The sequence below is a fragment of the Pinus tabuliformis genome, chromosome 7 (assembly GCF_031772625.1).
Source record: "Pinus tabuliformis cultivar Carrire ecotype Pingquan chromosome 7, CPIR1, whole genome shotgun sequence".
Classification (NCBI taxonomy): Eukaryota; Viridiplantae; Streptophyta; class Pinopsida; order Pinales; family Pinaceae; genus Pinus; species Pinus tabuliformis.
In genome coordinates this window covers 387,743,753-387,815,841 of record NC_142293.1, presented here as the reverse complement: position 1 = coordinate 387,815,841, position 72,089 = coordinate 387,743,753, and the positions used below count along the sequence as shown (strand labels likewise).

General features: G+C 37.9%; 3 pseudogenes; all 3 read right to left on the bottom strand.

The window, feature by feature from the left end:
* Window positions 1-30,748: 30,748 nt before the first annotated feature.
* Window positions 30,749-31,881, bottom strand: LOC149247618 (uncharacterized; annotated as a pseudogene).
* Window positions 31,882-35,951: 4,070 nt separating this feature from the next.
* Window positions 35,952-37,023, bottom strand: LOC149247617 (uncharacterized; annotated as a pseudogene).
* Window positions 37,024-41,016: 3,993 nt separating this feature from the next.
* LOC149247616 (uncharacterized) lies at window positions 41,017-42,166 on the bottom strand (annotated as a pseudogene).
* Between the last annotated feature and the right edge of the window lie 29,923 nt (window positions 42,167-72,089).

Sequence of the window (72,089 nt, the reverse complement as noted above, 5' to 3'; positions counted from 1 at the left end):
TGTATATCTAGATGACCTCACTATGTTTTCCAAAATAGATCTGCAACATTTAGATCATTTGAGACAAGTGTTCCTTAAGTGCAAAGAGTATGGTATTTCACTCAATCCTAAAAAATCTCTGTTTGGTCTAGAAGAAGGGCAACTCTTAGGCCACATCATCTCCAAAGATGGCATCAGAATTGATCCTGCTCAAGTAGAAGCTATTCTGCAAATACCCCACCCTAGAAATATCAAATAACGTCAAGTTTTCCTAGGGAAGATTAACTTTTTGAGAATATTTATATCCAATTTGGCTAAATTGATTAGATTGTTGAACAACATGTTGAAGAAGGATTCAAAGGTTAATTGGACAGTAGAAGCCAAACAAGCATTTGAAGAAATCAAAATGGCTTTGACAAAACCCCAGTCCTTACAAGTCTGAAATTTGACAGAGAACTCATAATTTTCTCATTTGCATCAGAACACACCATAGCAGTTGTTTTACTGCAGAAAGATGATCAAGGATGTGAAAAACCCATAGCCTTTTTCAGTAAAACACTTAGAGATGCATCTCTAAATTACAAAATCATGGAAAAATAGGCCTTTGCACTTGTGAAAGCCATTCAAGACTTCATATTTTATATACTGTACTCACATGTAGTAGCTTATGTGCCAAATGTTGTTGTCAAAAACATCCTAACTCAAGATGGAATTGAAGGCAAACGAGGAAAGTGGATAGCTAAAATATTGAAATATGACATTGAAATAAAACCTGCAAAGCTGATAAAAGGACAGTGATTAGCCAAACTCATGACTGAAACAAACTTTCAAGCCCTAGATATTAATGAACTGGATAATGAACAAGAGATGGTGACTCAAATCAGCCAGGCCTTCATAGAATCACCTTGGTATGCTGATATAGTTCATGTATTATTAAACCTACAGGCTCCTACAGGGTTATCCAGAACAAAGAAAAGGTTTTTAAAAATGAAAGCTTCAAAATTCTGTATTTTAGATAATGCTCTTTTTTGGAAAAATCATGAATGTATTTTATTGAATTGTTTGATAAAAGAAGAAGCTGACAAAGTTCTCAAAGAATTTCATGTAGGGGACTGCGGTGGACACCTGTACTGGAAATCAACTATAGACAAAATCCTAAGGGCTGGATTTTACTGGCCAACCTTGTTCGCTGATGTAAAGAAGTTTGTCACTGCTTGCCACAAATGCCAAATTTTTGAAGGCAAAAGGAAACTGTTGCCCTTACCCTTGAGACCAATTTCCACTGAAAAGCCTTTTCAACAATGGGGTTTAGACTTCATTGGAGAAATACATCCTCCCTCATCTAGCCAGCATAAATGGATCCTTATTGCCACAGACTATTTCACCAAATGGATATAAGCCATCCCTACTAGACAAACCAATGATACATTGATTATAGGATTCTTAGAGACCAACATCTTGTCTAGATTTGGTTGTCGTGAAAAGATCATAACCGACAATGTTGCTGCCTTCAAATCCAAGAAACTGATAAATTTTTGCAGCAAATATCATATCACTTTAGGCCATTCCGCAACTTATTACCCTCAAGATAATGGTCTAATTGAGTCTTCCAATAAAAACCTGATTAACATTATTAAGAAACTGCTGGAGGAGAACAAGAAAAACTGGCACAAGAAGCTCACAAATGCACTATGGGCAGACAGACTTACTACAAAGAGATCAATTGGAATCAGACCTTATGAGCTAGTTTATGGCATGGAGGTTGTGTTTCCTTCATCCTTAGGAATTCCTGTGATGAAATTGCTGCAAGAAGCTCAAGTGGAACCCAATGCTATTCAAAGAAGAATAAATCAGACCATCCATTTGCAGCAGACCAGAGAAGAAGTGCACCAAAGATCCCAAGTGTTACAAGAAAAACTTAAGAAGATATTTGATAAAAGGACCAAAGCAGAAGATTTCTACATTGGAGACAAAGTTCTAAGGTGGGATTCCAAGAGAGAAGACAAAGGAAAGCATGGGAAGTTTGACTTCCTATGGAAAGGGCCATTTATCATCCATGCATTGCAAGGAAACAATACTTACTTTCTGAAGAGCCTGGATGGTACAGAAACAGAAGAAGGACCAGTGAATGGTTGAATGCTGAAACACTACTTTGATCCAATTTTTTGATATATTCTGACTCTAACATGTACATAAGAAAATTCAGGTTCAAACAGCTTGAAAGAAGTGATCAGATTGTTCATTTCAGCAATGAGAATGAGGAGGAAAGTGCAGAAAATTTTGAAAGCAGTGAAGTAACTTTATCATTTTTGTTTAGCCTCATTTCAGTTTATCAGAGATTGCAGAAGAAGACTTGGGAGCAGGAACATAAGATCAAATAATCCAAGTGAAAGCTATCTAGCACAGATGTATAGTTGTTTGAATCGGCTTAAGAATAGTGTATATATTTTACAGCATCCTTTTGTACAGTTTCTACATTCAGCAAAGGAAGATTTCAGAGCACAGTAAAAGGTATTCATAAGGCCATCTGACCTGTTGTTCTTGACTTTCCACGAGGGAAAGCCATCCCCAAGTGGAGCTAGTGTTATACTCCTATAGTAATAGGTGTCATATTTCATGATTGACTGGTTGAGCTCTGTAATATGTTCTTTCTTTCCTTGCTGTAAAGGTTTCCATATTATAAAAAAAAAAAAAATTAAAAATGTAAAGAGCTTATACCCTAAAAGAAAAATCAAAGGGTGGAAAAAATAAATGGCCAAAAGAAAAAATGAAAAGAAATGAACCCCAAACAAAAAGACCACGAAAGTGTGCAAGTTCAAAAAGCCACTACTATTTCATTTTTGCAAATAAGCATTGTGTGCAGCTTGTTAACTTCATGCCACAGTTGATGAATGGCCAAACAGCTTAATATTGGCCAGTTCATGTTTGAATTTCATGTTTTAGAGATAGAGAACAAAAATCTGTCCAAACTGTTTAATATTGGCAGATAAGTAGATAGGTAGAGAAGAAAAGGAGCTCAGCAGTTTAATCTGAGCCCTTGGAAGTAATAAGGGCACACTTAGGCAGCTTACAATGAAAAGAAAAGAAGATTGAAAAGGGTTTGCTAGTCTAAATGCACTCAAAGCAAGGAAGAAAAAATGCTAGGCAAAGTAGTCTGAGTAAGTAGATTGGTGTTGCAGAATGAGACTTGTGATAGGTTTTGTCTCTAAAAATGTGTTAATCTTATCTCTATCACAAGTGCCATGGCAAACATCAGACTTGGAGCAGCTCAAGCGAGGCATGACTAATCTCCCATTCATACTTTTTCCCCAAGTCATTTACTAATTTCCCCCCAAAGATGTTAAGGTCTGCTTAGTACCACATAAACCATTCCTTCCATTTTTCATCAAGCCTAAGTAAAACACCTTTTATTTAGGAAATTGTACAAATATCACAAAAAACCCCTTTTTTCCCCTTAAGCCTAAGTTTATAACTTAGCACTTTCAGTTTCATTTCAAATTCATATTAATTACTAACATTTATTATTTAAATCCCATTTTTTATTTTCCAAATCCCCGTATTATGTAAATATATATGACAAAACCCCAAAATGTTAATATTCCCGCCCCCTGGTCAAATATGACTATAGCATTATTTTTAACAGGGATTGATGAATTTATTGGAAATTCATTAAGTACCCTTCCCACCGTGCCATCCAAAGATTAATTAACCCCATGTTACACTAAAATTTGTCACCATGACTATTTGCAGTTAGTATGGCTCCATCAACTGTCATACTATCCTCCTTGGCAAGCCTCATACCTCTGCTCTCCATGTCAAACTTCAAGAAAGAGAGAAAGTCATTAAAAATCTATATATCTCTGGGTACGCAGTTTCTCTTAGCCTTACCTGCGTGTACGCACTCCAAGTTCACAATACCTACGTACTTGTACGCTCTGTATGTAAAGCAATGGGTGCATACTCATGTAAAGGTCAAAAGGTGCAAGTTTCACTCCAAAAAAGTTACTTGTGGTCATTTCTAGAGCCTTCTAGAAGCTTGTTTGATGTGTATGGAGCGCCTCCAGATGGTTCATGTATCCCTACCAAAGAGGAACTTATGCCATCAAGAGGGGAGCTATCCCATCCAAAGAGGGGCTTATCCCATTGATGGTGGACCTGAATAACTTCCTCTAGGGCACTATAAATACAGGCATTGGGCCAAAGGGAGGGAGGTTGAAAGCTGAACATTCCTAAGGGTAGATGCTGCTGGAATTAGGACTCCCTTGTAAAGCTTGAGAGGAGAGATTCCCATCCTTTCCTAGCCTTATTTGAGAGTGGGTGAGCTGATCAAAGTAAAGGAAAACTCTTGCTGGACCCTAGGAGGGACTTGCACAACACCAAGGCTCAGGTTGTAATGGTTCCTTTTGTTACCTTTTAATGCAAATGAACTTATTTTTCTCAACAGATTGTTATTCATGGTTTGTTTCATATACTCCTTGGTCTATATGATAGATATGTATTGTTTTATGAGTTTATCAGGTGCTATTTAATCTTTTGGCTTGTTAGTGAATGCAGGTTTCGAAGAGAAGGAGGAGCTCATCCGGATCGGCGAGGCTGGACTGCTACAAAGCGTTGGACTAGAGGTATGTTAAAGATCCCCTGATTACTTGTAATTGCAATGCATGTTTAGAGAAAAGTAGCTTTATTTGTCTTGTTTGTCACTAGAAAGCTTTTGCTTCTAGGGAGGTCAGTTGTGTTTGCACTAACGACTCTTTCCGCATGACAAAATGGCGACTCCGCTTGGGAATCCATTAATGTAAATGTTTTTTCCTTTGTATGAACTTTTGATATGAGAAAAGTTATTTATTTTCTGATTTTTGGCTGTCTGACTGTGTATTTGGGTGGGCTAGCTTAGGGTTAAATTAGATTTTAGTTTTTCTTTGTTTTGCTCGAAGTACGTAGCCTCTGAGTGTAGCACAGTGCATACCTGTACGCACTGTTGCTTTGTGCACAGAGCGTACCCGCACCTGTGCAAACAGTTTGCCTGCGTACCCTTGTCAAAACTAAGAAAATTTCATTTTCCTTCTTTTTTGCCTTTTACTTTTTGTTTTTAATTTGTTTTTCTGCCCAGATCCATTAGTTTTCTGCCATAGATCTTCACCTAAACTTGTTCCGAGGGTTTTAGTAAAATTCATAGGGAGTTTGCCTTAGGGTTTGATTTTTAACTGGTCCTGTAGTGACTTTGGCGTTAGAGGTTGTCAAACTTTGGATCTCCTTGGTTTTGTTCAGTCCTCTTAGGAGTCAGACCTGTCATAGAAATCTCCCTTGTGAGAGACCTACCTTTGTGTCTTCTCTTTGCAAATCTCGAAAAGTTTTTTATTTGAACTTTGAATTTTATTCTTGAGAAAAGAACAAAAAGATTTTGATTTTTTGTTTTGACTAGTTTTTGGTTCTGCATTAACTAGTCCTTAGTTACATTTTGACTAAGTAAAACATCCAGGAATCATCTTTAGTAAGATTTTGACTCGTTAGATTTACTTTTATATTTATTTCTCTTAGATTTGCTTTTGAGTGAAATTGAGTTGATTTGATTGCCATAGCTTTTTTAACATTGATTTTTGTTAAAGTAAGTTTTACATGCTTTATTAATTAGGAAAAAATACAAAAATATCTTTTGAAGGAAAGTTTGCTTTGGTAGCATTTGTGTCTTTGAAAGAAAAGGAATTTTCGTGAAGTGAATAGTGGTCATGTGTCGTATGTTTTGAAAAGAAAAAGAGTTTATTTCTTTGTTTTCCTTGCCAAGAAAGTTGTTTTTATTTAAAATTTGCATTCTCCAACTCTCCTAGCTAGGAAATTCATTGAAAAAGGAAAAATTAGTGTAAATCATCCTAAGTGCATCTTTTTAGTGGATTTTGGTCGAGTCTACACACCACCAGTTTCATCTCCACTACCTTTTGTCTTAAAAAAGCCATAAAATTAACGCTTAAAGTAAAATCAACTTAGTAACTTTTATTTACTAGGGCTCTGAAACACCAATATAGATCAGGCTAGTGTCTTGGAGTAGGAGAGTAATTAACTCTCCAAGACAGCAAAACCAAACAAGTAGCTCATCTTGTGGTAGGATAAATCCAACTGTTTCATTTGTACTCTGGGAAAGCTCCTCTTAAAGGAGAAGCACGAGCTCGTGTCTGAACCAGTGAGGGGATCAATCCTCCCTCGTTGGGAACGACACCAGACACACACGTATTACAAATGGTAAACCTCGGATTAACCATTGTCGAGGAGCCAGGGGTCACTTGTCGGTAAACCTTGGATTATTGTCAAGGAGCCGGCAAGGGGATTGAGCTTGATACTCTACCCTTGCGTGCTGTCGGAGTGTAGACTGTTCCCCCAGGTGCATTTGTTGCTGTTGGTAACCTTAGTGACCATTATCTTTAGGATTCTACTGAGGTGACGGTGGAGGGAAGATCCCACTGTACCTGGAGCAGACGTCGGCTAGACTCACTTGGATTTTCCGGGGGGTTCACTTCACTCGAGACGGTTAAAGTGGAGGAACTTGTGCCGGTCTATTCATTAAGCAGGTTTCCGGGGTAACTGTTCCACCCTCCACTTCTGTACTGAATTCGACGATGTTGGATTTCATCTCCAACTAGTGTTTTTGGTCCGGAAGGCTACTGTTTGTGCATGGTTTGACGCCCTAGATTCTTTAGGTGTGTGATTCAAATTTGTTTGGTTCTTTAGAGACTTTAGGTGGTTTGCTTTGAGATATTACTTTGTTTGCATGTGCAGTAGTTAAAAAGTTTTTAACTGTGGCGGAATTACCGAGACAGTCCCGTCGACTTCGGGGCAAGTCTCCTGAGATTGTTTCCGTGGCCGAATTGTTGAGGAAATCCCATAGACTTCGGGGTGAACCTCCTCAAGACGTCCCGAGTCATTACGAAGGTTTAAAGGTCCTTGTAACTCCTAGTGGCAGTAAAGTAGGTTCACCTGAAGAAGGAGAATCGCATTGGTAGTCCATCCAGATTACCAAGGTCTAGAAACAAGTTATAATTCTGAAGCAGTTGCAGTTTCCGAGCTTGCTGGTAGTTTTTCATCTACTAGTGATACAGGCGAAGAACCTGAAGTATCTGAACCTGTTACTCCAACTTCTAGTGCACCAGATTCACCTAGGGTAGAAAGAGTCATCACCGAAAATCTTCCTGCTAGTTTGATAGCTATTGAAGAACTTGCTCCAGAGGAAGAATTAGGCATGTCTATCCTTGAAGATCAACCTACTATTGATCTAAGGGAGCGTGAATCTATCTTTTACAGTCCTCCTAGAAGTACTACTTGGTACCTTTCGTTAACCAATTATTTAGACAACTCAGGGATAAGTTTTTCTCCACCTCGAACTCCTTTTCCACCTGGAGGTATTTATACTCCTGTAAATATGTCTGGTCAGTCGTCCATGTTCACTCAATCTCCTGAATCTTTCTTGTACAGCGGTCCTTCTGTTCCCTCCAGGTATCAGTCACTTTCTGGTACCTTTGCAGGGGCATCTCCTCAACCCATTGATCATGGGTTATTAGCTGGAAATAACGGTAATAAACCGTTGGGTGTAGGGGACATTTACATGATGTCAGGTTCCGTTCCCGTTTCTCAACCTCAAGGTGGCCAATTACCGCATGGGGGGCAGCCTCAATTAACGCCTGGGGGGCAACCTCAAGGTACACAACTTGTGTCTGGGGGGCAACCTCAAGGACAGTATGTACCCATAGTACAATACATTCCTCAAGGTCAACCCCAACCTCAATATGTACCCCAGGGTCAACCTCAGTATCAATATTTACCTCAAGGGTATCAACCTCAGGGTCAAGGTCAACCCCAGTATCAGTATTTACCTCAAGGTTATCAACCTCAAGGTCAATACTCGAGTCAAGGTTATCAACCACCTCAAGGTCAGTCATATGTTCAAGGTACGGGAACTGTGCCTTTCAGTTATCAATCCTATCCTCAATCCGGTTATGGATCTCAATATCCTCAACCTGTCATGGGTCAATACCCCGGAATGAACATAGTGTGGGATCCATCGCAAGTTCAATAGGTATTGCAGCCAAGTATACAGTTGTCATCTCAAGCTGGACAACCTTTAGTTGCTGGTCCATCCCAGCAACCAGTCCAGTCTAATGTTCAAACTTTTGTAACTTCGGTAGTTACTCAGCCGCCAATTGCACCTAGTACTCCATCTCAAACAACGGCTGCTGCAACTACCGCAACATCTGCTCCTTCCACCACACTTTCTTCTGGAGTATCGACAGCTCCGGTTTCTACTGTCTCTGCAACTAATCCTCAGACATCTTTACCATTGTCTGGATCTACCATTCAAACTACGGTTCAGATGCCTGCAGTACAACCTGGTTTAAGTACGGTTGTCACTAGTCAACCACAATTCGCTTATCAACCGTACCAGGGACAGTACCAATACGGGCCTGCTGTCCAACAACCGGTTTACCAGTATCAACCGTATCCTGGGTACACTTATCAACAACCTCAGCAACCCCAGTACGGTCCGGTTAATCCTGGTTTTCCAGGAGGATATAATATCCCAAATGCGATTCCTATTCCAAGTTATCCTGGATATCCTCCTCCTGGGACTGGTCTTGAGACCCAAAGTTTTAGGGATCCTAATCGGCAATTACCGTTTATCGCAACTTTGGATTTACCAGACTTGACGCGCCTAACGAATGATCCAATACAATATCTTCCGTTCTGGCCGCCAATGCCAAATAAGTTGCCCAGTGATATACCCAAGTTCGAAGGTAAGTCTGGAGAGGATCCGTCCAATCATGTGATGACTTACCACCTCTGGTGTGCTTCAAATTCCATCTCGGATGATTCGATCCGCTTACGTCTTTTCCAGCGTACGCTCATTGGTCTCGTGGCCAAGTGGTACATTGAGTTACCACGGGCCTCTTTTTACAATTTTAGTCAGTTAGCTACCTCGTTCCTGACTCATTTTCAGTTGTCGGTCAGATATGATAATGGCACGGAGCTATTAACTTCATTAAAACAGTCGACCTCCACTTATATTTCCGATCATATACATGAATGGAGACGTCGATCGCGATTAGTGAAAGTTTTTATTCCAGACCAAATCTTAGCTGAATGGTTTGTTAAATCATTATTGCCGAATATAAGATGTAGCTAAGGCTGGAGTAGTTACTGAGGAGCAAGTCATTGCTCAAGCGCAGTACCTTGACTTAGTTTACACTCAGTCAGGTACGTTACATGAAAAGATCCCAGATCTTCCAAAGTCAAATCAAATCGTTGCTGCTCCTTCGGGATCTCATGCTGCTGATGGCATGATTGGTTCGGTAAATACTAAAAGCAAGAAGAAATATTCAAAGAATTCTTTGCCTATTATAACCTTACCAGATTCCCCGACAGGAGAGTCTTCTCCTGAAATTTCCGCCGATATTCACGCTGTAGAGTCATCTACGGCTAAATCAAAAAACGGTGGGAAGAAGAAGGGTAAGAAGAAGGGTAAAGCAGACAAGACTCCAAAGGAGAAAACAGAAAAGTCGGAATCCAATGACGAAAAACGCAAACCTCGATATCCTTGTCTTATTTGTGAAGAGGATCATTTTACAAGAGATTTCCCCCATCGGGCCGAGGTTGTGAAAATTGTCAAAGGTTCCTCAACTCCTACTGTTTTGAAAGATCCATTTCCAAAGCAGGAGAGTAAGATGATAGGTTCTTCCTCGAGTGCCACTGAAGAACCCATATTGATGATGTCTCATGTAAGGATTGCGACTCGATCTCACGATTATGGTAGTAAAAGTCCTGTTGATGGATCGAAAGAAGCAGAATCTTCTCGTTCAAATCCATCAACCTCAGCTCCCGGTTCCGATCCACTACAGATCGAGAAACCTAACCCTGACTTAGTAATAAAACCGCCCGCCAAGGGTGTACTTCGAAGGTCTGCTTTCAATCCACATGCGAGGGCGGCCCAGAATTACAACATTGTTGAGGATTTAGTTGTTTCACCCTCAGCAATGTCGGCTTTAGAAGTGCTGCAATCATGCCCAGCACAACGAAAATTACTTTTGTCGGCTATAGCAGTTGTTGATGTTCAGGACCCGAACCTGATAATCTTTGATCTAGAAAATAGTACACCGCGTCTCCCTCATCAGATGGCTTTCCAGATTCCAGTGATAGTCAAAAACAGGCCTATTCATCGGACTGTAATTGATGAAGGAGCTTCCACGTGTATTATGTCGATTCAGTGTTGGAGATCACTTGGTTCCCCTTCGCTGAACCAATCCCCGACTATTCTTAAGGCCTTTGATGGCCGTGGGTTTCATCCGTTTGGTATTTTACGGGATTTGCCTATAGGGGTTGAAGGAAAAACCGTTAGTCTAGATGTGGAGGTGGTTGATGCCCCTCTAGACTACAACCTTCTGTTGGGTCGAAGTTGGTCTTATGCTATGACAGCGGTCGTTTCATCGGTCTTTAGAGTCATAAAGTTTCCACATAATGGCAAGATCGTGACAATAGACCAGCTGGCTTATTTTTCATCCGACCCAGCCTCTTCAGAGAGTATCCAGCATGTCGGTAAAATGACTATCCCTTATAAGGATGTTGGCGTAGGATTAGTTAAAGATTTCGGTTTACTGGGAACTTTTCCTTTTCCTCCGATCAACGCATACCCTTCATTCGCAACCATTCATATGATTACTTCAGACACTATTATTTATGACGATCCTTGGATTGTCCCATCTGAAACTGAGATAGACTCATTCGGTGATGCAATGCCTTTGAGTCCATATGAAATTTCTTATGAGGCCGTGCAGTCTTTTTCCGACTCAAGTTCAACCCAAATTGACCAAATGAATGTGGTCCGCGAGGAATCCCTTTTCGCATCATCCTCGGAGTTAATAACATCTCCCGAAGTTGTGTCATCTGACGAGCAACTTTGTGAAGTCCTGTGCGTAGACGATTTACCATGGGAAGATCTCCATCATAGATCTTCGTTTTTACCTAAGGATGATCATTTTGAAAACGATTTCTCGTCAATTTTTACAGCTGAATATGTCAAAGACGCTCAGAGTCCAATGAAACATCCTGATTCAGAGCTGAATTTGGGAAATGTTTCTCGCACTATTCCCATCGACATTTCAGTGAAGCCTGGAATTGTTGAACACATTCATATAGGTGCCTCGTGTTCAAATGACGAAATCCAAACATACAAGGCCCTATTTCAAGAATTCCGCGATGTGTTTGCCTGGTCCTATGAGGAAATGCCAGGAATTGATCCCTCCATTGTTGTTCATGAGATCAAGACTTACCCGGACGCTAAACCCGTTTAGCAACGTCTGCATCAGATCCACCCTCGGAAAGCAGCTGCAATTAAAGCAGAAGTTGAGAAGCTGTTGAAAGCAGGTTTCATTTATCCGATCCCGTTAACGGATTGGGTATCGAATATTGTTCCGGTTAACAAGAAGCAGTGAACAATAAGAATATGTATCGACTATAGGGATATCAATCGTGCTTGTCCCAAGGACAACTATCCCACGCCTTATATCGATCAAATAATTGATGATTGTGCCGGCAGTGAAATATTTTCCTTTATGGATGGTTTTTCCGGTTACAACCAAATAAATATTCTACCTGCCGATCAACCAAAAAAGGCTTTCATTTGTCCATGGGGGACATTTGCTTATTGAAAACTACCTTTTGGGCTTAAGAATGTCGGAGCCACTTTTCAAAGGGCGATGTCTTATGCATTTCATGACATCAAGCACATTGTGCAACCGTATCTCGATGATTTGCCCGCTCACTCCTTACGTCGAGCTGATCACCTTGTCCATTTACAAGCAATTTTTATGAGGTGTAGGCATTATCGTATACGGTTGAACCCAAACAAATGTGTCTTCTGCATCGAAGTGGTACGATTTCTGGGATTTGTCATTTCAAAAGCCAGCATTCGTGTCGATCCCTCGAAGGTCGAAGCTATCATCAAATTGCCTCCTCCTTCGAGTTTGCGCCAACTCCAAAGTTTACAAGGGAAAGCAAACTTTTTACGCCGATTCATTCCTAACTACGCCGAGATTACCAAGGGTTTTACCTGGTTGTTGAAACAAAATGCTCAATTCTCTTGGGATGAGATAGCTCAGAAATCTTTTGATGCGCTAAAGCACGCGTTGACCCATGCACCGTTGCTGCATCCTTCCAACTACAACCAGGATTACTTTTTGTACCTCGTCGCCGCTCATTCAACTATTGGAATGGTCTTAGTACAGGAAGATGAATTCGACACGGAACATGTGATATATTATCTTAGTAGGACGTTAAATCCCATTGAGCTAAAATATTCGCATGTGGAGAAATTGGCCCTGGCAGCTGTTCAGGTTGTCCAGCGTTTTCGTCATTTCATTCTTCTCCGTAAAACTACAGTCATTTCGGATTGCAACCCTATGATTTACATTTTGACTAAACAATTGCTAGGGGGCAAGTACTCTAAATGGATTGTTATCTTGCAAGAGTTCGACTTGGAGTTTGAAAAATCTAAGTCTAAGAAATCTTTAGTTTTTGCGGAATTGATGTGTGACTTCCCGCGTGCTGACACGGAAACTGTGGTAGAGGAACCCATTGCGGACGAATCTCTGTTTCTCATCAGCACTTTAGATCCGTGGTATGGGGATATAATCTTCTATCTCCAAACCCAATCCTTTCAGCCCGAAGCTTCAAAGTCGGAACGCCAAAAAATTCGATTCCAGTCCCAACAGTACAAAATTATTGGAGATACTCTTTATCGTCGTGGGGCGGACTTGGTTTTTCGTCATTTCTTAACTCATGAAGAGGCAGAAAGGGTTATGAATGACTGTCATTCTGGAGCATGTGGTGGTCATATGTCTGGGTATGCCACAGCCCAGAAGGTGTTGCGTGCTGGCTACTTCTGGCCGTCCAAGTTTAAAGATTGTATCATTGCGGTCCGAAAATGCCACAACTGTCAAGTGTTTGATCGCAAGATGCGCGCACCACCTGCTCCTCTCCACCCTATAATTGCCGTTGGTCCTTTTGCTAAATGGGGTATCGATTTTATCACATGTAACCCTCACTCGGCCGGGGGGCATGCGTATATCATCCTTGCGGTTGATTATTTTACTAAGTGGGCCGAGGCGATGCCTACATTCGAGGCTGACGGCAAGACAGCTGCGATTTTCGTATTCAATCATATTATTGCTAGGTTTGGTGTCCCACAAGCGATAATCACTGACCATGGGCGCCATTTTCGAAACATTATGATGACAAAACTTACAAGCCAGCTTGGTTTGCGTCATGATAGTTCTACTCCTTATTATCCCCAAGCAAACGGTTTGGTTGAGTCCATCAACAAAGTTCTAGTTATCATGATCCGACGAATCATTGGTATTCATCGGTCGAATTGGAACAACATGTTATTTTCAGTGCTTTGGGTGTACCGAACCTCAGTGAAAACATCAACAGGGTTCACTCCTTTCCAACTAGTTTATGGTTTGGAAGCAGTGTTGCCCATTGAATGCAAAATCCCATCACTTCAAATGGCTATCGAATTACTTCCAGCTACTTCCGAAGAGGAGAAGCGTCTATTATACTTAGCTAAATTAGATGAGACTCGACGTGACGCTGCATTGGCAATCGAGACTCGCGCAAAAAGGATGAAAGCTCAGTATGATCGCAACGTGACCCCTCGTAATTTTTCGGAAGGAGACCTAGTGCTATTATATGATCAAGCTAACGATAAATTAGGTGCTGGTAAATTCGTTCCTATGTGGCATGGGCCCTACATTGTCAAGCGAAAGCTAGCAAAAGGGGCCTATGAGCTAGTAGATTTTGATGGGGACTCTTTGGGTAAGCCCAGAAATGGACTTTACCTAAAGAGGTATTATGCTTAAATGATGGGTATGGAGATTTAGTTAGGTTAGTTTTTCTTTCTAGCTGGTGTGTTTGTTAGTATAGACAGTGTGTTTAGCTTAGAGAGTGTGTTTTTCGTCATTATTCTGGCTTATCTTGCTTTTACTCTTGATATTGTAGATGTCGACGCCTCTCCAAATGTACATTGGATTTGCTGATGGTGCTTGTCGTAATAAACAGAATATCTCTTCCGCAGCTTGGGTTATCTATTCGCCCTCTGACGAGTTAGTCTCTATGCATGGGGTGAGCCTCGGTCAAAAAACAAACAACATTGCAGAATACAGTGCAGTGATTGAGTTATTATCTGAATCTATTTCATTTGGGATTCGGAGTTTGATAGTGAGGTTAGATTCTGAACTCATTGTATTACAACTTAATAGAGTATATGCCATTAGAAATCCAGTGTTATTAAGGTTATTTTTGAGAGTGCGCCTCTTGGAACGTGAATTTGATTACATTGAATATCAGCATATTCCAAGGTCATTAAATACATTAGCAGATGCAATTGCTTCTCAAATGTTAGACAGACATTTGCGATAATCATAAATGTAAATTTAAAAACATTTAATCATACATGTTTGACAAGATAAGCTGGTAATAATGATATATATATAGATAGGAGTGTGTCAAAATATACATCGTCTTCGATCATAGGTTGAAAAACACCTTATGATCGGCAAAAATGATAAGTACAAAAAACCAAAAATGTCATATGTGTGTACAAAAAGTGACTAGCCAATCACTAGTGGTGCTCTCTATACGAGACCATTGCCCGCGCTACCCTACACAGGAACCTTCTGAAAGGTCCTGGGACTGCGACCACATAGCGCTGAAGTCGGATAGGAATATCGTCTATAGTCGTCTCTGGTATGTCTGCCGTGAGACGCTCTAGGTCCTGTTCCAGCTCGGCTAAGGTCTCTGCGGCCTCATCCTGTGGGGCCGGTGCTGGTGCAACTGGTACTCTCCTCTCGAATGGCCGGAGATTGGCCGGACGCTGTGGACCTACATCTGCATTTTGAAATTTGTCACTGTCAGTTTTGAGACGATATAAAAACAAATAAAAAGTAAAATAATTTAAAAACTTGTGAAAATGAAATACCTCTGTCGTCCCATTGTTCTCCCTATGGAAGAACCATGTCCGGATCACCGCGAAAATCTACTCCGGCATAAGGAAAGTCCTGAACCGCAAAGACCTGGTCCTCCAACTAGTGAAAGTAACCTGCAGGAAATCGAACAACTCCCGCTCCCTCATCAGGATGTCGGGCCATTACCGTAACCCATCGCATCATCTTTGGCTCCCGAGGAGGCCCTGCTGGAACAGTGAGATGCTGTGGGATCAGCATCGGAACCCTCTCTAGGGAAAAGCTCACAACTAAAGGCCCATACCCAAGGGTCTTTAGTTGTCTGTTCTTTTCCCTAGTCAGTTGGCCCTTCATATTGGCCAACACAGCGTCACACCAATTGAAAATGGTGCCTCGGTAGCAATCTATCGCCATCCGCATTTGGGACGCGGTGGCAATGTGCAAGGCGGCTGCACCGCAAAGTCTGGTAACTGTAAAGGCAATTACCATAAGTTCGGGCAGGGATATGTATTTGATTTCTATCCCTTTCTCCTGGTTTTGATTGTTGCACCACTCTAGCTGGAGGCTAGCAAGGGATTGGCCACCCGGCCTAGTCCCGGAGAGAGTCAGTTGCTCGCCCCTATTACGCAAACCAGTGAGAAAATATATGTCTGAGGGCTCTATCTCGAGCTGGTGCCCTCCGATGTAGAAGCATTGATCCTGGACGTTCCACCTTTCAACCAGCCATTCTAAGAATCGCACCTGGGCCCTCATGCCAGGTATGGCCCAGTATTTGTAGAGACCGCATACCTTCAAAGCATCAATGGAGGGTTGATGATCTATTGCGGCCAAATCGACATCTTCGTGTTCTCTTTCATGCCAATCAAGCATGGTGGGCAATCTACACACCAGAAAACATTCATTAGAATTCATTAAATCAAAATTTGATGGTTAGGTTTTGAGATTTGGGGTTTTGAATTTTCTTTGCGCGGAGTACACACCCCGCGTTCAGAAACAGAGCATATGGATGCAGCTGTTCTGAAGGCAGGCTGCATACTCTCGCCATTTTCCCATAAACGAAAATGTCGGGGTACGCAGGTCACCCATGGGGCACCTGCGTACCCCAAAAGGCGGATCCTAAAACCCCAAAGCCCTCAAAAAATCAAAATAGGGCTTGAAATGAAATTCTAAACGGATGAAAATAAAGAGGAGGATGTTGTGAAATACCTGAAAGAGACGGCGCTCGATTCCGACAGTCGGATTCTCCGCAAAGTCCACGGGAAGTTTCTTGCCAAAAGCCCTTTTCTCTCCCTCAACAGTAAAATGGTAAAAATGACATGGTAAAAAGTCTTTTTATAGGTTTTTTGGATAAATGAATGCTAGATTTGTTTATTTTTCACCATGGAAGGATATTTCTCAATGCATTTTTGCTTATCTTAAACAGGTATGAGTAATGTGTCGTTTTTGTGCAGGACAATAGGACTTTCAAGGAAAATTATCATTTTTCACGAACCAAAACATCAAAGTCATCTTTTAAGCCCTTTTCTGACTCCTAAAAATATGAAAAGATTGCCGAGCATTTCTTTTACACTCGTTAAAACGGAATTAAAAGACGGTCCCCTTATAGCTCTTTTCTGACCGTAAAAACAGGAAAAGATTGCCGGGTTTTTGTCGTTTCAAACTCGATACGGAAATAAAACGATGTGTCCTTGATCGCTTTTTACTTTTCAGGTCAGAGACACTAATCATGAAAGTACTCCTTGGTCGCAAGACTAAGCGGTTCTCTCAGGTATTATTTTATACTTTTTCGGGCTTGGGAGACACAACTTTACGAAAAAGTTCAACCTGGAGTCTTCTTTAGTTTTTTCAGACTCTCTAAAAATGAAAAATGCCGAGTTTCTCCTATACTGGACTCGTTAAAATTTCACAATAAAGGACCTGTTCGATTACAAACAGGAACGGAACACTCCTTCTTAGGGTTCAAATCAAAACTAAGTTGGACTCATCCGAAGGATGAGCTTATAATCAAGCATATGTTATCCTCCTCAAGCTTGTAAAAAATAAAGAGGTACTTGCCAGAAATGGTGGGGGAAAAGAGAGAAAAATGAGCCCATTTGTTATCCTTTATCTCAAAAGAAGCCTTATTACCACTCTTGAACAAGACACTTTCATTCACCTGGGTTGGGAAATCCTCTGCCTCACAGTTGATCAAACCACATTGAAAGTCTTTAGCCGGGTATTAACTTTGGGTCAAATGTCACCAAACCATCTGTCGTGTCGTTATGTGTTCAAGAGGTCTCTGCAATAAACATTCATCTGCAAAATACTCGTCATCCATTTTTTACCATCTCTGAGTCAGTCCTTACAGCTATATTTCTTCAACTTGATCTATGATTTCGTGTTGTGGGCTTTCCTGCAACGGGTCGCTTTCTATCGACATCAGCACATTATCTAGAAAGATGACCTAGGAATCATCAGTACCTTGAAGTCTGCATGCATCAATGGCAGGTTTCTCACCTTTGACGACAGTTTACATCATTGACTTTCGATCGAAGGATTCTGTGAAATGTTCGACATCAACTCATTCATTCACATCTCATGGATTGTACTGGGTACTTTGAGAACCATTGACATCACTGGTGGTTTCTCTCACGCTTGTTAACAGTTTACATCATTGACTGGTAATCAAGTGGTTTCTACCATGTTCGACATCAACTCATTTATTCACATGGATAGAATCGTACCTGTTCGAGAAGTAGAAATGAAGACCCTGGATCTAGTTTCCACCATCCAGGCTGCGAGGAGTTTTGTATTCATTATATAGTAGACTAATCATAAACAGATGGATGCGTCCATACTGTGTCTACAAAAGTCTATGATTATGATGTACTGCAAAATCATTCCTGTATCAGAGCAGTAGATAGTCAATTAGTTAAAGTTTTCAATCTGAGTATGGGAATGCCTACCTCAGCGATGATATGATCATATATATGTATTTTGTGTTGAATATTTGCAGGTTCCGACTGGGCTCTCCACAAGATAATCCTTGAAATGATAAAGTACTTCACCCTTCCTAGAAAATATGAAACCCTTATCTACTACAGGCTTCGCACTTTAGGGGGCAATCTGTTACACTAAAATTTGTCACCATGACTATTTGCAGTTCGTATGGCTCCATCAACTATCATACTATCCTCCTTGGCAAGCCTCATACCTCTGCTCTCCATGTCAAACTTCAAGAAAGAGAGAAAGTCATTAAAAATCTATATATCTCTGGGTACGCAGTTTCTCTTAGCCTTACCTGCGTGTACGCACTCCAAGTTCACAATACCTGCGTACTTGTACGCTCTGTATGTAAAGCAATGGGTGCGTACTCCTGTAAAGGTCAAAAGGCGCAAGTTTCACTCCAAAAAAGTTACTTGTGGTCATTTCTAGAGCCTTCTAGAAGCTTGTTTGACGTGTATGGAGCGCCTCCAGATGGTTCATGTATCCCTACCAAAGAGGAACTTATCCCATCAAGAGGGGAGCTATCCCATCCAAAGAGGGGCTTATCCTATTGATGGTGGACCTGAATAACTTCCTCTAGAGCACTATAAATACAGGCATTGGGCCAAAGGGAGGGAGGTTGAAAGCTGAACATTCCTAAGGGTAGATGTTGCTGGAATTAGGACTCCCTTGTAAAGCTTGAGAGGAGAAATTCCCATCCTTTCCTAGCCTTATTTGAGAGTGGGTGAGCTGATCAAAGTAAAGGAAAACTCTTGCTGGACCCTAGGAGGGACTTGCACAACACCAAGGCTCAGGTTGTAATGGTTCCTTTTGTTACCTTTTAACGCAAATGAACTTATTTTTCTCAACAAATTTTTATTCATGGTTTGTTTCATATACTCCTTGGTCTATATGATAGATATGTATTGTTTTATGAGTTTATCAGGTGCTATTTAATCTTTTGGCTTGTTAGTGAATGCAGGTTTCGAAGAGAAGGAGGAGCTCATCCGGATCGGCGAGGCTGGACTGCTACAAAGCGTTGGACTAGAGGTATGTTAAAGATCCCCTGATTACTTGTAATTGCAATGCATGTTTAGAGAAAAGTAGCTTTATTTGTCTTGTTTGTCACTAGAAAGCTTTTGCTTCTAGGGAGGTCGGTTGTGTCTGCACTAACGACTCTTTCCGCATGACACCCCATGTTAATTAATAAACTCAAGCCCCGCGAACCAATCAAATCCGCCCCGATACAATTAAAAAACCTTAATTTATTGCATCAAGCCCGTAGCATTAACTTCCCGCCACTTTTTATGTGCGTCTACTGTCCGATCTTGACCCATCCATATGACGGTCCAAAATCCTTTTTCAACCCCCCTGTCCCGCGCATTAAACCCCCGCCGTCTCCGCGGAGCGTCCACCGTCAGATCTCCATCGCCACATCCGATGGTTGTTATTCATATCACGACCCCCTTGTCTGCCGAAAGTTACCTCCCTGGGAGCCAACGGTATTTCTCCCATACATGTGCCACGCATCGCGCTCCCGGCATGTTCGCTACCCCTCCGCCCGAAACTGCCCAAGCCCAAAGGTGGTGTGGAGAAAACCATTTACCACCCTCCCCCCCGCTGACGTCATCTGCTGACATCAGCTGTGCTTTGTTGACATCGTCGCCACGTCACCGCCACATCACTGCCACGTCATCTGTCCCGTACCCCCCACTGACGTCATGCTGATGTCATCCATCCTTCAAGTCAAATTTTCCCGCCAAAAATCATTTTGTCAAAAAAAGGGTAAAAAGGCTATTTTTTCTATAGTTTTCTGCATTCTACACCCCACGCTCTCCTACAGAATAAAGTCATTGAGGTCGCGTTTCGCCTCCCGACCAAAAAAGACTGCACCGACAAGCTCACGTCCTCAATCAAACTGCCATTTTACAGTTTTCTTCCTCTTTAATTCAGTTGAAATCAAACATAGCGATTCCCAAGCTCACAGAAGAGAGAAACAAGGATAAACAGGGATATTTTGTTACTCCGGCCAGTGGATCTTTAGAAACATGAATGGCCAAAGTAAAGGTGGTGGAGACACGTTAGCAGTTCCATTTCTTTCGGACAGCGGTGAGCAGAAGTCAAAACACATTAAAGAGTATCAGATCAAGCTTTAAAGAGTATCAGTGCAGAATTAAAGACAAGTCAAGTCAGAATTAATGAATATCAGAGCCGACTAAGAGAAGCAGATCAGAAGTTAAAGAACAGTTAAGACAAACAGTCGGCACAAAGCTACAAAGGACACCTGCAAGCTGAACCCTAAAGAGCCAGCCTCCAGCACAACATAAGTTAGTTGTTTCTACTTTGCTTGTAAATTAATTTAGGTTAAAATCCAGATATTATCTCATAGCTTTGATGAGATACCTGTTGTACATATTTTGTTGTATAAATACCCCCTTCATCAGAGTTTTGAAGAGGTTGGGTGTGTGTAGATTTCTGAGACTTTGTTGTAATATTGAACTTTTGGAATAAAAAGCTGTTGGAATCAAATTGTTGTCTGGCCTACTAGATGAAGAATTGATGCAGAGGACCTGTCACAGAATTCTTGAATCAACCTCTAGATAAATAAGTCCCTTATAACTTGTGTTTTTACAGTTCTCATGTTTACTATATCATCTGTGTTTCATAATCTGAATGATAGAGAAAAAGATTAATTCAGAATTTGCTTAGCTGCACTCTGTTTTCAGTCTTTATTATTCTCTGTGTTTTCTTCAGAATTAATATAAACAATGAATTCTTAATTGCTCTTGTTTCCTGATTCTCTCATGTTGAATATTTGCTAGGGAATTCTTAACTGCTCCTTATCAATAATCATCCATTTTCCCTCTTTCAATATGTTGATGGATTCTTAATTGCCCTTCACCCATTTGAGTCCATTCCATCTGATTCCAACCTTTTAATTGTTCCATGTTTGAATACCTTGCTCTGTGATGCCATCCTTTGTTAAGAAACCAAATCTAGAAAACCATCTCTTTTGACTCCATCATGCCCAATGGACTGAACTACTTAGTTTTACCTCACTGTTCTATTGAATCTCACCACCCAAACTCAAAACAAAACCCTTGAACTTCATAACTAGCCTAATACCTTTAAAAAACAAAGCTAAATTATAAAGAGATAGCCCTTTCTGGATGCAGATTTGCTAGATTCTATATCTAAAAGATTGGTTTGTGGTTACCTCGACCGTATTCCCTTTCTTACAACTTTTGGGAACAACCTGAGTGATAACAGCTAGCACCATTTTCTCCGTAGAAGTGGTTAAGCATCGCACGGTCATCCACTAGCTGTGAGGTTTCACTAAATGTCACCAATATGCTTCCCCATTTAACCTGGTTGTTTGCCTATTTGCTTCTGCTTTTTCTTTTGTTGCCTATCTCCATTGTAGTTCAAGTTGTTTTACATTAGGAAGAAAACCTGGAATGGATTCTGCCACAAGGTTGGCGCTATGTAAATTTTCATTAATATTTTCGATAACACTATTTGTTGTTGCTGCCGCATCTGTTGTTGCCTTTTTTGCCTCTCTAAGCTGAGAATCCCAGTTTGCAAATAAGATTTCTTTGTGTGACTCCTCCAGTTTAGGCAAGTTGACTTTTCTCCCATATTCTAAATTCTGCTAGGTGATGAAATCAGAGACTTTTTTCAAGATTTCATCATATTCAAGTCTCATTTCCATGACTTGACTTGTCAATTTTTCGCTTGTTTCACAATAAGAATTCCATTGCGAAATCTTCTGGCATAATAGTTCTTTTTGGTGCATTAAGTAGGAGTTAAGGCCAAGCGCTTTAGTAATAAACTGATCAATTTTTGGATCATATTTATGTAGATTAGTTATTCCTTGTATTTGCGCTTCCTTCTCTGCTAAGCTGGTTTGATGTTTTATTTGCATCTACTCAAACTCTTGTTGAAGCTTAGCTAACCTTATCTTTGTTTTCTTGTCAGATTTTGCTTGTTGTAATTGTTGTTCAAGTGACAAAATGTTATCTTCTTTTTCTTTAAGCAACACTTTCACCTTTGTTTCTTTGTCGATGGTCCCTATAGCATAGGCACCTGCAAACTGTGACAGTCTTGTAAGGTTGGCAGACAAGTTGATGAGTGAGTCTTTCCAGACAACATCCATCGGTTCATTATCAGGGGTAGTAACAGTTGTAGAATCCAACTTCCTTTTCTTCCTTTGTCTTTTAACAATAGCTTTGTGTTGTGGGCTATACAACACATCTACAGGGGGAATCTCCTAAATTCTCAAAAATATTTCAGAGGTGGGAGTAACAGGGATATGCTCTACCTCTTGAGTATTTACAGTCTCCTCTACTGTAATTTTATTTTATTTTATTTATTTTTTATTTTTTTTTGTGGAGTTTGCAACTCTATCATTTGTTCCTGTGTATTGAGCCTTTTATTAAAGTTGTCCCATTATTCCTCTAAATCGATCACCAAGGGTTTTATTGATTGTGTGGAGGTGGAATGGATCTCAGCCTGTTTGCTAGCTTAAGTTTGCTTAGTTTTCTTTTCTGTAGATTGGGCTGTATTGTTTTCCGACTCCCTACTTCTGCTTTTACCATTTTGTGATGACTTCTCTGATTCCCTGGTAGATTTCTCTTGGGATTCTGCTCCAGAATTAGTTTTAGAATTTCCTTTGGAATCTCCTGCTAGACTTACACTGGGAGTAGACTCCCTTATTGGTTCAATCAATAATTGGTCCAATGGGACCTTTCTTAGCCTCCTTTCTCTGTACTCATAAAAGGTTTCAAGATCTTCACGGTCAAAAAGTAATTGTGCCATATGCTTCACCTCTGTGAAGGTGTTTTTCTACAAAAGGATGTCATCAAATTCATTTTCCTCATTACTGAATACTTTTATTTTCACCATGGTGGTAAAGTCTTTGACAATGCCGAATGGGTCATATTTCCTTACAGGGAATTTAGGTAATTGCAAATATAACATAATATCTGCTTCTTTAAATGCATGGGACAGGTCGTGAAATGCAAATGCTCCACACTGTAAAGGGAATGTAGGCCAAATGGCCTTTTTTGCTTCCTTTAATGTTTTGCTCATCCCTTCCTCACTAGATGTTTGATAGGCTATCTCTCTAGCCATCAATTTGTCCGAAACATAGTATGGGAGGACATGGGCAGACGTAATGCTGCCAAATACCTTGATATACGTAAATGTATCCTCCCCAAACCATCTGGCCACTAGAAGGATATCTACCTTGGCTTCTTTGGAAAACCTGGGGGAATTTTGGTTATAAAGACTTTTGTGGATAGGGAGCATAACTCCATGACAAATTTTGAAAAACTATGGTTGAAAGTGAGATTCCCACATGTCTTTATGGTATATGTGAATGGGAAGTGGATTTGGATAGTCCACTTCCATCCCATGATATGAAATTTCGAACAAAAACAAATTGCATCCATTACAAAGGCGCTCATAAAAAATGGAGGGTAAACCCTCAAAGCAACACCTCTTTTCCTTCTATACTCCATTATTTTTTTTGCTAAATTATCAGACAAAATTTGTGCCCAATTAATTATAGTTGTGTTTACAGCTGCATCTCTTAATGGAAGCCATTCTGGGAACAATTTAGTACTATCGGGTTTTCCAAATAGTCTACATAGCATGGCCACTACAAAACTACGAGGAGGACAAATAGATGCAGTAGAGTACATACCATTATTGTCTTTTTTAATTTTTCCCTCATTATTTGACCAGGTCTGGGTGCAGTATGTTGGGTCCTCGTTTTCTTTGGCAAATTTATCGACGAACTACTTGTTGTAGATGACTTGTGGCTCTGGTAGTTGGTACATGAGCCATAGGTTATCTGGAGTAAAATATCCCATAACCTCTTTGCTTCTTGTCTTGAATTCTCTATCTAAGATGTCGGCTTCATCAATAACCCATTTAACCATGTCTTTATAAGTGATTATCTTCGAACGCGGAGCTATGCGATGCAAAAAAAGAGCATGTTGTCTCAAACATGGAGGCCTCTGAGGAATCAAGTCCGTCAACTGTAACCTTTGTTTCTAGAATCCTTGGTTGCTCTTCCTTGAGTATATTATACATGGCCTCTCACATAGAGGTTCCTCCCTCTCTACTGCATATAGTATCCGTAAATAGAGGAGTCATCTCTGACTTCTTAGAGATGACTGCCTTGCCTTTCTTCACCATAGCTCCTAATGATTTTCTCTTTGGATTTTCCCTGAAAGTGAAGAACAACAGCTATCAGATACACAAAGATGATAATGAACATGAAATGAAATAATGCAAATTTAAAGGTGATAAAAGGAGTTTTATTCGAATGCATGTAAGAAGATATCATATCGAGTTAAATGGCTTTTCACACATATATGCAGTTAACTCTTACTAAATGCCCACTAATGCTTCATTATCCCTTAGCTTTAATGTTCTTAATTGTTTGCATTGTGAATTGGGAAGAAAGCTTCTAGGGTGGCAAGCGTTTGAATTGCGATAATGGCGATTTTTCAATTTGCGAAGCAATATTGCAGATCAAAATATCGTAGTATACCTTTTCGCTTTTCTTACCCTCCCTCGCATTCTTGTGAGATGCGAGATGCGAGCCGCTCGTTTATTGTCTCAAAACATAGCTACTTGTCAGGTTTTTCTATGTAAAGACCCTTTTTAATAAGTAGCGAACCTAAACATTTGTTTGTAATGTATTGAAGGAGTGGGTCCAGGTATTTATCGCATTTCACAATATCAACCAATGATAGGTTTGTGGTGTTATTTTGTTCGCTTGTTTTGAGATAACCATTTAAGGCGGACTCTTCATAAATAGCGATATGCGATGTGAGACTTGGTTTTGAAGAGAAAAGCTTTAGGACCTAGTTTATGTCAAAAATATGATAGTTTTGAGGTATAAAGCATAGAGTCCTCTTTTAATCATTTTTTTACTAGATTTGGTGGGTTAGCAAGGTTTTTTTATGATGCTTAATCATGCGATATGTGGTAAGGCAAGCATTTAGTTGTTCTTTTGAAAAGGGGTTTGATTGATATCTTTCTTTATTCCACAAATAAAAGAAATGCCTAAATGCTAAGTTTATTTTTGGAGGGATTTTTTAAAGGGTCCCCATTTACTAATGTAATATTAACTACTACTATTAATAAATGGGGGGTTGTTGAATAGCACAACAATAGGCGATTCACCTGGAAGAACCAGTTATCTCTGAGAGTTTTTTTAAATTTCTAAAACTTCCAAAATAAATATAGTTTTGAAAATAAAAGTAAAAATCACATGGAATATAAGGTAAGTAATACTACTCATTAATAATAAAACAACATCTACTTAACTATCATTCTTGCAATTTATTTTCTCATAAGAAAGTCACTTTGTCTATGTCAATCATTATTTGGTTTTAAAGGTAAAAACAAGGAGACTCTCCTCCGATCAGTTTTTGGTATACTCAATTGTCATAGGTAGAGCCTCTGCTACCAGCAGGCGTTCATAGCCTCGACAAGGTTACCTTTTAACCAACAATAATACAGTATCCCACCTAGATCATAATGCAATCTTAAAGATAAGCTCGATTGTATACTTATTGCTTTCTTTATTTTCTAAAGTAATTCATTCTTCCTTCAAATTTTTATCTTTTATCTCTTAAAGGACAATGTCTTGGTTTGGTGTCCAAAATTGACAATGCCATTCACTTGATTTGTAACTTAACTGAACAAGCTGGCTCTTGATGAGACCCCTTGTCTTTTGATTAACATAATCTTAATCCATTACCATGTTTTGATATGCAGTATTGGTAATGTCAGTTAGTTATAATCTTATGATCATGGTAAGATGGCTCTTTATTAGACCTCTTATCCTTTAAGTTTAATTATATTTTAGAATTACACTCTAAAAATGAAAGCTGATTAGGTGGGGAGAATCATTGGCTCCTTAAGAGCTTCCATATGACAATTGTAGAGTTTTAAAGATGCTTTTCTACAGAGAGAATTTGCTTTGTTATTGATACTTTTCTTGACTAATGTAAAGGAAAAATTTCTTTCTAAAGCTAAGTTTCATCAAAGATCAGATAATTTTGGCAGAAAACAAGTAGTTTTGGAGCAATAGAACTTAACTATATATTTCATATCTGAAGATTAGTTTCATAACACTATTTACTTACACAAGCGAAAAGTCAAAATTAAAAAGAGACTATCCTTTGTAAAGCCAAAAGTAAATGTTTTCCAACTCATATTATTCTTTATAAAAAAAAATAAACTAAAGGCAATAATATACAGTGAACAGAAGAGATCATCTTCTATGGAAAATATTTCTTTAAAATCTGCCCATTAACAAGTAGAGATTCTCTATTACCTAATAAATCTTGTAATAGAAAAGTTGATGGGCCTATTTGTTCCACAATCTGAAATGGGCCAAGCCACATTTGTTGGAACTTGGTATGCTTACCCTTCTCTTCATGGGCTTTATCCCATTTCAATACTAGGTCTTTGAGTTGAAAATATTTTGAACTTGCAGAATTTGAATCAAAGGAGGCTTTGACTAACTGTTGATGATGTGCATGTGTGCTCCTGGCCTTTTCTCTTTCTTATTCAAGCTTAAGGATTTGTAACTGTCTAACTTGCATAGATGATGAAGGATTTTCTTCAATGAGTTGAACTAAGGCTAAAGAGGGTATAACTACATTTGTTGGTAAGACAACTTCTTTCCCATAGACCAAATTAAAAGGAGAAGTGCCAATGGAGGCTTTCTAAGTAATTCGATCTACCCATATAGAAAAAATTAAAGACTTATGCCAGTTCTTCTGGCTTTGGTCAACAGTTTGTTTAATAATCCTGATGGGATTCTTGTTTGTGGATTTAGCTAACCCATTTCCTTGCGGATAATAATTAGAAGAGTACTTAAGCTTAAAACCTCTTTTAAGAGAAAAATTTGTCATAGCATTGCCTAAAAAATAAGATGCATTATCAAACATCAAGGTAGATGGTAGGCCAAATATGGTAATGATAAATTGATCTATGAATTCAATAATGTTTTCAGAATTGGCTACCTTGAGTGGAATTGCTTCTATCCATTTGGTGAAATAAGCAGTGGCCATAAGGATATATTTATGCTACTTAGAAGAATGAGAAACGATCTCACCTATTATGTCCAATCCCCATTGCTTGAATGGTTGGTCAATGTTGACTAGCTATAATGGTAATTTGGGTTTCCTCTGTCTTCTAGCAGTTGTCTGACAAATTTTAAATTTCCTTACATAACTGTGTGCATATTTGAATAATGTTGGCCAGTAATAGCCAAAATGCAGGATTATATGTGTTGTAGTATCTCCTCCAAAGTGACCACTAGTTGGTCCATCATGAAGTTCCTGCAACACCTTCTCCGCCTCAAATTTTTTAAGACGTATAAGTAAAATAGAATCATAATTTATTCTAAACAACACATCATTGATAATTTGATATTATCTATCTTTTAATCTCGATTCCCTTTTCTTTGTGTAATTTAATTGGGTTAGGGCATATCCATTTCTCAAGTAAAATATGATATCAGCATATACTAACTCAGTGTCGTTAAGGCTTACCTTGTAGACTTGTACATCATCACCTGAATGCTGTAATGCTGATAGATTTGATGCTCTTGCCAACATCCTACAAAAACCTTGACCTTTTACAATTTTTGCTGGTCTGATTTCGATGTCATATTCTTGGAGAGTTGTAAACCAATTTGCTCTCTTATCACCTACATCCCTTTGTATTAACAGATTTCTTACCGCTGAGAATAGTACTATTACTTTGGTGTGGGTTTTGAGAACAAAAGGTTTGAAGTGTTTTATTGATTTGAAAACAGCAAAGGCTTGCTTTTCAACGTCTCAGAAATTCAATTCAGCTCCCTGCAAATTGGAGCTAAAGAAAGAGATTGGGGCTTCAATTTTTTCTTGATTTACTTGTTTCAATATGGCTGCATATGATTTCTCAAAAGTGAAAGTATATAAAATGAAATGATGTGAAAAATTCAGCGTTGCTAAAGATGGGGCGTTTATGATTACTTGTTTTATCAAGTTAAAAGCTTCATGTTCTGAGTGTCCCAATTCAAATAGATATTTTTTCTTTCTCATGGATTGAAGAGGTAAAACATTTCTTGAGAAGTGAGGGACAAATCTTTTAACAAAATTTATCTGACCTAGGAAAGATTGCATTGATTTTTTGTTATGCGGTAAAGGTATTTCAGAGATTTCAATAATTCTATCATGGTCAATATGAATACCTGCTTTGGACACAATGAATCCAAGGAGATTTCCTTCACTTAACACGAAAAAGACTTCTTGGGATTAAGAGAAATCGCATACCTTTGGCAACGTTCAAATATTTGCTTTAAATCCCTTAGATGATTACTGCACTTTCTGGAATATACAGTTATATCATCTAAGTAGATTACTACTAATTTGTTTACTAAACCTTTGAAGGCTATGTCTATGGTTCTCTAGAAAGTGGCACTGGCCTTAATCAGTCCAAATGGCATCTTTTGATAAGCATAAGTGCCCCATTTTGTCCTGAATGTAATTTTCAATTGGTCATCTGGATGTACTAAGATCTGATTATAACCTAAGAATCCATCCAGGAAAGACATTAGTTCAGCCTGCAACTGATTGCAATATATGTTCCATAGGGGAAAATGGGAAATTGTCCATTTGGAAGGCTTTATTGAGGTTTCAGAAGTCTATACATATTCGAATATCGCCATTCTTTTTTCTAACTGGGACAAGACTAGAGACCCGCCGGGAATGTCTGACAGGAAAAATAATCTTGGCTTTCAGCAGTTTATTCAATTCAGATTTAATCTGACCTTCTAAATTAGGATGGATCTTCCTTAATTTTTGTTGAATAGGTATTTCATCAGATGTCATGGCAATATTATGTTGAATAATAGAGGTGTGATATGTCTTATGATCTTCATAGTTCCATGCGAAGACATTCTTGTACCTCTTCAACAAACCTATAAAGGCTGATTTTTCATCTGACATAAGTCTGAGACCTAGATTAATATTTTGAGGCTTTAGGTCAGTCCCACGATTAATCAATTTAAACCTTAGAGTTGAACTCTAAAGTTTTGAATTAGTGGATCATTTAAATATGTCTTTAAGGTCATATAAATCTTCCAACTTAACTACAGGTTTTGGTATAGCATTATTGACTGTTTCTTGTTTAAGTTGGTTATCATTCTGGTCTTCATCAACTATTCGGTCATCATAAGAGCCTTCTAAATTCAGAAAGCTTATGATATCCAAATCGTTATTAAAGACTCTCCGGTTTGTGATATTATCGAGAATAGAAGGCCTAAAAATTGATTCAATTGAAAATCGATCAGGACTATAATCCTCTGGTGGAATAAGTTTGGAAGCGACATTATCTAGAAGGTCGGCACTAGCATTTTGGAGTCTAGGAATAGGGGAAATATTAAACGCTATAAACTGAAAGGTCATTTCCTGGACTAATGACTGATAGTGTTTCAAATGTCGTGACAAACAATGTATAGTATTTCTCACCTATTTTATTACAATTTCTGAATCTCCAAATACTTGGAGGTGTTTGATATTAAGACCAATTGCCTTATACAAACCTTGAAGTAGTGCTTCATATTCAACAGTGTTCTTTGTGCAATCAAATTTGAGTCTGCATGCTAACATAGTCTTTTCCCCATCTGAGCTAACTAATATGCATCCTGCTCCTGCTCCATCATTGGATTTAGATCCTGTTAGTGCTCAAATCTACCTTAGGCTGAAGGAAGGCAGGGTTCAAGATAACACCATACCACGCTCAGCCTCATAGCTAGCCCTACGAGGACAGGAGAGGGCTATCTCCGGGTCAACTCAGTAAAAATACTCAATAGGGTCTAAGATGACTTAAAATAAGAACTGATTTTAGGCTAGGTAAATAAATATGAAAGAGGTATTTTGATGAATGACTGAGTTTTCTGGGATGTATGGGACCAAGGAACAATATGAGCAGAGAATTTAACTCAAAGACGCAGATTATTTTGTGAGGCAAGACAGGCAGAAAGTCTAGCAATTAGTTTTGAAATAATATGAGGTGGAGAGATTGTTTAAGAGGGTGAAAAGGGCATAAATACAGGAATCCTTTTCAACAGAAGAAAACATAGAACGTGAAAAATTTCCCAAGGCAAAGCAGTAAACTGAATTCTACCTTTTCTTACTTAGAAGCTTTCACTGGAAATGAATATGAATGAACTATGAAACATAACGAAATACATATGAAACGAAAAGAAAATACATTTTCTAAACTCACGCCACAGGAATCTCATGAACCAGAGCTACAATATTTCATTAATTCTCTGTCAAAATATATAGTGAGTGACTGAGTTTCTCTCCCACCGTTTCCCAGAAACTCCAACCAACTCTTACACATAATTTTTCATACAATAAATAGACTCATGAATGAGAAAACAGATCGATGAGAATAGGGGTAGTTTCACCTAAAATCATGAGAATAGGAAAAGTCTACTCTAAAAAGGAGCAGCTTTACATTTTGTTTGTTGATGATCAATTAAAAGACAGAATTTGGAGCGTAAACCCTTTGAATTACAACTGCAGTCAAAAATAGACCATCGGTTCCTATCTTTCTGTTGTGGTGACTTTTCACCTTACGCTGGCCTTTTGAACAAAAACTAATTTTTCAATAAAATGGGTTTCCACTAAAATTTCACCTTTGATGAGCGCACCCAGCTACAATTTGCTAAGTTCAACACTTGTCTTGAGTTCACAGAAATTACTTGTATCACCATTGTTTGATTACCAGCGCATTATTTTTTCAATCACCTGATTAGTCACTGATACAAACAATGAAGGGGCCTCCTGCTCAAATACTTCGTCTTGGTGTTTTCTCACAGCTTCAAAAGAATATATGTACCACTCAGAACTTACAATCCGTGTAGACATAATGGCAAGTGCAATCTTGATGCTCTGAAAGTGGTAGGGATGGGCTTTCTTCTCCATTTTCAGAACATAGGAATATGATTTCCCAAGTCCGTTCAGTGCAATAGCCTCGTTCTCCAAATGCTTTTCTTCTGCAATATGAAAGGAAACCTTGAAATAATCTATAGCTTCCCAGATTATGTCCATATCACTACACATTACCTTCTCTAGGAGCTCTTCCACTTGAATGCACGCCTGGATTATTTCACACAGCGTTTGGTATTTGAAAACCGTTGTTTTCAAATCTGCTACATATTTCACCACTTCCTTACCCATGGAAGCATCACCTACATGGGTTTCAGCTTGTTCAAGGAATCTATAACAGTCACGCATTGCGTTCAAACATTTCTTGTAACCATCCCTATCAGATAATTATGTATTCGTCAGGGATTCAATGCCCCTATGAACTATGCATGGATTTTATAAAGCATAGCACCCATTCTTCTCCTCCCTGCCCACTCCGTTTTAGAGCTTGCCACAGTCTCGCAGAGAACTCTGAGGAGGAGTTCAAAACTTGTGCAGCTATCACCGTAAAGCTGATCAGAAGACCACTAGATGATTTTGGAAATTGTTTCTTCAATATGAGTTAACCATTGTTGTTCTTTCACTGCTAGGCGTCCATCATCTAAAGCATTGAAATAAAACTCTAGCCATCTGGTCATCCCGGATCTTGCAACACATAATGCAGAACCTGGTCCTTGTTTCTATTTCCCTGCAATTTTTTCTTGATGATATATCCATTCGGTTTTCCCCCATAACCAATTTAAGGCAACCAAGTTTTTATAACGTGCAACATTTTCCTCCTCAGTGCCACTGACACCGAGGACTTTTTCATAGACTTCGTGAGCTTTCTGTAGCTCGTGGCATGCCACAGAAGGCCCATGGTCGCCTTTTGATACTTCCATGTACAGGTTGTTTCCATCATGAAAGCAACTGGTATCTACGTGCATTTTTTCTCCATTACCTGAAGTAATGAGTCATTGATATGAGAAATTCAATGCCTCTTTCCATACAACACTAAACCGAAGTCAACAGTAGTGGCAAACGCATTCACACATTTATTTGGATCAAAAAATTTTAAGTTGTTCGAAAAATTGAGCAGTGGAGATAAAATTTTGGGCTAGGGGCTTTGTGCGCCGCGTGCACTCCCAGTGCGTCGTGCCTGGTGAGTGCACTGCACCATATTTAATTTACATTGCGAGGAGCGCCAAATGTGCTGCACGGCCCATGTGCGCCGCGCTACCTTCCTATGCATTGTGCCGCTCTATTTCAACACAATTTCGACCTTGCTCACCCCAAACAATTTTGTTTTGATTTTTCTGAGCTTTACATGCTTGGGGACATGATTTTTACATGAAGATTTCCAATTTTAAATTTTCCAAACTCATTTTCGTAATGCTTGAAAATGCTTTTAGTTACAAACTCTGTTCTTTGCTGCAAGCTTTGTTTTGCTTCCTACGATTCACCCTAGCTCGAAACTCCCGACAAAACAACAGTTGTGCATCATGAGGATTTTGGTACAAGGAATTCATATCCCGTGAAGTATCTTTAGTATTCTCCCAATCAAATGAATATCGAAACTTTTCACTTGGCTTGATAACATGTTTCTTAGGCTTCTTTGTTCCCAGATACTGCTCTTAATAGCTTCAAGTGCTTTTTCCCTCTCTCTTTCGCTTTATACGCAGCACTTTTTCAAATTTAATAGAACTCTGACTTTTTGTTTATTTCCACTTGACTTTGTGAACTGACGATGACCCTCTTTGTCCATTTTGCAAGGGTGTTTGGCATGCAGTCTTGGCAGAAGATGACCAAGGCTGCGCTTGAAACATTGCATGTTTGAGCTTTAAAAAGTTACATATACACTACAAAAACAAATTTGACGATTTCTTCTTCAAAACTCTATTTTGAAGAAGAATCATTCTCGAGCCTTAATGGATATTCCGAAATGAAGACTTATTGGAGGCATCCTCATGGCCTGTGGGCGTTATTTGACATTTTTGAAGACCGAATCAACTAACCCTAGTCTTACTAACTGAAATGACTCTTGCTGACCATGAGACCAAACAAGACTATACATGACTTTAAAACTGACTTTGATGAATAGACCAGAGCCAATAGGGCAAGGCATGAGGGGTAATAAATGACAAGACCCTTCCGTCAGATTATGGCATGCCCCTAGCAGAATGCAGATGAATGACAGAATGAGACACCTAAAATGAAATGCAATAAGAGAACTGATCTCTGACAGAGGGATGTAAAGACCGACTCTAACATTGGCTCCAATGGGGATGGTAGCTCCTTGGAGGTGCCAAGAATGGCAGATCTCTGGAAGAGCTAGATAGTGCCTTTTGTCCATTGGGCTATGGAGTCTTTATTTTGACAAATAATACAAGATTTTGACTCATTTATTGACTGAAACTTGACTCAAAACGACTCGATGCAAACTGAAATGACTGAAAAAACACTTGACTCTAACAAACTAACTCAAAATACTAAGACTTGAACCTAAAACTTAAAGCTTGGTGGCAATACTTGACCACCTGTGTTTCTTACAAGACAATGTATCATCAAACTATATCAAAATGCCAATGTAACCAATCAAGAAGATGGCTTCTTGACTGATTCTTATGATCAGATCTTCTGGTCAACAATTGATATTGGTAACTGGACATCCAAAAACACAGTTGACCTTGACCTCCTTCATCACTGAATACTGCAATAATCACCTTCACTGTTGACTGCAACAGATTTTCCATTGGATCATGAAAAACATGAAGATTTGCCATTGCCACCTCCTGCTGAGAAAACAAGATGTCTTTTTCTTTTGATTCTGATCTTCCTTCATAATGTACTTCAGAAAAAATATGGTCTTGAGCAAAGATCTGAGCTGACTGGATTATTTCTTCATTAAGACTGTGTTCTGATGACATGAGAACATTTGGATCCATAACCCTACCTTCTTCATCCCAGATGACTTTAACAGTAGAATTCTCTTTCATGGGACTCAGTACAAGGTTTTCTTGGTCATCACAATCTGAATCTACATCTGAAATGGCTATTTTAACATTATCACATTCTAAATTTGAAATTTGACTTCTCTGCATGCTGTCTTCTTCTATGGACAGATCTGAAACAACACTTTATTTTTCATCACTTCCAAGCATATGGAAAGATTCAACCTGCTGATTTTGATCCTGCTACAAAGTTTCCTCTGTGAATTCTGTGTGCTGCTGAAATGGTTTTTCATACAATGCTTCCATGATTTCTCCGTCCATCAAGTCATCACGCCCATAAAAATTCTCAAGATCTTCAATAAAACTATGAACATGGCTACAACAGTTCTGAACTAAAGTCAAGGATGGATATGATTCTTTGTACCTTTCAAAGAATACTGCATGAAAATCTTTTAGACAATAAATAGAAGCAGGTGGCAAACTTTCATACCAAGACAGGGATTCATCTTCCAGAGTAGCCATAAACGTTTTCATCAAACAGTCTTCAAGAAAATCGATCTTTAATTTATGCACATGAATGTGAAATTTAACTAGGTGAAGAGCAGCGTCATTACCTTCCACATTTCTGAACATAGGAAAATTCTGAAGCCAATCCACCTTGGGCATTTTATTTGGAAAACCTGGGATGTGACCTCGGCTCATGGGAGCGTATCTTCTTGCAACCTGTTCCATCTTAAAACTCTTCCAACTACTAATCTTCCTGTAGTGGAGTCACCATGAAGCATTGATTGTTGAATTCTTCAGTGAATGGAATCGCCAGGTGAATGATTTTCAGCCTTCTTATGTCTAATCGTTGTCCACCATCAACAATCAGCTCTGAACTTGAGATATGTGCTGGGGTAAGACAATCTACAAGCAAACTTCTCCCCAATATGGTCGCCACTATGTTAGTGCTCAAATCTGCCTTAGGCTGAAGGAAGGCAGGATTCAAGATAACACCATACCATGCTTAGCCTCGTAGCTAGCCCTACGAGGACAGGAGAGGGCTCTCTCCGGGTCAACTCAGTAAAAATACTCAATAGGGTCTAAGATGACTTAAAATAAGAACTGATTTTAGGCTAGGTAAATAAATATGAAAGAGGTATTTTGATGAATGACTAAGTTTTATGGGATGTATGGGACCAAGGAACAGCATGAGCAGAGAATTTAACTCAAAGACGCAGATTATTTCGTGAGGCAAGACAGGCAGAAAGTCTAGCAATTAGTTTTGAAATAATATGAGGTGGAGAGATTGTTTAAGAGGGTGAAAAGGGCATAAATACATGAATCCTTTTCAACAGAAGAAAACATAGAACGTGAAAACTTTCCCAAGGCAAAGCAGTAAACTGAATTCTACCTTTTCTTACTTAGAAGCTTTCACTGGAAATGAATATGAATGAGCTATGAAACATAACGAAATACATATGAAACGAAAAGAAAATATAGTTGCTAAACTCATGCCACAGGAATCTCATGAACCAGAGCTGCAATCTTTCATTAATTCTCTGTCAAAATATACAGTGAGTGACTGAGTTTCTCTCCCACCGTTTCCCAGAAACTCCAACCAAATCTTACACAAAATTTTTCATACAATAAATAGACTCAGGAATGAGAAAATAGATCGATGAGAATAGGGGCAGTTTCATCTAAAATCATGAGAATAGGAAAAGTCTGCTCTAAAAAGGAGCAGCGTTACATTTTGTTTGTTGATGACCAATTAAAAGACAGAATCTGGAGCGTAGACCCTTTGAATTGCAATTGCAGTCAAAAATAGACCATCGGTTCCTATCTTTCTGCAGTGGTGACTTTTCACCTTACGCTGGCCTTTTGAACAAAAACTATTTTTTCAATAAAAATGGTTTTCCACTAAAATTTCACCTTTAATGAACACACCCAGCTACAATTTGCTAAGCTCAACATGTGTCTTGAGTTCGCAGAAATTACTTGTATCACCATTGTTTGATTACCAGAGCATTTTTTTTTTCAATTACCTAATTAGTCACTGATACAAACAATGAAGGGGCCTCCTATTCAAATAATTCATCTTGGTGTTTTCTCACAGCTTCAAAAGAATATATGTACCACTCAGAACTTACAATCCATGCAGACATAATGGCAAGTGCAATCTTGATGCTCTGAAAGTGGTAGGGATGGGCTTTCTTCTCCATTTTCAGAACAGAGGAATATGATTTCCCAAGTCTATTCAGTGCAATAGCCTCGTTCTCCAAATGCTTTTCTTCTGCAATACGAAAGGAAACCTTGAAATAGTCTATAGCTTCCCAGATTATGTCCATATCGCTACACATTACCTTCTCCAGGAGCTCTTCCACTTGAATGCGCGCCTGGATTGTTTCACACAGCGTTTGGTATTTGAAAACCTCTGTTTTCAAATCTGCTACATGTTTCACCACTTCCTTACCCATGGAAGCAGCACCTACAAGGGTTTCAGCTCGTTCAAGGAGTCCATAACAGTCACGCATTGCGTTCAAACATTTCTTGTAACCATCCCTGTCAGATAATTCTGTATTCGTCAGGGATTCGACGCCCCTATGAACTGTGCATGGATTTTATAAAGCATAGCACCCATTCTTCTCCTCCCTGCCCACTCTGTTTTAGAGCTTGCCACGGTCTCGCAGAGAACTCTGAGGAGGGGTTCAAAACTTGTGCAGTGATCACCGTAAAGCTGATCAGAAGACCACTGAACGATTTTGGAAATTGTGTCTTCAATCTGAGTTAACCACTGCTGTTCTTTCACTGCCAGGCGTCCATCATCTAAAGCATTGAAATAAAACTCTAGGCATCTGGTCATCCCAGATCTTGCAACACATAATGCAGAACCTGGTCCTTGTTTCTATTTCCTTGCAATTTTTTCCTTGATGATATATCCATTCGGTTTTCCCCTCATAACCAATTTAATGCAACCAAGTTTTTATAACGTGTAGCATTGTCCTCCTCAGTGCCACTGACACTGAGCACTTTTTCATAGACTTCGTGAGCTTTCTGTAGCTCGTGGCGTGCCACAGAAGGCCCATGGTCACCTTTTGATACTTCCATGTACAGGTTGTTTCCATCACGAAAGCAACTGGTATCTACATGCATTTTTTCTCCATTACCTGAAGTAATGAGTCATTGATACGAGAAATTCAATGCCTCTTTCCAGACAACACCAAACCGAAGTCAACAGCAGTGGCAAACGCATTCACACATTTATTTGGATCAAAAAGTTTGAAGTTGTTTGAAAAATTGAGCAGTGGAGATAAAATTTTGGGCTGGGGGCTCTGTGCACCGCGCGCACTCCCAGTGTGCCGCGCCTGGTGAGTGCGTCGCGCCAGTGTTAATTTACACTACGGAGGAGCGCCCAATGCACCGCGCGGCCCATGTGCGTCGCGCCTTCTTCCTATGCGCCGCACCGCTCTATTTCAACACAATTTCGACCTTGCTCACCCCAAACGATTTTGTTTTGCTTTTTCTGAGCTTTACACGCTTGGGGACATGATTTTTACATGAAGATTTCCAATTTTAAATTTGCCAAACTCATTTTTGTAATGCTTGAAAATGCCTTTAGTTACAAACTCTATTCTTTGCTACAAGCTTTGTTTTTCTTCCTATGATTCACCACAGCTCGGAACTCCCGAAAAAACAATAGCTGTGCATCATGAGGATTTTGGTACAAGGAATTCATATCCAGTGAAGTATCTTCAGTATTCTCCCAATCAAATGAAAATCAAAACTTTTCACTTGGCTTGATAACACGTTTCTTAGGCTTCTTTGTTCCCAGATACTGCTCTTAATAGCTTCAAGTGCTTTCTCCCTCTCTCTTTCGCTTTATACGCGGCACTTTTTCACATTTTAATACAACTCTGTTTTGCTTATTTCCACTTGACTTTTTGAACTGACGATGACCCTCTTTGTCAATTTTGCAGGGGTGTTTGGCATGCGATCTTGGCAGAAGATGACCAGGGCTGCGCCTGAAACATTGCATGTTTGAGCTTTAAAAAATTACATATTCACTACAAAAACAAATTTGACGATTTCTTCTTCAAAACTCTGTTTTGAAGAAGAATCATTCTCGAGCCTTATTGATAATGGATATTCTGAAATGAAGACTTATTGGAGACATCCTCATGGCCTGTGGGCATTATTTGACATTGTTGAAGACCAAATCAACTAACCCTAGTCTTACTGACTGAAATGCCTCTTGCTGACCATGAGACCAAACAAGATTGTACATGACTTTAAAACTGACTTTGATGAATAGACCAGAGCCAACAGGGCAATGCATGAGGGGTAATAAATGACAAGACCCTTCCGTCAGATTATGGCATGCCCCTAGCGTAATGCAGATGAATGACAGAATGAGACACCTAAAATGAAATGAAATAAGAGAACTGATCTCTGACAGAGGGATGTAAAGACCGACTCTAACATTGGCTCCAATGGGGATGGTAGCTCCTTGGAGGTGCCAAGAACGGCAGATCTCTGGAAGAGCTAGACAGTGCCTTTCATCCATTGGGATATGGAGTCTTTATTTTGACAAACAATACAAGATTTTGACTCATTTATTGACTGAAACTTGACTCAAAACGACTTGATGCAAACTGAAATGACTGAAAAAAACACTTGAATCTAACAAACTAACTCAAAATACTAAGACTTGAACCTAAAACTTAAAGCTTGGTGGCAATACTTGACCACCTGTGTTTCTTACAAGACAATATATCATCAAACTATATCAAAATGCCAATGTAACCAATCAAGAAGATGGCTTCTTGACTGATTCTTACGATCAGATCTTCTGGTCAACAACTGATACTGGTAACTGGGCATCCAAAAACACAGTTGACCATGACCTCCTTCAGAATACTGCAATAATCACCTTCACTGCTGACTGCAACAGATTTGCCATTGGATCATGAAAAACATGAAGATTTGCCATTGCCACCTCCTGCTGAGAAAACAAGATGTCTTCTTCTTTTGATTCTGATCTTCCTTCATAATGTACTTAAGAAAAAGTATGGTCTTGAGCAAAGATCTGAGCTGACTAGATTATTTCTTCTTGAAGATTGTGTTCTGATGACATGAGAACATTTGGATCCATAACCCTAACTTCCTCATCCTAGATGATTTTAACAGCAGAATTATCTTTCATGGGACTCAGTACAAGGTTTTCTTGGTCATCACAATCTGAATCTACATCTGAAATGGCTGTCTTAACATTATCACATTCTGAATTTGAAATTTGACTTCTCTGCATGATGTCTTCTTCTATGGACAAATATGAAACGACACTTTCTCTTTCATCACTTCCAAGCATATGGAAAGCTTCAACCTATTGATTTTGATCCTGCTGCAAAGTTTCCTCTGTGAATTCTGTGTGCTGCTGAAATGGTTTTTCATACAATGCTTCCATGATTTCTCAATCCATCAAGTCATCATGCCCATAAAAATTCTCAATATCTTCAATAAAACTATGAACATGGCTACAACAGTTCTAAACTAAAGTCAAGGATGGATATGATTCTTTGTACCTTTCAAAGAATACTACATGAAAATCTTTTAGACAATAAATAGAAGCAGGTGGCAAACTTTCATACCAATATCGGGCTTCGTCTTCCAGAGTAGCCATAAACGTTTTCATCAAACAGTCTTCAATAAAATCGATCTTTAATTTATGCACATGAATGTGAAATTTCACTAGATGAAGAGCAGCGTCACTACCTTCCACATTTTTGAACATAGGCAAATTCTGAAGCCAATCCACCTTGGGCATTTTATTTGGAAAACCTAGGATGTGACCTCGGCTCATGGGAGCGTATCTTCTTGCAACCCGTTACATCTTAAAACTCTTCCAACTACTGATATTCTTGTAGTGGAGTCACCATGAAGCATTGATTGCTGAATTCTTCAGTGAATGGAGTCACCAGGTGAATGATTTTCAACCTTCTTATGTCTGATCGTTGTCCACCATCAACAATCAGCTCTGAACTTGAGATATGTGTTGGGGTAAGACAATCTACAAGTAAACTTCTCCCCAGTATGGTCGCCACTATGTTAGTGCTCAAATCTGCCTTAGGCTGAAGGAAGGCAGGATTCAAGATAACACCATACCACGCTCAGCCTCGTAGCTAGCCCTACGAGGACAGGAGAGGGCTCTCTCCAGGTCAACTCAGTAAAAATACTCAATAGGGTCTGAGATGACTTAAAATAAGAACTGATTTTAGGCTAGGTAAATAAATATGAAAGGGGTATTTTGATGAATGAGTAAGTTTTCTAGGATGTATGGGACCAAGGAACAGCATGAGTAGAGAATTTAACTTAAAGACGCAGATTATTTCGTGAGGCAAGACAGGTAGAAAGTCTAGCAATTAGTTTTGAAATAATATGAGGTGGAGAGATTGTTTAAGAGGGTGAAAAGGGCATAAATACATGAATCCTTTTCAACAGAAGAAAACATAAAACATGAAAACTTTCCCAAGGCAGACCAGTAAACTGAATTCTACCTTTTCTTACTTAGAAGCTTTCACTGGAAATGAATATGAATGAACTATGAAACATAACGAAATACATATGAAACGAAAAGAAAATACATTTGCTAAACTCACGCCACAGGAATCTCATGAGCCAGAGCTGCAATATTTCATTAATTCTCTGTCAAAATATATAGTGAGTGACTGAGTTTCTCTCCCACCGTTTCCCAGAAACTCCAACCAACTCTTACACATAATTTTTCATACAATAAATAGACTCAGGAATGAGAAAACAGATCGATGAGAATAGGGGCAGTTTCACCTAAAATCATGAGAATAGGAAAAGTCTGCTCTAAAAAGGAGCAGCGTTACATTTTGTTTGTTGATGACCAATTAAAAGACAGAATCTGGAGCGTAAACCCTTTGCATTGCAACTGCAGTAAAAAATAGACCATCGGTTCCTATCTTTCTGTTGTGGTGACTTTTCACCTTACGCTGGCCTTTTGAACAAAAACTAATTTTTCAATAAAAATGGTTTTCCACTAAAATTTCGCATTTAATGAACGCACCCAGCTGCAATTTGCTAAGCTCAACGTGTGTCTTGAGTTCGCAGAAATTTCTTGTATCACCATTGTTTGATTACCAGCGCATTTTTTTTTTCAATTACCTGATTAGTCACTGATATAAACAATGAAGGGGCCTCCTGTTCAAATACTTCATCTTGGTGTTTTCTCATAACTTCAAAAGAATATATGTACCACTCAGAACTTACAATTCGTGCAGACATAATGGCAAGTGCAATCTTGATGCTCTGAAAGTGGTAGGGATGGGCTTTCTTCTCCATTTTCAAAACAGAGGAATATGATTTCCCAAGTCCTTTAAGTGCAATAGCCTCGTTCTCCAAATGCTTTTCTTTTGCAATACGAAAGGAAACCTTGAAATAATCTATAGCTTCCCAGATTATGTCCATACCGTTACACATTACCTTCCCCAGGAGCTCTTCCACTTGAATGCGCGCTTGGATTATTTCACACAGTGTTTGGTATTTGAAAACCTCTGTTTTCAAATCTGCTACATGTTTCACCACTTCCTTACCCATGGAAGCAACACCTACAAGGGTTTCAGCTCGTTCAAGGAGTCCATAACAGTCACGCATTGCGTTCAAACATTTCTTGTAACCATCCCTGTCAGATAATTCTGTATTCGTCAGGGATTCGACGCCCCTATGAACTGTGCATGGATTTTATAAAGCATAGCGCCCATTCTTCTCCTCCCTGCCCACTTTGTTTTAGAGCTTTCCACGGTCTCACAGAGAACTCTGAGGAGGAGTTCAAAACTTGTGCAACGATCACCGTAAAGCTGATCAGAAGACCACTGAACGATTTTGGAAATTGTGTCTTCAATCTGAGTTAACCACTGTTGTTCTTTCACTGCCAGGCGTCCATCATCTAAAGCATTGAAATAAAACTCTAGGCATCTGGTCATCCCGGATCTTGCAACACATAATGCAGAACCTGGTCCTTGTTTCTGTTTCCCTGCAATTTTTTCCTTGATGATATATCCATTCGGTTTTCCCCTCATAACCAATTTAAGGCAACCAAGTTTTTATAACGTGAAGCTTTGTCCTCCTCAGTGCCACTGACACCGAGGACTTTTTCATAGAATTCGTGAGCTTTCTGTAGCTCGTGGCATGCCACAGAAGGCCCAAGGTCGCCTTTTGATACTTCCATGTATAGGTTGTTTCCATCACGAAAGCAACTGGTATCTACGTGCATTTTTTCTCCATTACCTGAAGTAATGAGTCATTGATACGAGAAATTCAATGCCTCTTTCCAGACAACACCAAACCGAAGTCAACAGCAGTGGAAAACGCATTCACACATTTATTTGGATCAAAAAATTTGAAGTTGTTTGAAAAATTGAGCAGTGGAGATAAAATTTTGGGTTGGGGGATCTGTGCACCGTGTGCACTCCTAGTGCGCCGCGCCTGGTGAGTGTGCCTTGCCCGTGTTAATTTACACTGTGGAGGAGCGCCCAATGCGTCGCGCGGCCCATGTGCACCGCACCACCTTCCTATGTGCCGCGCCGATCTATTTCAACAAAATTGCGACCTTGCTCACCCCAAACGATTTTGTTTTGCTTTTTCTGAGCTTTACACGCTTGGGGACATGATTTTTACATGAAGATTTCCAATTTTAAATTTGCCAAACTCATTTTCGTAATGCTTGAAAATGCCTTTAGTTACAAAATCTGTTCTTTGCTACAAGCTTTGTTTTGCTTCCTACGATTCACCCCAGCTCGGAACTCCCGACAAGACAGCAGTTGTGCATCATGAGGAGGTACAAGGAATTCATATCCCGTGAAGTATCTTCAGTATTCTCCCAATCAAATGAAAATCGAAACTTTTCACTTGGCTTGATAACACGTTTCTTAGGCTTCTTTGTTCCCAAATACTGCTCTTAATAGCTTCAAGTGCTTTTTCCCTCTCTCTTTCGCTTTATACGTGGCACTTTTTCACATTTAATAGAACTCTGACTTTTTGTTTATTTCCACTTGACTTTTTGAACTGACGATGACCCTCTTTGTCCATTCTGCAAGGGTGTTTGGCATGCGATCTTAGCAGAAGATGACGAGGGCTACACCTGAAACATTGCATGTTTGAGCTTTAAAAAATTACATATGCACTACAAAAACAAATTTGTCGATTTCTTCTTCAAAACTCTATTTTGAAGAAGAATCATTCTCGAGCCTTATTGATAATGGATATTCTGAAATGAAGACTTATTGTAGGCATCCTCATGGCCTGTGGGCATTATTTGACATTTTTGAAGACCGAATCAACTAACCCTAGTCTTACTGACTGAAATGCCTCTTGCTGACCATGAGACCAAACAAGACTGTACATGACTTTAAAACTGACTTTGATGAATAGACCAGAGCCAACAGGGCAAGGCATGAGGGGTAATAAATGACAAGAACCTTCCGTCATATTATGGCATGCCCCTAGTGAAATTCAGATGAATCACGGAATGAGACACCTAAATGAAATGCAATAAGAGAATTGATCTCTGACGGAGGGATGTAAAGACCGACTCTAATAGATCCATCAAAAAATAATTTCCAAAATAAAGATCTAATTATAGGTTTATCTACAAAGTTTACATATTTAGAAGTGTTTATTTGGGAAAAAATTTCGACTTGAGATACAAAAGAGTTTTCTAAGAAAGGTGAAGTGTGAGCATTGAAATTCCCTAGAAATGATTCTACTAAGTAGTTTCCGATGATATTGTTACTATACGGAACTGGTTCATTTTCTCCTTATAGATCTGTTACTATGTACTTTTGTTGTTTTTCGTGATCAACCCTTATTTGATTTGGCTTGCCATTATAGGGAAGCCACATGTGAAACTAGTCAGTTGCAAAATAACCATGAAGTCTTTTTGACCAATCTCTACTAAGGATTAAGCCATAGAACTCAAGAATATCAACTACAAGTATGTCAATGACTTGAAAAACTTTAGGATTTTATGAAAGTCTGATGGTTACTTGGTTAAGTTCCCCAACAACTTCAAGTTGAGATTGATCTAACAATACTATACATACAACAGATTTATAAGGCTAAACATTCAACTTTGCACAAACTATGCTAGGTAAGATGTTAGATGAAGCTCTTGAATCAACTAAATAGTTGTGTAAATTCTTATTAAAGACTTCAAAGGTAAGGATAAATGGATGAGTATGAGATTTAGATCTTCCTCCAATTAAAGAGATGTCGGTTGGATCAATCTTGTTTCAAGAGGTGCTAGGGGATCTTCCCATTTTTTGGGTGGCTTGTGAGATCACGGCAACAGGAAATGGTGTAGTAGGTACTACTTTGAGTTCTTTAAGGAGTAGCTTCTACTATTACTTCAATTTGTTAAGCTCATGAAAGGTGATGTTTGCCCTAGTTTTCTTCATATCATCAACAATATTATATTCCATTTCATCAGAAACTATCATAGTTTTAGGTGAAGATGAAGAATCCATTCGAGTAGGAGCAGTTTGAATGGAATTTGGTGAAGATTTCTTACGTATTGTTTTATCCCTAGGAGGTGGCATTGAAACCTTCGGCTTTCAATTTGTTTGTGACAAATGAATAGGGTTTTTACTTTGGGTATCGAGAGGAAATGCTTCTTGAGTTTCCTCATTGGGAAGGATAAAATCCCACATTCCTTGTAACTATGCCTCTCCTTTATCGTATGTTTCGTATTAATTTGTTGAAACTTCATCCTCCTCTCCATTTGATTCAGCATTTGATATAGCATTTGGAGGTTTAGGATTAGCAAGGGAATTACTTTTAAATGGTCTAAAATATTTCTTAGATGAAGTCTATGCTACATAGTTTTTGATATCAACCATTTCGTTAGACATGGTCTTGAGGAATTTCTGTAACCCTTCGAGATCAAAAGGATCTTTTGGTGGTTTCTTCTTGTAGTCATCCCTAAAAGTAACTTTCTTAGATTTTCGTTCTTCTACAGCTAGAATGTGTTTTTCCATAGCTATTCCCTCTTTCATATTTTCTGCTAAAGTTGGTTTGGCAGCTCTATCAACGAAGATAGTTGTGTTTGAAGGTAGAGCAGAAATATACCACTCATTTTGGATCTCATGGTTGGGCTTAGACACCGTTGGTATCTTATTCAATAATTTATTAAAGCAAGAGTTGAAGTCCTTAATGGGGTCTTTCAGTTTGGCTTTCAAATTGGAGAGATCATTGATTAAGGTAGCTGTGGATCTATCATCCCCAAATTGAGTTAAAAATTGCTCTTGGAAAGCATCACAACTGTTGAGTGATAAAAGGTATCTTTTCAAATCCTAATTATCTTCACATTAATTATCAATCTGGGCAGGTCTTTCTATTTCAAGAGTGTACAAAGTATGTGACGGCTATTTAACTCAGAGAGTAATGCTTCTAAATTGCAGTATAGATCTTTTGAATACAAGAGTAAATGGATGCAGCAAGTAAATTCTAATTGCAATTAAAATAAAACTCAATCCTTTAATGAAATCAAATCCTACAACAATTTAGGTAATAGCAATATGTAATTCAAGTAACAACAGTATCAATTAAGAGTATAGCAATGATAGCTCTTCTCTTAGAGACTGATTGAATTTAAATCAAACGCACTACTCTGTAAAACAACAATGACATCAATCTGAGAAACTAACAACAGTAGCTAATTATCATTACAGTTGATTACATCAAGCAGGATATTCATCTAGGAAACTCAATCCAAAGTGAAAGGAAACTAATTAAACAACAATGTTGTAAATTATATAAAACAGAGCTATTCTGTCAACGCAAAGAAATAAGGAATAGCAACGAAATAATAATAGTAGAAAGCAATAAACTATCAACTGTCACACTTGCAAGAATCAAAAATATATGACACAAGTGAAGCAGTGAATTCCACTAGAAGTCGGGCCCTTATTTGCCAGCGTACTTTGCTAGTTACTTCAGATAAATGAAAAGGAATAGCAACTCCTATTATATATTAATCATGAAAGAGTATTACAGCGTATTTGTGTTCTTCGCTGTAGCGAAAGTTTGTAATTGAGAATTATAATAATAATAACAATATTCCCCCCCTTTCTGCTTACAATAGTTGCCTTTTATAATGAGAAAGGGGTAAAAAAGTTAGATGATAAAAGCGATCCCTCAGGATTTCTCGATCCTAAGGGATTCGCACAATTTTCTAACTTCAGAAATCTTTCCCTTCTCGCGCTAATCCTGTTGATTTTCTTTTCGAAGTATCTACAACCGCCGCATCCTTCCTTAGCTTGCTGTTTTTTGCTATCCCTTAGTTAGGGAACAACAGTTGTTCCTTTTCATACTTTCCTGCATAAAGAAGGATGATAATTAGCCAAAGAATAACTGTAAATAATTTTTGTATTTCTTACCGTAATTTCTTAATAGATTAGCGCATTGAGATATAGAAAGGATGAGAATAAAGGAAAAGGATAATAAGTTAATAGTAAATGCATACCTTTTCCATGACCCAACATACTCCCCTGCTTACCTTTTTACATGTCCTCATGAAAACCATGTAGTTCCTGTGAAATATGTTATCTAGCCAACTCGGGCTAGAATATCTCTGGCTGCATCAGAAACATTGAGTATTAATGGCTCCCTTCGCACAGTTTGTCCTCCCATACTACCTAGATTCTACAAACCGTTAGTATCACAGAGATGTTACAACAATAGATAGAACTACACTTATGGAACAACAAGTTGTTATAATGGTTATTTCAAATGATGCTTTACAGGCAAAAATATTGTTATTCTAGGACTTGCTATTGTATCACATACTTCGTAATCATGGAATGTTGAATTGCCCTGCATAATCTAATAAAGAACTGACACGCCTGCATAACTATACTAGGGATTCACCCCCCTTAAAATGATAGGTCGCCTTCGACCGATTAAATGAAGGAATGACGTACTGGCAGTGACGTACAAGAGTGGTAAAAATGGCAAGGTATACATATTTATGATAGGATCACAAAAGATATTGGGGTGCTGAAATCAATGCATAGAACGAGAATTATGAATAAATGTGGAGATGTTGTGGAGTGATTCGAAAAGGGATAAAGGACATCTGACGTGGGAAAGATGCTTTGCGGTCATCATTCCACTTGAACCACTATGATTGACTTTTAAAAAAGATATCTCATGCATAAAGGTGCAAAAGTAAATTAGGAACATAATCTCTCTGTAGTAAAGATAAAGAATAAGAAAATGGAGTTATAATAACTATTAGTGTTGAAAATATGACTCCAATACCATCAACAAAGCTTCTGTTGCCCACAGGTGTTTATAACCTTGACAGAGTTGATTTTTCACCCTTTGGAACCATGATCCTTTATGTATAATTAGGAAAGTGCCTTATGATGTCAGAATGGAGGCCATTGTGCTGGCTTGGTGACCAGATGAACACAATGCCATTCACTAGGGAGGAGCGAAAGGTGGGCAGGCCGGCTCATGATGAGACCTCTTGTTCCAAGGACTTTATTTTTCTGATGCATCCATTGGATCATATCCCTGGTGTGGTGGCCATAGTGGGAATGCCACTTCGTTGCTTCCTTATGATCATGGTAGGCTGGCTCATGATGAGACCCCCTATCCTCCATCTGACAAATCATAGAATTGTTAGTAAACATATGTATATTTGTTTCTTTCCTTCCCTTTTTTTTTTTAGACAACACTTCCTATTTATATATAGAGGGTGGCTCAACACTCCTTAAGAGTAGGGATGGTGGAAGAAGTCTGAACATACCAATAGAAAAAATATGCCCTTAATCTTATTCAATGATAATGAGCAGAGAGAATTATAGGGGTTAGGGAAGAACCAACATGGTACAAATAATCAATCATTTTGATTTATAGTGAAGATAAGGACAGAAAAGTGATATAGATGGTTGTGTCCTTCCCTTTTTAATCAATACAAAGCAATCTCATTAAAGATGATAATATTCGATTTTCTTGTTCCAGTAACCTTCAAATTTTGTATCCTTACATATATGTTTGTATTCTTGCCCCATAGAGGATCATAGAGAGTGAAATAATATTCACAAGGTGCTTATTTCCTAAAGAAAACCTCACACAAAGAGTGTTGTTCCTTAAAGGGAACAACAAGAAAAGACACACAAAAAGGTGTTGTTCCTTGAAGGGAACAGCAATTGTTCCCTATAAGGAACAACGAATGAAAAATACACGCAGATGGTGTTGTTTCGTGTCAGGAATAGCAAAAGGATATATACATGACGGTGTTGTTCCTTATAGGGAACAACAGTTGTTCCTTAGGAGGAACAACATGAATAAAAATTGCACACCCAAACTACTGTTCCTTAGAGGGAACATCAGCTATTCCTTAGAGGGGACAACAGTTGTTCCTTAGAGGGAACAGCAGATGTTCCTTATAAGGAACAGAGAAAAGAGAAAAATAATTGGACGTGAAATTGTTGTTCCTTAGAGGGAAGAACAGTTGTTCCTTAGAGGAAACAACATTTTTTCCTTAAATGGAACAATGAAAAACAAATGCAAACGAAACTTTTGTTCCTTAGAGGGAACAACGATTGTTCCTTATAGGGACCAACAACTATTTCTTAAAGGGAACAATATAAAAACAAGTCCAAACGAAACTATTCTTCCTTAGAGGGAACAACAGCTATTCCTAAGAGGGAACAACAACTATTTCTTAGAGGGAACAACGAGAAAACAAATCCAAACAAAACTATTGTTCCTTAGAGGGAACAACAACTGTTCCTAAGAGGGAACAGTAGCTGTTCCTTGGAGGGAACAGTGAGAAAACAAATCCAAACGAAACTGTTGTTCCTTAGAGGGAACAATAGATGTTCCTAAGAGGGAAAAACAAAAAACAAATACATGCGAAACTGTTGTTCCTTAGAGGGAACAACAGTTGTTCCTTAAAGGGAATAGAAAAAAGTAAATAGACACGAAAGTGTTGTTCCTTAGAGGGAACAATAGCTGTTCCTTAGAGGGAACGACAGCTGTTCCTTAGAGGGAACAACAACTGTTCCTTAAAGGGAATAGCACGAAAACAAATAAATAGGGAACTGTTGTTCCTTAGAGGGAACAACAACTGTTCCTTAAATGGAACAACAAAAAGAAAATGCACACGAAAGTGTTGTTCCTTAGAGGGAACAACAGCTGTTCCTTAGAGGGAACAACAATTGTTCCTTAAAGGGAACAGAACGAAAATCAAATATACGGGGAACTATTGTTCCTTAAAGGGAACAGCAGCTGTTCCTTAAAGGGAACAACAAATGTTCCTTAAAGGGAACAGCACGAAAATCAAATATACAAGGAACTGTTGTTCCTTAGAGGGAACGACAGTTGTTCCTTAGAGGGAACAACAATTGTTCCTTAAAGGGAACAACACGAAAATATGTACACAAAATTGTTGTTCCTTAGAGGGAACGACAACTGTTCTTTGGAGGGAACAATAGTTGTTCCTTAGAGGGAAAAAAAAAAAGAGAATTTATATACAATTTATACAAGAAAATTCAATCAAAACAGAAAGAAAAATTTTATGTACAAATTTCAAAAACAAATGAATTATTCACCGGGCTGATGCTGAGGATGGGTTGCCCTCTTCAGCCAGAATCTATATGGTGGAATCTTCTTGTAATTGTTGGAAAAAGGACTCCCTATTAAGCGGTTTGTGATAGAGTCGTACTTGATGTCCATTCGCTTTAAAAGAGTAACCAGACCCATCAATGGTGGCTAATGTGAGGGTGACATTATCATGCACCTTTTGTATCTCATAAGGTCCTAACCATTTGGTATGGAGTTTTCCTAGGAAATCCTGGAACCTAGAGTCATACAGGAGTGCCCAATCTCCTTCATGGAAGATCTTCTTTTTGCTAAGGGCATCATGCCATTTCTCTCTTTGTTGTTGAATTAGTGCAGTGTACTGAAGAGCTGATAGCCAGATTTCATCCAATTCATTGATTTGATGTAGCCTATTAATCCGTGCTTCGCTTAAGTCCGAGCCTACTTCTTGAGCTATTATCAATGTTTGGATCTCAAATTCAATTGGGAAGATAGGTTCTTTGCCAAACACTAGCTAATATGGGGAATATCCCGTGGTATTTCTCCATGTCATGCAGTATGCCCACAGGGCTTCTGGAAATCGGGTAGCCCAATCACGTCTATGTGATGCAACTATCTTTGTGAGTATTGCCTCGATTACCTTATTGGTGCTTTCTACCTGGCCATTTTCCTACGGGTGGTATGGAGTCGTGATTCTATGCATGATATGATGGTTCTTTAATGTTGCAGCGATCTTATGGCCTATGAATTATGGTCCTCCATCGGTAATTACCTCTCTAGGCAAGCCATATCACATGAATAGTTGGAAAAGAAAGTGGATTACTGAGTCCTCTGTTTCCCTTGGTAGTGCCTCTGCCTCCACCCATTTAGTCACATACTCAGTTGCAACTAATATATATGTCTTTTGATTAGATGATGGGTTTATTGGGCCGATGAAATCTAACGCCCATCGCTCAAAAGGTTCAATGACTATCTACGGGTGCAGGGGCATCTCATCAGACTACCCAAGGCGTCCCATTCTTTGGCAACTATCGCATGCCTAGACAAACTTCTTGGCATATTTAAAAATGGTGGGCCAATAATAGCCCATCTGTAATACCTTGTGACCAGTCCGGCGGTCTGCAAAATGTCCGCCGCAAGGCCCATCGTGGCAAGCTTTCAGGATGTCGAAGATCTCGTCTTCCCTGACGCATCTTCTAATGTGCATATCGGCCCCTGTATGAAATAAATAGCCTCTGATCCAAGAGAATCGCGTGTTGCGCTGTACTATTTGTTTTCTTTCATTAGGCGTCAGGTGCTTGGGTAACTTGCCTACTGCCAAGTAATTTGCGACATCCACGTACCACGGTGTTTTTACAGTTACAACAAATAAATGTTCATCAGGAAACTGGTCTTCTACTGCTGCCGAGTCATCTGTCTTTGGCATCCGTGAAAGGAAGTCTGCTACTGGATTTTCTTTTCCTGGTCGATCTTTGATAGTGATATCAAATTCCTGCAAAAGAATCAACCATCTTGTCACTCTTCCATTTGTAACAGGTTTATTAGCTAGATATTTAATAGCAAAGTGATCAGTGTATAAAACCACAGGGTATCCTGTTATATAATGTCTGAATTTATTGATAGCATAGATTACAACCAAAAATTCTTTTTCAGTAATAGTATAATTTAATTCAGCAGGAGATAGATTTTTGTTGATATAGTATATTGCATATGGCTTTTTATCTTCCTCCTGGCCGAGAACTACTCCAATGGCTGTGTCTAAAGCGTCGGATGAAATCTAGAATGGCAAATCCTAGTTTGGGCCCCTTAATACTGGGGCTATTGATACAAGCCGCTTTAAATCTTCAAAAGCACTGTCACATTTATCAGTCCAAATGAAATCAATATTTCCTGTTAATGCATATAATGGTGCAGCAATTTGAGAAAAAATCTTTATAAATCTTCTATAATAGCCAAAAAATCCCAAGAAACTGTGTACCTCAGTTTGTGTGGAAGGGGTAGGTATTAAAAGAATTATCTGAATTTTTGTTGGATCTACCTGGATTCCAGTTGCTGAGATATAGTGACCCAAGATGAGGCCCTCGGTCATCATCATGTGGCATTTTTCATGGCTTAAACAGAGTCTAGTGGCAATGCATCTTTGCAGAACTTTCTCTAATGTTTGTAATGCTGGCTTGAAGTCATCTCCGTAAGGTGTAAAGTCATCCATGTATACCTCGAGCCCTTCATTTATCAAATCTGAAAAAATGTTGAGTATAGCCCTCTGAAATGTGGCAGGTGCATTGCACAGCCCAAAAGGTAAGACCCTATAAGCAAATGTTCCCCAAGGGCAGGTAAAGGTAGTCTTATCCTAATCTTCAGGGGCAATCTGAATTTGATTGTATCCACTGAAGCCATCTAGGAAAGAAAAGAATTTTTTTCCTGCCAATGTGTCCAAGACCTGGTCAAATGAACAGAAGGGGAAAATGTCTTTTCGTGTTTCTTTATTAAGCTCTCTATAGTCAACACATATATGCCACTTTCCATTTTTTTTCGGCACCACTACTAATGGAGAGACCCATTTGCTATCAGATATGGGGTAGATGAAGTTTACATCTAACAATTTTTGTAGTTTAGCTTTAACAATATCTTTAAGATGAGGATTTAACCTCCGTTGAGGTTGTCGAATGGGCCTGGCATCTTTCTCTGTATAAATGTGGTGCATGCATAATTGGGGATCAATCCCTTTCATGTCCGAGTAATCCCATGTAAAATCTTCTTTGTATTTTCTCAAGAGTTGAACAAGCTTCTGCTCTTGGTCAGCAGTCAAATTTTTGTTAATATTCGAAGTTTTTCCTAGCTCAATTTCTATGGTTTTGCTGTTATAAACAGAAGTTCTTGGTATTGATTGATTGTTAATATCTTTTAAGGGATCTTCTTCTATGTCGTTATCGAGGGATGCTTCAATCATGTGACATTTTAGATGGGATACGGCATCTGGTTGGTTAATGTAAGTGTTAATGATGTTGTCTTCTGTTTGATCCTTAAATTCGAGAGCATCTTCTATAGTTAGCGATGATCTAATGTTTTCAGTTAGATATGATACAGGTTGTTTTCTGGTTTTGATTATTGTTAAACTTGGCTAAGCTGGAGGATATAAGGCTAAATTCTTCACATTGCTTCCTCTTGCTATAGTCATGTTTCCTATTCAACAGCTTATGTAAGCATCCGCGATTGCTAGCCAAGGTCTACCTAGAATTAGGGGATTTCCATCGAGTCAGTTTCTAGTATTGATGATCAGAAATTCTACAGGGTATTCCCAGGAGTCTACTGACACCATTACATCCTGTAATGTGCCTTCTGGTTTAACTACCAATCGGTCAGCCAGTTCCAAAAAGGTCGTGGTTGGGTCCAACGATGTAATGCCAAGCTTTTGACAAGTTGTGGTTGTAAGAATATTGATTGTCGCTCCTAAATCGCGTAATGCATTGGGGAAGGAGCATCTATTTATTTGCACAATGACTATAGGATTTCCTGGGTCCTCATATTTTACAGGTGTTTCTCTTCCTAATAGTAAATCAGATAAGGTACCAACTACATGGACAGTTGGGGTTGTTTTTATTTTCCTCTTTGGATTTTTCATACACAATTCTTTAATAGTTTTTGCATAAATCAGAATGTCCTGAATAGCCTGGAGGAGTGGTATTTTTATACACAAATTTTTTAATTCTCCCAGAAGATCAAAATCGGGGTATTCTATTGGGCGGGGTATGATTAATCTTTCTGGGAATGGTGGAGAGGAGGTGATCGTTTGATCGTGAGTTTTCTGTTTAACCATGTCCTCCACTTGTGGTGCTTGTTCTACAGGTAACTAATCTTCAATTTGCTTGTTTTTATCCCCATATAATTCTATTATCTGACCAGATATTAATTGAAACTCATTACACTCCCTTAACTCGGTTTCTAGCTCTGGTCCTTCAATAATTTGCACAGATTGAACCAATCTGTTGTTGGGGTTCAGGTTGGGTTGGGCTGGGAGCTACGGTCGTAGGTTGGTCTGAGGGTTCTGTTGCAATGTATAGGGTGCTGGCAGTGTGGGTTGAGGTAGGGGGATTGTTCCTGCTGGCTGATTTGTAGGTCTTTGCCAGCTTGACTACCAGTTCTAGTTCTGTGAAGTCGAGGGTGGCCATTGGGATTGATATGCATTATTCTGCCAAAACGGTGGGAAGTAAGAGGAATTTGGCCAATTGTTATTTTGATTTGATTGGTTGGGCCAAGATGGCATAGGGAATGGTTGTTGTGACCAATTGGAAAAAGGTGGTTGATTCTGCCACATGGCTCCCAGGTATTGTTGCAAATTATATTGCGGATTTTGAAAGAAAGAAGATGGATCAGTCGGCATACCTGTTTATCGTGGTTGCCATTGGCAATGCTGATTTAGCAAGTACACTGGTTCTGTTTCTTCTTCTACCTCCTTATAGACTGCTTTTAACCCTAGAAGTGATGGGTAGCTTTCTGTGGTATGATCTTTAGTACATATGGCACAAGTTTGCACCATATCCAGCGAGCATTCTTTGTGACTATGCTTCTTCCTGCATCTAGGACAGAATATCACCAAATTTTGTTCTAATCCTGCCTGCTTTTGTTTGCCTTGCATAATGTCCAATTGCGTTGTCAGAGTTCCCAAAATATCTGTATTGAAATCCTCTAGCAGGTTGCAAATTTCTGCACGAGTTATACCTCCACCAGAGATTTTGTTGTCCCTCATGGTCATGTAGCATTCTGCTAGTTTCAATCTCGTACTACCTCTTGAGGACCTGATACATAATTTAATAATGTCAAGATATTCTTCTTGATATATATCACCTTTGCCCATAATATTTAATGTTTCTATCCATTGTTCTTCCATCCCTTTAATCAGTTTAGTTTTTAGCACATTATCAGGTAAAGGAAGAGTTGCATAGGGAGACCGTTGGAGGTTATATTGAAATCGTTCCACATATTCTTCTAATGTTTCACTGGGTCTTGCTACCATTTGGAATATTTCGTCTTTCAATTCCCTAGATCTACAATAGTCCTGATATTTTTTTAGGAAAGCGATTTTCATTTGTTCCCAATCATTTATTGTGCCACCAACTAATCCCAAAAACCAATGCAAGGTTGCTCCTTTCAGTGTGGAAGGAAACAGTTTTAGTTTTTGGGCATCGGTGGTATAATCATAACCCTGACATAATACATCAAATTCAAATAGAAATGCATCTGGATCCTCTGATGTTAATCCATGAAATGTGGGAATGTTTTGGAGAGGGATAGCTTTCATGGGTGCGTTGACAGTTATGTCAACGATGGGATATTGCAATGTAGAGGTCTGAGGTGCTTGTGGGTTGTTGGCCATTTGATCAAATATGTGCCAATACCCTTCCAAGATCTCTAGAGAGTTATTCCTAGGATGATTAGAAGGGATGGAAATGATCTTAACAGCACTCCCTCAATCTGGGATACTAAGTGTTCCTTGTTGAATTACTACCTGAGGGGATCTTGGTTCCTCTGTTTCCCCTGTTTCTCCTCCTCCTTCACGAATATTACAAGAATTCCCTTCTTGTGAGGAAATTGGGCGCAAATTTTCAATCTCTTGAAAACTTTGCTTAGTTCCCACTATTTTGCTGTGGACCTCAGCGTAGGCTACAGATGGTGAGCCTGTGGCTCGAAGGGAGATAGTAGGTTGTCTGGAAGCAATGTTTCTAGGACCTACTGATGGCTGAGATTCGGCTTTCTTTAAGATATCATCTATGAACGTTGATCGTCCAAGGGTCACTGGTCCCTTAGATCTGTCAGGTTTGGGTAGTGGAATTGGATTGTTTTCAGGTTTTTTCTTCTTAGTCATTCATGCAAACAATTCAAATGTTTATCTCTACCCTAAGTTCTTAACAATTCTGCTGGAAAGCGGGCGGGGGAGCAGGAATTTTACGTGCTTCGTATGTAGGTTCTTACCTTTCATTTTTAATACCCAGTTCTCTCCCAACAGATAAGTAGCAAATACCTATTTCAGATTTCTGTAATTGTGTTGAAAAGCGGGCGGAGGAGCAAGCACTTTACTTGCTCATTACGTAGGTTCTTACCTTCCATTTTCAAAACCCAATCTCCTTCAACAACAATCATCAGATGTACATTACTCCTTAGAAATAGCTACATTCTCCCTGGCAACAACGCCAAAATTTTGAGTGATAAAAGTTATCTTTTCAAATCCTAATTATCTTCACATTAATTATCAATCCGTGCAGGTCTTTCTATTTCAAGAGTGTACACAGTATGTGGCAGTTATTTAACTCAGAAAGTAATTCTTCTAAATTATAGATATTTTAAATACAAGAGTAAATGGATGCAACAAGTAAATTCTAATTGCAATTAAAAGAAAACTCAATCCTTTAATGAAATCAAATCCTACAACAATTCAGGTAACAACAATATGCAATTCAAGTAACAATAGTATCAATTAAGAGTACAGCAGTGATAGCTCTTCTCTTACTGACTGATTGAATTTAAATCAAACGCACTACTTTGTAAAACAACAATGACATCAATCTGAGAGACTAACAACAGTAGTTAATTCTCATTACAGTTGATTACATCGAGCAGGATATTCATCTAGGAAACTCAATCCAAAGCGAAAGGAAACTAATTAAACAACAATGCTGTAAATTATATAAAACAGAGTTATTCTGTCAACGCAAAGAAATAAGGAACAACAACGAAATAATAATAGCAGAAAGAAATAAACTATCAACTGTCACACTTGCAAGAATCAGAAATATATGACACAGGTGAAGTAGTGAATTCCACCGGAAGTCGAGCCCTTAGCCGCCAACGTACACTACTGGTTACTTCAGATAAATGAAAAGGAACAACAACTCCTCTTATATATTAATCATGAAAGAGTATTACAATGTATTTTTGTTCTTCGCTACAATGAAAGTTTGTAATTGAGAATTACAATAATAATAACAATAGTCCCCCACTTTCTGCTTACAATCATTGCCTTTTATAATGAGAAAGGGGTAAAAAAGATAGATGATAAAAGCGATTCGTGCAATTTTCTAACTTCAGACATCTTTCCCTTCTCGCGTTGATCCTGTTGATTTGCTTTTGGACGTATCTGCAACTGCCGCGTCCTTCCTTAGCTTGCTGCTTTTTCACTGTCCCTTAGTTAGGGAACAATAGTTGTCCCTTTTCATACTTTCCTGCATAAAGAAGGATGATAATTAGCCAAAGCATAACTGTAAATAATTTATGTATTTCTTACCGTAATTTCTTAATAGATTAGCGCATTGAGATATAGAAAGGATGAGAATAAAGGAAAAGGATAATAAGTTAATAGTAAATGCATACCATTTCCATGACCCAACACCAACTATTAATAGAACCTGATGGTAATGAAAAGTATCATGATCCTGCTACTCCCTGTAAAGAATATGGAAATAATCTTACAACTGCATCTTCTTCCACTACTTGATTCAAGTTAGTGGACAACATGATTGTTTATATGTTCCTCAGCTAGTAGGCCATTATCAGAATTGAATTTGGGTAACCATTTCTCTGGATGAGTTGGCAATTGATATAAAGGCCTAGCCATCCTACTAGCTCATGGGTTTTTCCATGGCCTTGGAGGATTCTGTGCCACTGTTGGTATGTGAGTAGAAGAAGGTGTAGCAGTGGTTGAAGGTGATTGGGTGGAGGAAGATGTAGTTCCTGTACCCGTGTGAATCACGATCTGGAGTGGCGAGGCGGATGATTGATCATGTGATGGTATAGACAAAATGAATGAAGATGAAGATTGTGTCGATGAAAGAACCTTGCTATGAGATTCGGATGGTGTTTTCTTAGCTTTTTTACGGCTTGGCAGAGGGAATTCAAATAGAGAAATTCCAAGATTTTCACTCTATGCTCTAGTTAATCATTGAGATGGGGTAACCTGAGAGGTAACACTATCTTGGGATAACTTAGATTCTTCTTGAGGTAACAAAATCCCCTATAATTTATGAATTAAATATTGGACTTCAAGGGATTTGATAGAAGAAGAATGATCTGGCTTGTTTGGGATTTCAGCAATGGGTTATGTAATTTTCTTTGCAACTTCTCGCTTAGGATTAGGGGCTTTGGAATGATTTCAAGAAATTGGAGGCGATGGTGAGGGAGTTTTACTCTTAGAATGGCCTATTGATTTGGATTTACTTTCCATTCACAGTCAGGCCATTCTAATTTACTGAGGTTTTCGTGTTTAAACAAGCAAAACGAGCAAAACTGTGGTTTTCATGTTTAAATGGGTAAAGGTTTGATTTTTTTGAATTTTGGCGCAAAGTGAACAGTAGACTGTTTTTTCATGTAAAGGGCGGCGGTAAGCAGGTTTGGTCACACAACTTTTGGGCGCCTGGTGGTATTGGGAGGAGGCCGCCCGATTCCATATACTGAACAACATGTAGCACGGGGGCTCGGCCTAAAACCAGTCATATCGGGAGGGTAATGTTCGGATGTCGGACCCACCCAATATGGCTAATAACCGTAAGATCAAAGGGGAGGCGATCGCACGGTGATCGAGCTTGGGAGTTGTGAAAAGGGTAATGGAGGGGCCCGACTAATGTTTAAGCGCAGTGGTTTTATTTATAAAGTTTATATTACAAACTTCGGGATAGGGGTATTAATATTAAGGGGATTTAATAAAATATACGAGAAAGAGGTATTTTATGGATTTAATATATAAATAAAATTAAAAGTTAATATGAATGAAAGCGGTAAATGGATTTAGCGCTAAGTACAATGTACATTTATAATTCATTGGCTTTGTATAAACACAATATAACTTAGGATTAGTGTTATTTTTGTGGGTTTTCTTAGGAAACGGGGTTTACTTGGGGATAATGGCTTTTCCTTAGGAAAAATGGTGTTTTACCTTAGGAAAAGGGATTTGTTTGGGAAAATGAGGGAGAGTGAAGGGGGGTAATGTTTGTGAGGGGGAATTTTAGTACTTAGGACCTATAAGTCATTGGGCTGAGGGTCCGGTCCCTCCAGAAGTCAGAGAAATGCTCTGAGCCCCTTTGACTTAAGATTTTGGGTACTTAAGACTTTGCTTATGGGAAATTAGTAAAATTAAGGGTGAAATGAATGGGGAAATTAATCAGTTGACTTTGTAAGCTTAATGCATGCCCAATTGCTCATTCATACTTGGAATTTTCATGATGAGGGTGATAAATATGCTTTTGTCTAACAATCATCACAATTCTGCAACCTTTCTACTACTTACCCATCTACTCATCCTACCATTTTTACTTCTCTTTATTAGGGTGCACTTAAGCTGGAAAACCCTTATCAAAACACTTTTATTTTATTTTACAATAATAATCTAAGTCTAACCTTATTACATACAAGGGCTCAGATTAAACAGTCGAGCTCCTTTTTATTTACTCTACCTAATCTACTTATCTGCCAAGATTACATTGTTTGGTTAGATTTTATTTCTATATCTATAAACATGAAATTGAAACATGAAATAGCCATGTTTAAACAATTTGACTCTCATGGATTGTGGCGTAGGTTACAAACTGCACACAATCATTTATTTTTCACAAAAAGTAAATAGTAGTGGCATTTTGACTTGCACACTTTCCTAGTCTTTTCTTTTCTTGGGGTTCATATTTTCATCTTTTTTGACCTCTTTTTATTCTTTTTGTCTTTTCATTTTTCTTTTAGGACATACCCTCTTTACATTTTCTAATTTTTTGAATATGGAAAACATTTGCAGAAAGCAAATGTACATATTACAAGTTTAAGCTCAGCCATTCAAAAATTATGACTCCTATTGGTATAGGAACCTAACAGTGGCTCCACTTGGGGATGACATTTCCTTGTGAAATGTCAAGAACACCGTCGACTAGTAGCCTAATTCATTGGGCAAATCCACATGTATATGCTCTTTTGTATAATATTAGTGACTAAAACTTTTGAACTGAAAATACACCCTTTTCTGTAAACTAAAATCTAATCTAACATAAAGTTGCTGCTGAAAACTGAATTATTCAAACTAAAATCCTACCTACTTACTCTAATCAACTTTCAAACTACTGGTTAGATAAAATGAAACAACCAATGCAACCACTCAAGCATTATATACATTGATGGATTTTGCTGCTTGGGCTTGTTTGTGATTAAAACTGACGTTCTAAAGCCAAATATAACCTTGTCAACCAATGAGAAGATAAGGAAATACTTACATTCATTTGTAGGCTGTAAAAACTGTACAAAAGGATCTTCCAAAATATATGCACTAGTGTTCAACTGATTTAAGCAACTGCACACTTGTTCTGGATGGCTTCCATGCCATGAAACTGAAATATCACTTTTATCTTGAACACCCTGTAGACTTTTCGATGAGCTTTGTGATGATACTTCTACTGATTAAAATGTTTGTCTGATGAAAACATTATTATCTTGATTTTGACTCTCACAGCCTGTTAATGGAGAAAAATTCTGATTGCATTCATCATCCAACCTATCATCTATTGGATCATAAATAACTTGGAAGGATTGTTGCAACTTATTACATATAGGTTCAAATGGAACTTCATAGATTTCTACAAGTTGCGCCTCCTTTTCTTTAGAAATTTTATACCACATTTCCTTTAAAAATTGAAATGATTCAAAACAAAGAGGCAAGGAAGCTTCACTTATTTCCAAATTCTCTACACTTTCTTCTTCACTTTCATAGCTGATATGGATAAAATGATCATTGTTTCCAAGCTGTTGAAACTAAATTTCCTTATTCCCCAAACTAGCTTTTGATTGCTCTATAAAGTTAGTTTGGATTTAAAGAACATAATTATCATCATACTGATCATATTTGGGCAAATCATCAAAAGAAGTAATGTCATCGAACATACACATTATATAGGAGATTTCTCCTCCACATATTGCTCTATGAATCTATCTTCTGATCTATGGTAGTTAGAGTTGGTAGGAATTTGTTCATGAATATCAACCTTTTCCTTTCGTGAAATAAATGTGTCATGGTGATTTTGAGAAAAAAATTCATCTTTTACGTTGATCTTCTACATCATTTCCTCTGTTTTCTTCATCAAAATGTCAAGGTTTTCCTCTTTTTCTGCTTTCAACTTTTCTCTTCTAATTTGCAAATTAACTTCTACATCTACTGCAATGTTCTGCAACTGTTCTAGTGTTAAGGGGTTTCTTTCTCTTAGCTTAAATTCTATCTCTGGATCAAATGCTCTTGGGTAATGCAAGAGAGATAAATTAGGGGGAGGTATTATATTTGATGGCATTGAATAATAGGCTTGATTAAATCTGTCTGAAAATTGTTGTATTGTTTCATTTGGCTGTCTTCTTAACTGATTATATTCTTCTATGATCACAAGAAGATTGACTTTGATTATCCATCTATCAAGGAAAATTTTGACAAACTATTGGAAATTTGAGATGCTTGCAATAGGTAAATTCTTGAACCAACTCTTTACTCTACTTTGCAAAGAAAGAGAAAAAAGCCTGATAATAACATCATCTTCATCAATTTCAAATAAGTCTAGATAATTCTCAAAACCTTGAATATGTTTTTGAGCAGTGATACCATTCTCTCCATCAAACCTAGGGAGATACTTGTAATAATTGTTAGGGAAAGCATGGAGTGTAGGAGGTAAGATGAGTGGCTTATATCTATCAGGAACTTTATGAGGTATTGGAATATGTACAGGGATTGTATGATTAGTCTTGATTGTTTGATGCTCCTCAATTGGAAAATGATCTTCATAAGAGTTAGAAGACTGTTGTTCAAATGTGTAAGGAGACTTTATATCTACAACTTTTAAAGGGAAATAATAAAAAATTAATCTAAAATCTTCTCTAAAATACAATATACATTGGAAAACTTTATTGATGAGAAAGAACACAATGTCTTGGATAACAATCCAAGTTAAAATCCTGATCTTTTCATATAGTTCTTTCAGGTTCATTTCTCCAATGGAGTCTTGATTGTGGAATTGATTTGGAGTCGCCAGGTGGGTGATTTTAACCTTTGTGTGTCTAATCATTGTCCAACATCATAGATTAGATCTAAACCTGTAAAACAATTCTAAAGAAAATGTTAGTTCTCCCCAATATCGTTGCCACTATGTTATCACTAAGAATTTTCTCAAGGTTAAAGAAAGAAATTTCCGAGGTAACCACAAACCTAATCTTTTTGACTTGTGTTCTAGCTAACTTAAGTCCAGATAGGGCTCTCTCTTTATAATTTAACTTTGTTTTGGTGGGATTTTAGGCTAGTTCTTAGTGTTCATAAAGTGTTGAATTTGGTTGGGTGGTGGAATTCTAGGAACAGATGGATAGAGCAAGCCTTTTAAGCCATTGGGCTATGGAGTTAATCAAAAGATAGCTTAACTAGATCAGATCAATCACTAAAGGAAGAGTTCATAGGGTCAGCTAGAAAGCGAAAGGAAAATCTTCAGGTTCCAATGGATGAGGTAGTCCTAACCAGGGTGAAAGGGCAATGAAGAATCCTTAGACCGGGATCAAGATGAAGAGAAGGAAGTGATCATGAGAAAAATGCAACTAAGAATCCTTTACTATAAACCTAGGGGGGAAACTACGAAAGTAAGGGAGAAATTAAGAATTCCTAGACTAAGATATTTTATTAGCAGAAAATATTAAGAATGTAGATAATCAAGACAGAGAGCATTCAAGCTAGTTCTGAAATATCCTTCCTAGTTTACCTTTCAGATTTCATAGAGACACATATGATTATTAATAAACATAAAGAGAAATAATAATACACATGAGATAGAGAATACTTATTTGATTTCCGCTTTACACAAGAATCTTGTGAAATGCCTTTACTTTATTCATTGATCCAGCAAGCCAATCCAGTCTTGATTACAATAGCTCCTTAACTTGAGAAGAAAATGTCTATAGAAATGTCTTTGAATCCACCCAAAATACTTCAAATGAAGAAGTATTTATACAAATTCTAAACTGAAATATCTTGAAAAAATATTAAGATTGGCTTTACAAATATCTCAAACTGTTTTACACTAATAGAACTTAAATAAAGGACATTCAAAACTAATGAATATATTTGGCACTATTTTTATGGATTTATGGTGAAAAATAAGAGAAAGTAGAATTCGATAGCAACTCTTAATTGATGATGAGGCATCCCAGTCACTAACTGCATCATTTCTTTGTGCATTCTGCTCCAGCAATTTTGCAAGATTAAGGTCCAGTGATACCTTGGTATATCTCAATCCGTGATAGAGATGTAAAAAATGAAAGAGGTTATTGTAGATAAGTATGGTTTTGAGATAAACCTCTCTCAATTTCCCAAAATGCAGCTCCATATGTTCACAATATTCTCTGCAAAAAGATGTCATAAACAGGACTTTACAGAGTCCGAAAAATAGGTTGTGAAGACATGCACTTATCTCACTTTTGGTAATGCCTATTTAAAAAGTGAGATAGGTTTTTGTATACTAGCCTTTTAGGAACAAAAACCTCCTCTAGTTTCTAAAAATTCAATATACAAAAACCCATCTCATTTTTTAAACAGGCATTACCAAAAGTGAGATAAGTGCATGTCTTCACAGCCTATTTTTTGAACTACGTAAAGTCCTGTTTTTGACATCTTTTTGCAGAGAATATTGTGAACATATGGAGCTACATTTTAGGAAACTTGGAGAGGTTTATCTCAAAACCATACTTATCTAAAATACCCTCTTTCATGTTTTACATATCTATCACGGATTGAGATATACCAAGGTATCACTAGACCCTAATCTTGTAGAATTGTTGGAGCAGAATGCACAAAGAAAGGATGCAGTTAGTGACTGGGATGCCTCATCATCAATTAAGAGTTGCTATAAAATTTGACTTTCTCTTATATTTCACCACAAATCCATAAAAATAGTGCCAAATAGATTCATTAGTTTTTAATGTCCTTTATTTAAGTTCTATTAGTGTAAAACAATTTGAGATATTTGTAAAGCCAATCTTGATATTTTTTCAAGATATTTCAGTTTAGAATTTGTATAAATACTTCTTCATTTGAAGTATTTTGGGTGGATTCAAAGACATTTCTATAGACATTTTCTTCTCAAGTTAAGGAGCTATTGTAATCAAGACTGGATTGGCTTGCTGGATCAAGGAATAAAGTAAAGACATTTCACAGGATTCTTGTGTAAAGCAGAAATCAAATAAGTATTCTCTCTCTCATGTGTATTATTGTTTCTCCTTATGTTTATTAATAATTTTATGTGTCTCTATGAAATCTGAATGGTAAACTAGGAATGATATTTCAGAACTAGATTGAATGATCTCTACCTTGACTTTTTACATTCTTAATGTTTTCTGCTAAACTATCTTAATCTGCGAATTCTTAATTTCTCCCTTACTTCCGTATTTTCCCCCCTAGGTCTATAGTAAAGGATTCTTAGTTGCCTTTTTCTCATGATCACTTCCTTCTCTTCATCTTGATCCCGGTCTAAGGATTCTTCATTTCCCTTTCACCCTGGTTAGGACTACCTCATCCATTGGAACCTGAAGATTTTCCTTTTGCTTTGCTAGCCTTCCCTATGAACTCTTCCTTTAGTGATTGATCTGATCCAGTTAAGCCATCTTTTGATTGACTCCATAGACCAATGGCTTGAAAGCCTTGCTCTGTCCATCTGTTCCTAGAATTCCACCACCCAACCAAATTCAACACTTTATGAACACTAAGAACTAGCCTAAAATCCCACTAAAACAAAGTTAAATTATAAAGAGAGAGCCCTCTCTGGACTTAAGTTAGCTAGAACCCAAGTCTAAAAGATTAGGTTTGTGGTTACCTCGGATATTTATTTCTTTAACCTTGAGAAAAATCTGAGTGATAACATAGTGGCGACCATATTGGGGAGAACTAACATTTTCTTCAGAATTTTTTTACAGGTTTAGATCTGATCTATGATGGTGGACAATGATCAGACACACAAAGGTTAAAATCATCCACCTGGTGACTCCAAATCAATTCCACAATCAAGACTCCATTGGATAAATGAACCTGAAAGAACTATATGAAAAGATCAGGCTTTTAACTTGGATTGTTATCCAAGACATTGTGTTCTTTCTCATCAATAAAGTTTTCCAATGTATACTGTATTTTAGAGAATATTTTAGATTAATTTTTTATTATTTGCCTTTAAAAGTTGTAGATATAAAGTCTCTTAACACATTTGAATAGCAGTCTTCTAACTCTTATGAATATCATTTTCTAATTGAGGAGCATCAAACAATCAAGAATAATCATACAATCCCTGTACATATTCCAATACCTCATAAAGTTCCTGATAGATATAAGCCAATCATCTTACCTCCTACACTCCATGCTTTCCCTAACAATTATTGCAAGTATCTCCCTAGGTTTGATGGAGAGAATGGTATCAATGCTCAAAAACATATTCAAGGTTTTGAGATTATCTAGACTTATTTGAAATTGATGAAGATGATGTTATTATCAGGCTTTTTTATCTTTCTTTGCAAAGTAGAGTAAAGAGTTGGTTCAAGAATTTACCTATTTCAAGCATCTCAAATTTCCAATAGTTTGTTAAAATTTTCCTTGATAGATGGATAGTTAAAGTAAATCTTCGTGTGATCATAGAAGAATATAATCAGTTAAGAAGACAGCCAGATGAAACAATACAACAATTTTCAGACAGATTTAATCAAGCCTATTACTCAATGCCATCAAATATAATACCTCCCCCTGATTCAACTCTCTTGCATTACCCAAGAGCATTTGACCCAGAGATAGAAGTTAAGCTAAGAGAAAGAAACCCCTTAACACTGGAACAGATGCAAAACATTGCAGTAGATGTAGAAGTTAATCTGCAAATTAGAAGAGAAAAGTTGAAAGCAGAAAAAGAGGAAAAACTCGACATTTTGATGAAGAAAATAGAGAAAATGATGTAGAAGATCAATGTCAAAGATGATTTTTTTTCTCAAAATCACCATGACACATTTATTTCATGAAAGGGAAAGGTTGATATTCATGAACAAATTCCTACCAACTCCAACTACCATAGATCAGAAGATAGATTCATAGAGCAATATGTGGAGGAGTAATCTCCTGATCTAATGTGTATGTTTGATGAAATTACTTCTTTTGATGATTTGCCCAAATATGATCAGTATGATGATAATTATTTTCTTCAAATCCAAACTAAGTTTATAGAGCAATCAGAAGCTAGTTTGGGGAATAAGGAAATTTAGTTTCAGCAGCTTGGAAACAATGATCATTTTATCCATATCAGCTATGAAAGTGAAGAAGAGAGTGCAAAAAATTTGGAAATAAGTGAAGGTTCCTTTCCTTTTTGTTTTGAATCATTTCAATTTTTAAAGGAAATGTGGTATAAAATTTCTAAAGAAAAGGAGGAGTAGCTTGTAGAAATATATGAAGTTCCATTTGAACCTATATGTAATAAGTTGCAACAATCCTTCCAAGTTATTTATGATCCAATAGCTGATAGGTTGGATGATGAATGAAATCAGAATTTTTCTCCATTAACAGGCTATGAGAGTCAAAATCAAGATAATAATGTTTTCATCAAACGGAAATTTCAATCAGTAGAAGTATCATCATAAAGCTCATCAGAAAGTCTGCAGGGTGTTAAAGATAAAAGTGATATTTCAGTTTCATGGCATGGAAGCCATCCAGAACAAGTGTGTAGTTGCTTAAATCAGTTGAACAATAGTGCATATATTTTGGAAGATCCTTTTGTACAGTTTTTAGAGCCTACAAAGGAAAGAAAGTATTTCCTTATCTTCTCATTGGTTGAAAAGGTTATATTTGGCTTTAGAACCTCAATTTTAATCACAAACAAGCCCAAGCAGCAAAATCCGTCAATGTATATAATGCTTGAGTGGTTGCATTGGTTGTTTCATTTTACCTAACCAGCAGTTAGAAAGTTGATTAGAGTAAGTAGGTAGGATTTTAGTTTGAATAAATTCAGTTTTAAGCAGCAACTTTATGTTAGATCAAATTTTAGTTTGTAGAAAAGGGTGTATTTTCAGTTCAAAAGTTTTAGTCACGAAGATTATACAAAAGAGAATATACATGTGCGGGATTGGCCCAATGAATCAGGCTACTAGTCGACGGTGTTCTTGACATTTCACAAGGAAATGTCATCCCCAAGTGGAGCCACTGTTAGGTTCTTATACCAATAGGAGTCATAATTCTTGAATGGATGAGATTAAACTTGTAAAATGTACATACCTTTGCTTTCTACAAATGTTTTCCATATTCAAAAAATAAAAAAATGTAAAGAGGGTATGTCCTAAAAGAAAAATAAAAGGACAAAAAGAATAAAAAGAGGTCAAAAAAGATGAAAATATGAACCCCAAGAAAGGAAAAGACCAGGAAAGTGTGCAAGTCAAAATTCCACTACTATTTACTTTTTGTGCAAAATAAATGATTGTGTGCAGTTTGTAACCTATGCCACAATCCATGAGGGTCAAAATGTTTAAAATTGGCTATTTCATGTTTCAATTTCATGTTTATAGATAGAGAAATAAAATCTGACCAAACAATGTAATATTAGCAGATAAGTAGATTAGATAAAGTAAATAAAAAGGAGATCAATTGTTTAATCTAAGCCCTTGGATGTAATAAGGTTAGACTTAGTTAGATTACTATTGTAAAAGTAAAGAAAAATGTTTTGATAAGGATTTGCCAACTTAAGTGCACCCTGATAAAGAGAAGTAAAAATGGTAGGATGAGTAGATGGGTAAGTAGTAGAAAGGTTGCAGAATTGTGATGATTGTTAGACAAAAGCATATTTATCACTCTCATCATGAAAATTCCAAGTATGAATGAGCAATTGGGCATGCATTAAGCTTATAAAGTCAACTGACTAATTTCCCCATTCATTTCACCCTTAATTTTACTAATTTCCCATAAGCAAAGTCTTAAGTACCCAAAATCTTAAGTCAAAGGGGCTCAAAGCATTTCTCTAACTTTTGGAGGGACCGGACCCTCAGCCCAATGACTTATAGGTTCTAAGTACTAAAATTCCCCCCACAAACATTACCCCCCTTCACTCCCCCTCATTTTCCCAAACAAATCCCTTTTCCTATGGTAAAACACCATTTTTCCTAAGGAAAAGCCATTATCCCCAAGTAAACCCCTTTTCCTAAGAAAACCCACAAAAATAACACTAAGCCTAAGTTGTAATGTGTTTATACAAAGCCATTGAATTATAAATGTACATTGTACTTAGCACTAAATCCATTTACCGCTTTCATTCTTAAGTACCCAAAATCTTAAGTCAAAGGGGCTCAGAGCATTTCTCTAACTTCTGGAGGGATCGGACCCTCAGCCCAATGACTTATAGGTCCTAAGTACTAAAATTCCCCCCACAAACATTACCCCCCTTCACTCTCCCTCATTTTCCCAAACAAATCCCTTTTCCTAAGGTAAAACACCATTTTTCCTAAGGAAAAGCCATTACCCCCAAGTAAACCCCTTTTCCTAAGAAAACCCACAAAAATAACACTAAGCCTAAGTTATAATGTGTTTATACAAAGCCAATGAATTATAAATGTACATTGTACTTAGCGCTAAATCCATTTACCGCTTTCATTCATATTAACTTTTAATTTTATTTATATATTAAATCCATAAAATACCCCTTTCCCATATATTTTATTAAACCCCCTTAATATTAATACCCCTATCCCGAAGTTTGTAATATAAAATTTATAAATAAAACCATTGTGCTTAAACATTAGCCAGGCCCCTCCATTACCCTCCGCACAACTCCCAAGCCCGATCATTGTGCGATCGCCTCCCCTTTGATCTGACGGTTATTAACCATATCGGGTGGGCCCGACGTCCGAACGTTACCCGCCCGATATGAGTGGTTTTAGGCCGAGCCCCCATGCTACGTGTCATTCAGTCTATGGAATCGGGCGGCCTCCTCCCAATACTGCCAGGCACTCAAAAGCGGTGTGACCAAACCCGCTTACCGCCGCCCGCTACATGACAAAACAATCTATTGTTCACTTTGCACCAAAATTAAAAAAAATCAAACCTTTACCCGTTTAAACACGAAAACCCCAGTTTTTCTCGTTTTCGCTTGTTTGTGCAGTAAAACCCTGTGTAACCCTTTTGCGCCACCTAAAGCCTCTACTAACCAATTCAAGCATGGTTTACCTCCCAAAAGCACTTTAGACTCACTCCATAGACCTATAAAGCTCAATAAAGCCATTAATGACCCTCCCTATCAACTCAACATTTTCCTAACAATTTGTTTTATTTTACAGGTGATCAAAAGACCGCAACCTTGGATAAACAGTCCTAATACTAGTCATAAGATCTATTTACTCCAAGATTGTTAACAAATCTATTCAAACAGAGATGCAAAATAAAGCATACAGTTAAAAGACAAGCAGAGGAAACATGAACTTAAGTGATTTACTATTGAAATAGATAGTAAAAACCTTAAATATACAGTGAAGGTAAAAGGACACAGTAAAGAATAGTCAAAATGTATCAAGGTTAAAGAGTATCAGATTGAAGACCAAGTCAAGTAAAACAGCTAGCATGAAGACAAATAGCAGGGAAGACAATTACAAAGCATGCAGATTCATGTCAAAGTGAAGATAGATGAAAAAGTAAACAATAAACAATAAACAATAAGCATGGAGGCAGTAAGGGTTAAACGGAGATGAAAACACTTTCACCAGCAACAATGAATTTTATCGAAAGTAAAAGTGAAAAACAACTAAAAGAAATTTAAGGTTAAAAGATGAAATCAGAGTAGAAATGGTACATTCTTCAGAAATTTCCTGTTTAAGTCATAGTTTTGCAGAAACTATTGTGGCCAATCCTAGATGAATTTTGAGAAAATGGAGGAGTTTTGTGTTCCTAAAAGGCCAATATACAAAAACCCATCTATCTTTTTAAACAGGTATTACCAAAAGTGAGATAAGTGCATGTCTTCACAGCCTATTTTTCGGACTATGTAAAGTCCTGTTTTTGACATATTTTTGTAGAGAATATTGTGAACAGCTGGAGCTGCATTTTGGGAAACTAAGAGAGGTTTATCTCAAAAACATACTTATCTAAAATAACCTCTTTCATGTTTTACATATCTATCACAGATTGAGATATACAAAGGTATCAATGGACCCTAATCTTGCAGAATTGCTGGAGCAGAATGCACAAAGAAAGGATGCAGTTAGTGACTAGGATGCCTCATCATCAATTAAGAGTTGCTATCAAATTCGACTTTCTCTTCTTTGTCACCATAAATCCATAAAAATAGTGCCAAATATATTCATTAGTTTTGAATGTCCTTTATTTAAGTTCTATTAGTGTAAAACAGTTTGAGATATTTGTAAAGCCAATCTTGATATTTTTTCAAGATATTTCAATGTAGAATTTGTATAAATACTTCTTCATATAAAGTATTTTGGGTGGATTCAAATACATTTCTATAGACATTTTCTTCTCAAGTTAAGGAGCTATTGTAATCAAGACTGGATTGGCTTGCTGGATCAAGGAATAAAGTAAAGACATTTCACAGGATTCTTGTGTAAAGTGGAAATCAAATAAGTATTCTCTCTCTCATGTGTATTATTGTTTCTCTTTATGCTTATTAATAATCATATGTCTCTATGAAATCTGAATGGTAAACTAGGAATGATATTTCAGAATTGGCTTGAATGCTCTCTGTCTTGACTGTTTACATTCTTAATGTTTTCTGCTAAACTATCTTAGTCTGGGAATTCTTAATTGCTCCCTTACTTCCGTAGTTCCCCCCTAGGTCTATAGTAAAGGATTCTTAGTTTCCCTCTACTCATGATCACTTCTTTCTCTTCATCTTGATCTCAGTCTAAGGATTCTTCATTTCCCTTTCACCCTAGTTAGGACTACCTCATCCATTGGAACTTGAAAAATTTCCTTTTGCTTTGCTAGACTGCCTTGTGAACTCTTCCTTTAGTGTTTGATCTGATCCAGTTAAGCCATCCTTTAATTGACTCCATAGCCCAATGGCTTGAAAGCCTTGCTCTATCCATCTATTCCTAGAATTCCACCAGCCAACCAAATTCAACACTTTATGAACACTAAGAACTAGCCTAAAATCCCACCAAACCAAAGTTAAATTATAAATAGAGGGCCCTCTCTGGACTTAGGTTGGCTAGAACCCGAGTCTAAAAGATTAGGTTTGTGGTTACCTTGGAAATTTCTTTCTTTAAACTTGAGAAAATTTTAAGTGACAACAATACAGAAGTGCAATAATGCTAACCAAGATTCAAACTTTCATACATAAACAACTTGAAGAGAAATTATTGCTTGATACATAAGTATAAATAATTACGAGATAAAAGTACCATTTATAATATGTCCTACTCATGTGCTTCAGTAATATTGATCAAATTTCAATCCATCCAACACCATCTAAGAGTACAAAAGTGCAATTTTAGTAGAAGATGCCAGATAAGGTAAAAATAAATCATGTTCCATTAATTTCACCAGAACTTCCTCAAAGGGACAGAAGTGCATGTTTTGAAGATTGTTTCTGATAAAATTTATGTACCCCTCTCTAAATGCATGAGAGGGGTTTAAATACTAATCTATAAAACTAAAAATAGATTATTACAAAAATATTTGAGGAGGTTTAAACGACCTTCCTCAAATTATTTAAAATAAAACCAAAATAGAAATGAGCATGGTGACTAACTATTCTGCATTTGATTCTTTAATGTCCATCATGGGCTTGAGTTGTGTCGGTTGGCTGATTTAAACTTACAACTGCCTAGTGAACAAGGCATCGGTTAGTCCTAGCACCATTTTCTCCATAGAAGTGGTTAGGCATTGCAGGGTCATCCACTAGCTGTGAGGTTTCACTAAATGTCACCAATATGCTTCCCAATTTAACCTGGTCATTTGCCTAATTGCTTCTGCTTTTTCTTCTGTTACCTGTCTCCACAGTAGTTCAAGTTGTTTTACATTAGGAAGAAAACATGGAATGGATTCTGCCACAACCTTGGCACTATGTAAATTTTCATTAATATTTTCGATAACACTATTTGTTGTTGTTGCCACGTCTATTGTTTCCTTTTCTACCTCTCTAAGCCGATAATCCCAGTTTGCAAATAAGATTTCTTTGTGTGACTCCTCCAGTTTAGGCAAGTTGGCTTTTCTCCCATCTTTTGAATTATACCAGGTGATGAAATCAGAATTTTTTTAAAGATTTCATCATATTCAAGTCTCATTTCCACGACTTGACTTGTCAATTTGTCACTTGTTTCGCAATAAGAATTCCATTGCGAAATATTTTGGCATCATAGTTCCTTTTGGTGCAATAACTAGGAGTTAAGGCCGAGTTCTTCAGTAATAAACTGATCAATTTTTGGATCATCTTTATGTAGTTTAGTTATTCCTTGTATTTGTGCTTCCTTCTCCATTAAGCTAGTTTGATGTTTTATTTGCATCTGCTCGAACTCTTTTTTAAGCTTAGCTAACTGTATCTTTGCTTGCTGGTCAGATTTTGCTTGTTGTAATTATTGTTCAAGCGAAA